Genomic DNA, 72089 nt, shown 5'->3' with positions numbered 1-72089 from the left:
TTTGGTTTCATAAAAATTTTACATAGATTGGCCCAGTAGTTTTCATTTTATGAAAATTTTTGTTTACCTCGTTGATATAATTGTTTGTTGTGTACGGCTTTTTTTCATTCAGGTTGTTTATATATTATAATTATTAACTGACACTAAAATGTAAAAAATTAAAAAAAAAATCGTTTAAAAAAACCGACTGCAAAAACTTAAAAGTATCAAATAACTAGAAATTTAATATAATACACCTTTGCCTTTAACATTAATAAAATACTATTATTTGTACGTGCTGCATAATACTAGCAGCTGAAGGATTTGCTACAATTTCATTGGGAGCGAATACGAATGTGAATAGCAGAGGATGCCATATTTTGTATTCAATTATTCTATTCTTTCACAATAAATTAATTTTCTTTAGAAATTTCATTTTGTTAAAAAAATGTTTAGTTCCTTATGTACCTTAGTTTCTGCAGTATATTCTAATATTCTTAATTTCTGTTATTAAAAGAACTTACAACAGCTGTTATTTTTACATCATAGGACCCTAAAAATATTATTTTAAAAATGAAATACAACGTTATAATATGAAAAACCATCCTAAAATTTGAATTAGTACATGTTGCTTAGACTTTTTTGATGTGTGTATTTAAATACAAGAATTGATCGTTTAAAGATATAAGATAATCCAGTCTCATGATGTTCGTTCCAGTGAACTCCTAAACTAATGAACGGATTTTAATGGGAATAACTTCAGGGAGTGCAGTTTAGTCCAACTTGAGAGATAGGATAGTTTTTATTTCGATTTGAGATCCATAATTATTTTTATTTCCAATATTTGTTTTGTGTGGAAATATTTTCTATGAGAGAATTTATTGACGCACGGTTCGACAGTTCTGCTGTGAAACAATTTCATTATAACAACAGGGAGCATATTTTACGAAATTATTCATTGATGTAATGAAATATTATGGACAAATTCATAAAAAAACAGTATTTTATTTATAATGTACAGAACAACGTCTGTCGGGTCAGCTAGTGGTATTACAATATTAAGCAATGTTTGAAAAATACACGATGAATAAATTTCTCAAAGTTAACTTTAAAAATGAAAATTATTCGAACAAAATATAAACAGCGGAAAGTTGCCCGGAGGTAACTTAGGTTTACATGAAACCCTTTTAAAACATTCTTCTGAATTAAAGTAACCTTATATTTTCTCCTTTTGTTTTTGATGCGAGGAAAATAATATGCAAAACCCAAAAGTCGGGACACCAGTAGCTGTTTCTTTTGTATATTAGAGGGGGTCCATAAAGCTCAACTGATATAAAGTGAAACTTACCGCCCATGGATCAAATTTAAATTGAAATATTTTATTCAAAATAGGAATTGAAAGTCAAAAACTACCATCCATTCTAAAAAGTATGCCTCAGACCTGAGAAGAATGGACGCAACAAACTCAGCAGTAAAACTTCTTTAGGCGCGACTTGCGGGTTTAGACTTACAATTTTTTCTGACGGAAGTAACGCTCAGTAAAAAAGTCAATTGAAACAATTTTTAAGCCGTTATAATTTTATGGTTTAAATAAAACATTTCAATGTGCTCAGTAATATTTTTTGAAAATCTTCAAGTGTATAATTTGTTTATTTATTACTACTTTTGTAATAAATAATATATAAGTTATCAGAACTTTTCTGACATTTGCGACCTTTGTAAATTTGTTTTTGGTTTCTTCGTCCATTATAAGGATAGGCAAAGGTTTCAAGCTCATACAGCCATATTCGTTAATATTCAATAACAAAGTCATATTAATATGTGCTAATATAACCTTCAATCTCTTATTGTCAATTATTTTATCTAATGAGTGAATATTTTATAATGTGCGAATGGTATTAATGAATTATAAATAGAATATAAAATGAAAATAATAATCAGTCAAATAAAATGGCGCTATCCCAGAAAAATTTTACTCTTTCATTAATAAATAAGAATAAAAGAGAAAATCAAGAACCTGATAATGGCCTGACTTGTAAAAAGTCAGTGTGTTTATTTTCTGATGGATAATAATATCAAAATATAACATTATATCATTCTTTGTAAACTAGATATATAAAATCTCAATTTATTAAATAATATTATTTATTATAAAGGCATTCTTTTATTTTAGGTGGAAAAATGCCAACTTTGCTCAAAAGATGAAGGTATATCGCTACCGTTTCCGGGAAAAAAAATAGCAAAAAATCTAAAAAAAACTCCTCAGTAATACGTGAGTGCTTATTTAGTAACAAGGCTTTATATAATATAATATATGAATGTATCTGTTGATTATTCCCAAAGTTAATTATTATTAAGTTTTACTTCAAACGCGCGTAATGATTTCACGCACACACTTTTTTTTCATAAAAATATGTTTACAAAGTAATATCGTACACTAAAACTTATTATTTAATAGCCCGAGGGCGGTCGCTTCATTCCCAATCTGAGGTATCATTAAGAAAGTCGTTTATGTTATAGTATAGTAATACCTTTACCACAATATCGTAATACTTTTGTTTTGAATATTTTCGGGGATCTTCTTGTAAAAGCATAATACACATCGTCCCTTAAAAGATTTACAAACTCAACTTAGCCGAGTAGTAGGCATTATAAGTTTATGTTTGTTCCTTGTGTACATTATGGTTATGACAGTTACCTATGTACATACATTAAATTATCAAGAATATATTGAGAGGCAACATTCACGATCTTAATTTCTTTAAATTTTGCTCTCAATGATTCTTTATGCTAATTACATTCCTAGTGGTTGTAGAGAATTATTGCCGGTTGACAGACGACATAGACAACGCATCAATTGGGGAATACTAAAGACGGTAGCAGATGCTACAATAGTATTGAAAATTAAAACCTCTTAATATCCTTATAGATTACAGATGTTGCTATTTTCTGCACTGTTGCAGCTCCTAGTGATGTGGTTAGGTGTATCTTCCAAGAATTGAATTCTATGCAATACTTTATTTTCAAGCCGTCACTAAAAATACTGAAATTGCTAAATAATAACAGACGTCATCTTAATGATAACACAGATTGGGAATGGTGCGACCGCCCTCAGGCTATTTGATAATAAATCTTAGTATACGATTTTAATTGTTACCATATTTTCATAAAAAAAAGCCCGCTGAGTTCCTTGCGCCCGCTCTCAGGTCAGAGACATACTTTCTCGAATGGTAGTTTTTGACTTTCAATAAGTGATTTTATTATACATTAATTTGGATAAAAAAATACCCGTAACAGCTTTTAACATTCTGTAGAAATTCCATTCTAATCGAATTAAAATACAGTATCTGGATAGTTTTATATTGATAATAATTTTATGTTACAATTTTAATGGACATCAAAAAACTGAGAAGCATGTAGAAGTCTTTGATTAACATCTTTCCCGCTTAAACACTCTCCAATCTGAAAGAAAGTAAGTAATTTAGTTATTAGTTATTTTATTACATTTTTGTATTACTCTTGTGTGCTTTTACAGAAACTAGTGAAATTACTGGATAAATGAGACTTAACATCTTATGTCTCAAGGTGATGAGCAATTGTAGTGCCGCTTTGGTATTTGTTGGTAGTTTTGGGGTTTTGAAGAATCCTGTCAGGCGGTGCATTGTAAAGGACTGGGCGTATCAATAACTATCAGCTGAACTTCTTGCTCGTCTCTTCTTTTTTTTTCATAAAAAACAGTAGTTAATTAATACTTATCAGTTACTACAACTTACACGGATACGGTATGGGTCGCGTTTATTAAATACAATCAGATGACTCGTAAAAAAATAATATATTGACACACGCTTGAAACATATTGAAATAATTAACACAATCTTAACTACATCGATGTAGATGTGGCATTCAGGTAAATACTCTTGGGCGTCACGGGTTCCTGCCTAAATTCGGCAAGCATTATCAGTCGTCACGCCAGCATTCATTAAGTCATCCGCAGGTCATTTGTCGCTCTTAATATACTGGCTGTTTTAGAGACAAATGGTTTTACCCGCCGCGATTGGGCTTGGGCACGGGGAAGGGCGCTGGTGTGGGACGCGGCTTGCGTCGACACTCTGGCTCCTTCTGATGTCCAAGGTACGTCAGTTGGTGCTGGAGCTGCTGCTTCGACTGCCGAAGACAGCAAGCGTCGCAAATATGTCAGTCTCAGTGAGTCTTAACATCTTTATGGCGTTTGATGTCGAGACACTTGGCCCGTTGAATAATGTACAACTTCTCGCCTCAATAAGGCTACTGGAAACCCAAGCGCTGGCAGCTATTTCGGTCAACGGATCAGCCTAGCTATCCAACGTAGAAATGCTGCCAGTATTCGTGGTACGTTTCCCCTTAATGATAGTTTTAATTTAAGTTATCTTAGTATTTTAAATATAGTTATAAGATTTGTTTTATCTTAATAATTAAGTTTTTCCGACACAATAATTGACTGTAAATTAGTCTGCAATCGCTACCTGAATATCCCATCGGAATCAGAAATTAATAATTACACAAATATAATACAATCAAAAGTACCTAGCAAAATATTTCAATAAAGATAAGACAAAAAGGTAACTTAATATTATGAGAAGACAATGATTTAACTTAATGCCAATATTTGAATAAATTTTCATAATTATTAGATTCCAGATTAGATTTAAAACTAATAAAGATAGACGTGGAGGGCATATCCAAGCACTGTCGTCTAGACACATGTACTTGTAAAGATAACTTTATTTTGCTAATTATTTGATTTTATTATGTATTAGTTGTGCTCATGATTTTATCCGCAATCGACGGTATGATATTTCTTACGTCAATACAATTTTGTTACCACTTCTAGTATAGTCTACTTTAAATTTTTATATAAGTGGGGACACGGGCAAGAGGCTAATCGGATGGGGTGTGGTGAGGCAACCGCCCATGGACATCTGCAATAACAGATCAAGATATGCGTTGCCGGCCTTTAAGGTGGGAGTATGCTCCTTTCTTGAAGGTCCCTAAGTCCTATCGGTTCAAGAAAACAGCAGCCTGTAATTTATTTCACAAATTGGCTTTGCGAGGCAAGAAATGTCATGCAAAACGCGCGATTGTGGAATGCTAGACGTCAACGTGATGCGGGTGGTATTTTGCGATTTGATGTAATGTCCGGTGATGGATTTCGGCTGCTGGAATCAACCCGAACAGCTCCTCTGAGCACTCTCCGTGATAAATGCGGTAGAAGATTCAGACAGAACCCACATCTCTACGCAATGCCAAAGAATCAAGCCGATCGTAGAGTTGATGATTCGAGTCGCTCTTCGTTGTTTTCGCTCAAATGGAATAAGCTGGTACTGGGGAGCACCTTTGCGCCTTCTATAGTTGGAGGCGGTTGCTTACAGTGAAGTATTGTCTCACCTTACTGAGTGCAATAAGCTTTTGAGAGGCCAGTTTGGCCGACTCTCGAAGTGACCATGGAACTTAACGACCCTTGATATATCAACGCCAAGTATGCCGATACAGGCTGTGGCAGTTAGAGGAGTGATCTTGAATCGAGGGGATACTTTTCCTTTCACGATCGGCAAGTGCCCTCGCGCCGCGGGATGCCATAGATCGGCGCCATCTTGCCGAGCGCGCGGCGTTTATTTTAACGCATTTATTTTACGTGCATTCATAGATTGTCAAATCTAGTGCCAAATGGCACTGGTCGATTCTGACAGAATTTTGCTGAAATTTTTCGCTGGAATTCCCTAGATACTACCGCATTAACCTAAACCTGATAGCACTCCTGCATCCGACAAGTGGCCATTTCCCAGAAGCGATCAAACCATAGGCACCAAGGAGGGTGGAATGAAGAGTTCCATTAAGTTTTGTATCTATGTAGTACAGCAACAAAAGCGTCAGTATCTGCATATGATGCAAAAACATACCGCATGTCATCGTTACACACGCGGCGGCAACCGAAAAAGCGGGGCTGTGTTAGGCGTGTGATCGGCACAGAGCTTCGGCAGATGAGGAGGGTCAACGGAAGTCTAGGTTGCTGTCCAGATGTGAGATCAACAGAAGGCCCACCAGTGAAGGTGTATGATCTTCCACATCTGGGATTTGCGTTGGTGCAAAAACCACTTGGGTTAAACCATATGCTAAGGCGAAGTCGTCAAAAAATATCCCAGCAAGATCGTGGTGGGTGTTAAAATCGCCAAGAAACACGATCTCTGCAGTGGGGATCTGCTCCAATACGGAATCTGTAGCCATGTTGATGTGCTCGAGGATCCGGTCAGTCTCTGCGTTACCGCTTTACCTACAGACCTACCTACGGACCTATACAGGTATATAAGCATAGATAGGTAGATAGAAATCTACTGAAGTTAAATTTCAAAGGCTGGCAGCACTCTACGAATCATGTACGAGATTTCTTACATTGATCCGGCTAATTCTTCTTCGTAACTCTCTATAAAATCAGAATATTCTTCCCAAATCAGCAGTGCCCCAGGGCACAACATTTTTAAGACATACCAAAACCGCTTTCGTATGGCACTCTACTTCCTCACCAAGTTCTGACCCTTATTTTGTTTATAAGATGGTTTATTTTACATGGTCTTATAACTTGTTTCAATATCTTTCTGACACATTCACTCATATCATCCTAATTATAAGCAATCTTTTGCTACACGTAAAATTATACGCATTGACTGAACGCTGCGCGGGCGCCAACATCATGGCGATCTGAGGCATACCACGCGATCAAAGTTTCCCGGAACGGAAAGGATATTTTTTTTTTTTTTTTATGGAATAGGAGGACAAACGGGTCACCTGGTGTTAAGTGATCACCGCCGCCCACACTCTCCTGCAACACCAGAGGAATCACAAGAGCGTTGCCGGCCTTTAAGGAAGGTGTACGCGCTTTTCTTGAAGGTACCCATGTCGTATCGTCCCGGAAACACCGCACACGGAAGCTCATTCCACAGCTTCGTGGTACGAGGAAGAAAGCTCCTTGAAAACCGCACTGTGGAGGACCGCCACACATCCAGATGGTGGGGATGAAATCCTAACTTGTGGCGTGTCGTGCGAAGGTGGAATTCGGCGGCAGGAATCAGGTTGAACAGCTCTTCGGAACACTCCCCGTGATAGATGCGGTAGAAAACACACAATGAAGCGACGTCTCTACGCAACGCCAAATGATCCAGCCGTTCGCAGAGTACTGGGTTCCCGACAATTCGAGCTGCTCTGCGTTGCACGCGGTCAAATGGATCGAGCTGATACTGGGGTGCGCCAGACCAGAGATGACAGCAATACTCCATGTGAGGCCGGACATGCGCTTTGTAGAGCGCTAGAATGTGGGCCGGCTTGAAGTATTGCCGTGCTCTATTTATGACGCCCAGTTTCTTTGAAGCCAGTTTGGCTTTGCCCTCCAGATGGCCACGGAATTGGCAATTGCTCGAGATTTCGAGACCCAGTATTCCGATACTAGGCGAGGCTTTAAGGTAAGTGTTGTCGAAGAGTGGTGATACGACAAATGGGTTTTTTTGTGGTAAGCGCGCAAACTTGAGTCTTCGGGGGATTAAATTGGACAAGGTTCAATTTACCCTATTCCGCGACCTTCTCGAGACAGGACTCGATAGAAGACACAAGTTTCTCCCGGCACTGGTCGACGTTTTCCCGAGAGAGACCTGCATGGCCCGTGTATACGGCATCACCAGTGCTGTCGTCTGCATAGCAATGCATGTTGGCGGTGTCCAACATATCATTGATATGCAGAAGAAACAGCGTGGGAGATAGCACACAGCCTTGGGGCACTCCAGCATTCACGGGCTTGGGATTCGAGCAATAACCGTCGATAACGACCTGTATGCTGCGCCCAGTCAGGAAGCAGGAGGTCCACTTGCATAAGCTCTCGGGAAGCCCAAATGATGGAAGTTTTGCGAGGAGCGCCTTGTGCCATAAACGATCAAAGGCCTTCGCTATATCCAGACCAACTGCCAGGCCTTCCCCCTTGCTTTCAATAGCCGCCGCCCATCTATGTGTTAGGTATACCAGAAGATCGCCAGTCGACCGACCATTGCGAAAGCCGTACTGCCGGTCGTTGATCAACTGGTGACCCTCAAGGTATACCAAGAGCTGGCGGTTAATTATGCTCTCCATGATTTTGGAGAGTAGGGAGGTAATCGCAATAGGCCTGTAGTTTGCCGGATCCGAACTGTCTCCTTTTTTTGGGATCGGATGGACAAGGGCTGACTTCCATGAATCAGGGACTACGCCTTTTGAATAAGAGTGCCGGAATAAACGCGTTAGCACCGGCGTCAACTCAGGGGCACACGTTCTAAGCACGATTGGAGAAATGCCATCCGGCCCGCTCGACTTCCTGACGTCCAACGAAAACAGAGCTCGCCTAACAGTTTTCTGTAAGAACTGTACTTCAGGCATGGAGCTCTGACACCGCGGGATGGTCGGCGGTGTTTTTCCGTTGTCGTCAAGAGTCGAGTTGGAGGCAAAAAGAGTGCACAGGAGATCGGCTTTCTCTTTTGCCGTATGGGCCAGGGTGTCATTCCTCATGTGCAACGGCGGCATGGACGGCTGGTTGAAGTTACCAAGAGCAGCTTTCGACAACGACCAGAACTTGCGTGTTCCGGTCGGGTAACTGGAAAGCTGCTCGCCAATTTTGACGACGTGCTTCGATTTCGCACGGGCGATTTGCCGCTTAAAAAATCTGGAGGCACGGTTATATTTCCTCTTCAGAACTTTGCAGTTCGGATCCTTTGAGCCCAGCGCCGCAACCCAAGTTCGATACGCCTGTTTTTTGCAGTCAGATGCTGCTTTAACTGACGCATCGAACCAGGGCTGTGATCTGCCACCGATCGGTACTACAGAGCTTGGTATAAGAATATCCATGCCCTGCAGTATCACATCGGCTACTGCAACGGCGCAGGCACTAGGATCATCCGAAGGGAAACAAACCCTGCCCCAAGGGTAGGATACAAAAAAGGAACGCATCCTATCCCAATCTGCTGACTTGTAGTGCCAAACGCGGTGGGTCGCTGGTGGTCTGCGACGTTGGCGTCGGATAGGCACTACACTCCTGACCAGGCAATGGTCGTACGTTCCGAGAGGGGCGTTGACAGAGACCTGGTAACCATCGGGATGTGTAGTCAGCAGAAGATCTAATAAGGACGGCATGTGGCTATCCACATCCGGGAGCCGCGTCGGCGACTCAACCAATTGGCACAGACCATACGCCAATGCAAAATTATGCACAGATCGCCCTGCGTAGTCTGTGGTACGTGATCCAAGCCATTCGGCATTGTGCCCGTTGAAATCACCCAAGACTACGATTTCAGCGGAGGGGATCTGAGCAAGCACGTCATCAAATGCCGCTTGAACGCAGCCCATGAGGTGATCCGTTTCTGCGTTACCACTATGGGACCTGTAGACACACGCATAGATGCGGACGCGGTCCTCTAAATCTACGCGGAGCCAGAGAGTAGACAGGCCCCTACCCTCAAAATTGCCGAGACGGCGACAGCAGATATCCTCCCTAACGTACACACATACCCCGGCATGAGGCATGAAATTATGCTCAATTTTGTACCCGGGGTACGTTAAATATGACGTATCGCTAGGTCGAGATATCTGCGTCTCCGTAAGGAAACACAAGGCCGGCTGCGACGTCTCAAGGTGGTGGTGGACGGCGTTTAAGTTGGAGTGAATTCCCCGGATGTTACAAAAGTCCACATTAAGCGTGGAGCGGGGTGCCGTGGTGTTGCTGCCCTGTTTGTCCTGTGACATACACGGTACTGTGCCCTCCCCAGAATACGAAGGGCAGCCCGAGCGCGAATGCTCGGGGAGGGATTCTCTGGCTCTACAAGAGCCGGTACCCTCCTGGGGTAATTTCTCTTTAAATACCGCTCTCATATTTTGTTGGGGGAAGGGGGGGGGGGGGGAATGGCCTCCGGTCCTCGACACTAACCTATGCGAAACATAGCGGCACTAGGCCGCTACTTCACTACTACTTCGGATATGGCTCAATATAAACACGAGACCAAAAATATTTTGAAAACAAGCCTGATCTCACAATTCATTGATCTAAAACTCCCAACGGAATTTTTTTATCGTTGAACTGACAAACGATTGATTGTTCTTATTCGAATAAATTAATAAAACTACTTTAATTTACAATATTGTGCGTAAAATAAATAAAAAACACTTTGTTTGTTCATAACTTACTCCTCCATGTATTACAGTTTTCGTATTGCATTTCGCAGTAATTTGAGAAGTCTTTGTATTCACCTCCGTAGCTTCTTGCACATATTATTTGGGCCCTGAAATGATATAAAGTATAGTATTCTAATACAATCATTTGAAATACACAACTACAGAAAAAATAAGGCTATGTGCCACATATGATCATATAAACCTTTTAAATCGTCAATAATCTTTTGGAAATCATAAACGAAAGCCATTGAATTCTTTGTAATATTAGTGTATATTGTGTATTTGTATTCAGAAAGAAAATTTGTATAGAAAGAGAGAATTACAAGATCATTTTAACGAACTCGGCTGGGATTCATTGTTTCACCAAGGAGTTCCGAGTTCCGTTGGGCGACATCACCAGATCAATTTGATGGTAGGTATTTCTATTATATACTATTGTCATTAGAACTCTTTATATTTTGTCAGTCATTGTAGCTTAATTATCTTACATTATTGACTCCTTAGGACTGCTTCAAACTACAACTGACGATACTCAATCCTATTTCTTTCAATTGCCTCCCTACACCTACTCTCTATACTCTTTTGCCCTATTTTTCTAGCATATTTTTGTCGTCACTTGTTATATATAGACCCTGTCTTATACTTTTAAATTCAGGCTGAATAAATATGGGGCCAGTGTCCGACTAGTCAGCTTAAAACCATGGTGCCGCATCAAGAAGTTTTTAAGTTTTGAAAAAGATTTGTCCAAAAATCTTAAAATCAACATTGTTACAAACTTATAGCTGGTCGGGCAGTTATCAATGAAATTCCTGCAGCCTTTAACGAAGAAATCTGTTGCCCAAAACAGCGTGTCCCTTGGGTACTTTGGTCTTGGTTTCCTTTTTACACCATCGGCTAATGTAGCTAGAGTGAAAATAATGTAGATTGAAACTGAAACAAATAAATCTGCATTTGAAATTGTAAACATTAGTGAGATATAGTCACAGTGCGGAAGCTATGTGTAAGCACTATTAGTGTTTCGGTTAAAACGATGCCATTGCTAGTGATATCAATGTGCTACTGAGAGTTAAAACCAAATACAAGAAAAGGCTTGAACTGATTAAAATAGTAGATGAAAGTTCGTATGGAATTCGTTATTACCGCAGATAAAACCGTGATAGTGACTCAGGTAATTGATAAGAAATAAAAATAAATTTCGATCTGTCGGGGGTTGAATTGTTGTCGAGTAATTCTCAGTATATAACTACAGTATCACTTGGCGTTGCGTAGAGATGTCGCTTCATTGTGTGTCTTCTACCGCATTTATCACGGGGAGTGTTCCAAAGAGCTGTTTAACCTGATTCCTGCCGCCGAATTCCACCTTCGCACGTCATGCCACAAGTTAGGATATCATCCCCACCATCTGGATATGTGGCGGTCTTCCACAGTGCGGTTTTCAAGGAGCTTTCTTCCTCGAACTACAAGGGTGCGGAATGAGCTTCCTTGTGCGGTGTTTCCGGGACGATACGACATGGGTACCTTCAATAAAAGCGCGTACACCTTCCTTAAAGGCCGGCAACGCTCCTGTGATTCCTCTGGTGTTGCAAGAGATTTTGGGCGGCGGTGATCACTAACAACAGGTGACTCGTACGCTCGTTTGTCCTCCTATTCCATAAAAAAACACAATGTTATAGATACTGAGCAAGAGACATCATAACCTACAGCTATATCACCAAGCACGGCACACAGTCAAGTATTACTCATGTGGAATCCAACATTTTAAATGCTTAAATCTTCAATAGCAAATGTAGAATATGATTAAATCCAAAAAATTTAACCGATTTATCAAACGACTGTAGTTTCTTTTGAAAACAGCATTTGCAGTAACAATAAAGAAAACTAAAGGAAATAACGCTTACAGATGCAAGTGCACATGCACAGGAAACTCTACGTGGCTCACAAGTATCTACTTCGAAACACCTTTATGTCAAAAAATGAAAAAAGTATTTGATAAAGCTTTATTAAAATACGCTATTTAAAATAAGCCACAGCAGTTTGTATGTGAATTAGTTGCAAAATAAGTATCCCTAGCAATAAATAATACTGCACAAAGTAACTACACGAACGAAGTCAAAAACTAGTTCTTTATATTTAGTAATGAGGTGTAATAACTTATTCTACTATTCTTAGCTGAATGATAACGGCCACAAAAAGATAACATTAATTTATATTAATTTTTCATTTGATAATATTTCCATCCAATGATATCAAGATTTATTGATTTTTAGATTATTAAAATTAGATATTTTAGATTATTTTACAAGTTTGCTCCAAAATCGATGTGAAATATTTTAACAAAACGAAAAACTTACCAGTATATTTATCCATACCGTAAAATATTTATATAACTAAAAACAACTTATAATAATGTATATGAAGCCAGTAGTAATCAACCTTTATAAAATTAATACTTTTGCAAGCTTAGGGTTTTTATTAATATCCTGAGGTAACTTTTATCGTCTTTGACTTAATTTTAGATGCCGTAAAAGATTCACTTACAAGGCACTTTGGAAATAATAAACGGGTGCATTGCGTATAGATAATACCTTTATATTTTATTTTATATCAAAATTTTTATTATTATATTATTAATAGTGTGTATATTTGGATATATAAATAACATATTCAGTGCATACAATATGCAACTGCACTAGTTGATTTTTACTTAATATTACTTATATAAATAAATTCATAATTATTTAATAATCAATTTAGATCTATTTAAATGACAGTACAAGAAAAAGTCCCAAATTTTAAAATTTTTTAAGGATAAATTATTATTATTTGTAGAATTTGCTTTATGTAAATTATTAGTTGAATGAAAAAATACTCAGATATATTATATACAAAAAAGCAGAACTGAGAGGACTTAAAATATTTTTTAGTATTTTATTTTACATTTATTCTGATTATTAATTTCATAGAGCATGTTAAACAAGTTAATTAATAAATATAATGAAATGCATAATTATATTATTAAATTATTTGGAGAAATAATAACTCTCTTATTGGATTATACTCATGTGACATTCTATTAAAACTCAGTATAAAATGTTGTTCACGTCTGGATTTCATTATTGCTATAAAATTTTACAATACAATAACTTACTTTTATGACACTTACTACGGCGTTGCACTTATAAAATACCAGGAAAATAAAATGTTGCTCTAGTCTGAACAATTCCAAATTTTTGTTACAAAAATGCTAGTTATTCTAACATGATAATTTTCAAGTTCTTATAGTCTTTAAGTGAAGTTTATGTGTATATTAACATAACTTATCTAGAGCATTTCTTGTTTGTTGCAATTCGCAAGGCGCTGTTCTGGCAATAGAAAAAAAAATTAAATTGAAATAGTATGTTAGTTATAATAGATAGACATATGCCATCCCGGACTTTTCTGTAGACCTTTTTTTTTTATGAAAATAAGGGACAAGACGAGCAGGACGTTCAGCTGATGGTAATTGATACGCTCTGCCCATTACAATGCAGTGCCGCTTAGGATTCTTGAAACCCCCAAAAATTCTGAGCGGCACTACAACTGCGCCTGTCACCTTGAGACAAGATATTAAGACCCATTTGTCCAGTAATTTCACTAGCAACGGCGCCCTTCAGACCGAAACACAGTAATGCTTACACATTACTGCTTCACGGCAGAAATAGGCGCCGTTGTGGTACCCATAATCTAGCCGGCATCCTGTGCAAAGGAGCCTCCCACTAGACCTATATAAGATACACAATTGCAACATACATTATTTTGTTATATCTCAAAGAATTTAGATTTTCGATGAAAGCTGGGAGCTTGTTTTATGGAGGATTTTTTTTCGATACCTCCAAGGAATACCGTTGATATATACAGTAATATATCCAAAAACTCAACAAATTATATACTTAAATCTTTCTCGAGAACCACTCTATCCATTAGTGAAGACAGCATGAAAATCAGTACTGTACTTTTTGAGTACCGACAGACAGACGCGGGCTTTGTTTTATAATATGTAATGATGAAAGCCAGATTTATCAGGAATAATAAAGGCTATCAACCGTTAGGCATTTATTAAAGCAATTACTCTGGATATAATGAATAATCCAAAATATTTCACAAACCAACAGACGTATAAAATAAATTTTACCTGGCACAATTTGGGGTTTTTGCCAAGTTCAACCAACAAATATTGTGACATTCATTACTAATGATAAATACGAAATGCAACACGAAATACATTAGTCTTATGTAGCAATTACGACTTTAGACATGTTGAACAGAGAATGTATTAATATTGCATGTTTGGAGTATTTTTGATTACAATTACAATTGTTAATTAATAAATAAATATAGTACAAATGAGTACCTATTACATAATATTCCATAACAATAAATTTACAAACATTAGTCCCAATCTTTCACATTATACTAAGAATAAGATAATCTTTTTTTTTTAAATTGACAGACCTATTTACTATCGTGATGTGTAGTCAGCAGAAGATCTAATAAAGACAGCACGTGGCTATCTACATCAGGAAACAGCGTTGGCGACTCAAGAAATTGGGACAGACCATACTCGAATGCAAAACTATGCACAGATTGCCCTGTGTACTTTGTGGTACCCATGACCCAAGCCATTAAAAGGCATAAGAGGTATTTATTTTCTCAAAATTGATTCCTTTACAATTCTTTTTGATGTCATTTCTAATATCTACTAGATACTGCTACTACTACATTCGGCATTGAAATCACCGAAGACTACGATTTCATTTCGGAAGGGATCTGTGCAAGCACGTCGTCAATTGCCGCTTGAACGTAGCCCATGACATAATCCGTATGTGCGTTACCACTATGGGACCTGAAAACACACACATGGATGCGGACGCGGTCCTCAGAATCTACACGCAGCCAGGGAGTAACTGCATATTAAGTCCTGGTACATATTGCTAGGATGACAGATGATTTCAACCGCTATGAAATACATTACTATCACCGCTACCATATTTATGTTCTCCTGAAGTCTATATAGTAATACGTCGTGCGCATGACATCAGAATTTTATAATTATTAAGGTATACTCGCGTCATACATAAGACAATCTCTTCTTCAACTATGATCGCCTAGTACCAAAATACGGTATAATGCTTGCTATCTCATTTTCTCCCACGTTAACTCATATGAATTTATGTGTCTGGCTCACTTGTCTCGCTTTTTCGTTTCATTGACCTTCAAATCATAACTATGCTAAGTCGTTATTTACTGTAAACGCAATAATACAATCGAAAGTAAAACGTGATCTTTATAAAAGAACACGAACATTTTCTTTTAATAAACAATTAGGTACTTCCCGGGGACTTTCTTTTTGTGGTTATGAATAAATAACTCTTTTTAATCTATTTTACCGCAACCTGGTAAATGAATTTCTTAAGTGAATTTTGTCGTTGTTTGAAGTGAAAAGTGTCTTTCTTTAAAAATAAAATATTTATTATTGAAGAACTTTGCAATGATTTCATCGTGTTATATTTAGAAGTAAGGTGTTATTTAGTTACAAGGCGTCATATTTAAATAGTGCTATGATTGGTTCATTATTATTATAACATCCAGGCTTCATAAGATACATAATAAGCTAAGCTTTAAGGGTAAATGTATACACTTTTATAATAAAGTACCAGCCACTGTTCAGGCATTATCTATAAATAAATTTAAATGTTTTATTAATAATTGGCTCTGTCGTAAATCTCTAAAATGAATATCTAAGTGATCGTACAGCCTGGGACTAGATTATGATTATTTTATAGCAATAATAATGACAGTACAATATTGTATCTTATACCTTCAAACGAGTAATTCTTGTATATATAATATATTCTGAATCTCGGAATCGGCTCCAACGATTTTAATAAAATTTAGTATACGGCTGGATTCGGGGGCTTCAATTTTAAAAAATGTAGTTTTATCCGTGTTTTACTAAGAAACTGCTACAATAATATTAGAATCCAAAGGTAAATTTCGCCACTATATACAAGACTCGAATCGTAACTATAAATAGATTAATTAATCTATTATTGTTATTTTTGGAATCGGTGTCCTTCAGCCGCGACCCGCTCTCGCCTCTCGCCTCCTCACGACTCAAGCACATCTCACCTTTAACTTTGTATGTAGTTACAAACCTATCTTGGATGACACCGACTCCAAAAATTACAATAATCGTAACTAGAAATAGATTAATTAATTTGATTGTATAAAATAATACGCAATTATTTTTATACTTTTTAGTGCATATTATATCTATTGTTTTGGAATAGTTTTTTTGAAGTCGGTTGTTTTTTTGTTTCTTTTTTTTATTTTTAGTGAATTTGAACACTAGGTAACAATTTGTCAAAAATTATGTAGATATACTAAATTTTTCAATGCAGCAATGTGTAAATATGTAGATATTCTAAATTTTTCAATGTAGCAATATTCGTAAGCGCTTTCCAATTTGATTACAGACAGTTAGAAATTCTGCCAGAGATCGCCGTTATTGTTAGTTGTTAAGGAGTTCCATTGATCATATTCGACTACGACAATTACTTGACCATAACTTTGATATGGTTGATGACTTATATATCCGGATAGCATAAAAAAGATTCGGCCGAGTATCGTTAATTTGCTCCTAATAATTGAAGAGTTCCGTTACTTTGTCATGGCTTCCGTAATCAGAACCTAACCAAACTCTCATGAAACTATCTTTGAAGTATATCCTTTCCAATAAAAATAATCATCGAAATCGGTTCGCGCGATATTGAGTTATTCGTAAATCTATCATCCACTTTTCTATACGTATGTATAGTAAATTTAAGACTTATGGTTTTCTAATGGATGCCATTCTCAGATCTGGACCAAATTACAATGGGACCAGACACGGAAAGCACCAGCTTTCAAATAATAATGAATTATCAAAATTGTTTCACACAGTCGAAAGTTTTGAGAAGTAAGTTAAGAAGAGTGCTGGGAGAATTTGTTGCGCCACTTCTTCCGAAGCGGTAGTAGTATTAGAAATGACATCAAAAAGAATTCTAAACGAATCATTTTTGTGAAAATAAATTCCATTTTATCCCAAAATTCAACAAATTGCACCCTCCATTACAATAAGCATCATCCAATTACTATTGATGACATAAACATTTTCGCAGTATTAATGTTTACAAACAGCTCATCCGATGGGAATGCTAATACAATAATGTCTAATCCAGCGACTGATGAATGTCGAACAATAATTGTTCTGTTTTGTTACGGCGCAATAAAGTCAATTAGTGACAATATCCTCGACACAGAAAACAAGGGGCGCATTAACAGCAAGTTATTCATCTTCGTTTGGATGTTGATTTGGAATAACGATCTTTACTGTATGGAATTAGTTATTTGTGAAACTGATATGTATTAAGGGGTACTAAAACACACACAGATGAGTGTTTTAATACCTTATTATCAACAGTTGCATACAAGACATACAAAATTTATTGAACAAGGCGTTAATTTGCGAAAATCAATAATTATTCAAATGTAATGTGGATTTGTCTATAACCACTCACATGTGTTTCGCCTCTATACGATTCATCCTCAGGAGATGTGAACTCTCGAACAAGGGTGTGACTGCCAACTGATATGACAACTGGACAAGATTTGGATAAGCTGCAAGAAACTCATTGCCAATCTTCTTAATCAACTCACAGCATCACTATTTTAGATACAAAGCATTTATACTATTGATGCAAACGATACAACTGAAGTACTAGAGCATTTTAACTTTGACACATGAGTAATTTGTTTTTTTTTTCCAAAGTGATAAACCCTCTTTTTTTTTAAAATAAGGAACGACACGAGCATGTCGTTCAGCTGATGGTAATTGATACGCCCTACCCATTACAATGCAGTGCCGCTCAGGATTCTTGAAAAACCCAAAAATAGCTGAGCGGCACTACAATGCGATCATCACCTAAGATATACCACATAAGATATTAAGTCTCATTTGCTCAGTCAGACCGCAACACAGTAATGCTTACACATTACTGCTTCACGGCAGAAATAGGCGCCGTTGTGGTACCCATAATCTAGCCGGCTTCCTGTGCTGTCCTCCCACTGGTATCACTTCTGGGACTAATTACACAAATTTAATTTATGACCGATGCGGGTCTCGAACCCGTGACCTTTGGCGTTCCGTGCGAATGCTCTTCCACTGAGCCAACCGTTCGAGAGACGTATCGTTGATAAATCTTGTCTATGTCTTACACTTGAGTAAGTTATGAAGAAACTCCATAGAGTTATGAATACAGTATGTGCATCAAACATTTTTTAAGCATATTTATTTATTTAGAGTTAATAAAAAAAAAATATGCTTTGCACATTCCCAAAAATTCAATCAACATACCTTCAATTAAAAATATACCCTATCTTACAGTAAGCTAATAGAATACGCGCGCGAATTAAGTAGGTATTTAAAAAAAAAACGTATTTTAACGATATTAAGAAGAGATTACAATAATTATTGTTATACTTAATGACATATGAAACTGGAGAACAAAGATATTATAAGCATTGAGTTTTAATGTTAGACGATAAAATTTGATATATTAATCTAATCTAATGTTATTGATAACAAAATCGCAACAACCAATTGTAAAAATTATTACTAAGTATGCAATTTCTTGTAAGTAAAAAAATATTAGGAGGTTTTTACAAAAAAAAAGTATATTTACACAGAAAAAAAAAAAGGTTGTGTTTAAAAAAATTATAAAAAGAAATAGTGGCCCATGAGGGGATCGAACCCGCGACCTTCGCGTTATTAGCACGACGCTCTAACCAACTGAGCTAATGGGCCGATATCACATGGGTTGTAATTGACAAATAGGTAAGTTGTAGTAATTCTCAGTACTAGATTAATTTCATAGTATTTATTCAAACAAAACAAATCTTATAACTATACTAGCTGATATTAAAATCGCGATTCAAAAGTAACTGTTGATCGTAGATGGGTGAAAATCTGAAGTTGTATGTAATTTTTAATGCTGACTCATAATAAAACAAATTTTAAAAAAAATGTCAGTAAAATTGAAAAAAAAAAAAATCGTGTGGACCACCCTTAACATTTAGGGGTATTAAAAATAGATGTTGGCCGATTCTCAGACCTACTCAATATGCTCATAAAATTTCATGAGAATCGGTCAAGCCGTTTCGGAGGAGTACGGGAACGAACATTGTGACACGAGAATTTTATATATGTATTAGACTAGCTGACCCAGCAAACGTTGTATTGCCGATATTAAAATCGCGATACGAAAGTAACTGTTGATCGTAGATGGGTGAAAATTTGAAGTTGTATGTATTTTTTAAGGCTGTCTCATAATCAAAGAAATTTGAAAAAAAATTACAAAAAAATTAAAAAAAAAAAAATTTCGTTTGGACCACCCTCAACATTAGGGGTATGAAAAATAGATGTTGGCCGATTCTCAGACCTACTCAATATGCTCACAAAATTTCATGAGAATCGGTTAAGCCGTTTCGGAGGAGTACGGGAACGAACATTGTGACACGAGAATTTTATATATAAGATTTACATTACTATGAGGGAACGGTACCAAGAATACTGGCAGCATTTCCACGTTGGATAACTAGGCTGATCCGTTGACCGAAATAGCTGCCAGTGCTTGTGTTTCCAGTAGCCTTATTGAGGCGAGAAGATAGTACTTTGTACATTCTCCGCGCCTCTGAACCCCATGGGCCAAGTGTCTCGACACCAAACGGCACAACGATGTATGACTCACTGAGACCGACATATTTGCGACGCTTGCCGTCTTCGGCAGTCGAATCAGCAGCCCCAGCACCAACTGACGTAACTTGGACATGAGAAGGAGCCAGAGTGTCGACGCAAGTCGCGTCCCAAACCAGCGGCCTTCCCCGTGCCCAAGCCAACAGCGTCATACCATCAGGATGCTTGCCATCGCGGCGGGTAATACCACTTGGCTCTAAAACTTCTCAGTACTTGTAGTGAATATGAACCGGTGTCCATATGGGATGGTGGCTTGCACAAGTTGTAACAACTTCACAGAAACTTAATTTCCGTGGAGTATTGACTGATAACGTATTAGTCTGACTAACTACAAAAGCGGCCAAGTGCGAGTCGGACTCGCCCATGAAGGACAACAAGTAATATAATATAAAAGTTATTGTACTTCGATGCAACGATTTATGACGTGTTAATAAAAACTACTTACTAGATCTCGTTACAACCAATTTTCGGTGGAAGTTTGCACGGTAATGTACCTACATCATATATTTGTCTTAGTTTTTTGCCAATAGATGACACCTAGGCTTAATACCCACTATTGCATTTTAAAAGCTTAAAGTGTTTGTTTACCATCTATTTTAATGGGACAGCTTTTCAACGCCGCTTGTGGTCATACCAGGTAAATAACAATAAATAACCGGTAACCCTTCCTAGATAAATAACGTAATCGGTACAAGAACTGTTTAGCCCTATTTCTATATAATTTATTATTTGCATAATGTGTGTATAAAGTTAACAAAAAAATTACTATACGAATGAACACATTAGCCAAAAAAGGCATGCAAATTACATAAGCTCCATGTCATTATATAATAATAAAATATTAACATTACAAGTACTTATTTCATTGTTACATCATATTAACATCTTCATAAGATACATAATAGCTTTAAGGGTAAATGTATACACTTCCATAATAAAGTGCCAGCCACTGTTCAGGCATTATCTATAAATAAATTTAAATGTTTTATAAAAAAATGGCTCTGTCGTAAATCCTATTACTCCACTGCTGAATATCTAAATGATCGGACAGCCTGGGACTAGATTGTGATTATTTTATAGCGATAGAAATGACTGTACAATATTGTATATTTTTATTGAAAAGAGCGCAAAAAAGAATGCTGGGAGAGTTTCTTGCACCGCTTCTTCTCTCTCAGAGCGCCATTTGTTTCCGAAGCCGTAGTAGTATCTAGTAGTTATTAGAGATGACTTCAAAAAGAGTTCTAAAGGAATCAATTTTGAGGAAATAAATGCCTTTTATGCCTTTTTACACAAAATATACAATAGGTAGTCAAAGTTAAACACAAGAATATAAAAAAATCACAAATTTAAAAAGAAATCTTATATTTTATAAAGTTTATATATATTTAAATTCAAATATTTTTATTCAAAATAAAAAAAAATATTGAAAGCCAAAAAAACTACCACCCATTCCAAAATCAATGCCGCAGGCATGAGAAGAATGGGCGCAACTAACTCAGCGGGCTTTTTTCATCAAAAAATATGTTTACAAAGTAATATTGTATAGTTAAACTTATTATTTTATAGCCTGAGGGCGGTCGCTCCATTCCCAATCTGTGGTATTATTAAGAAAGTCATTTATGTCATAGTAACCTTTACCATACAAACGTTTTTTAAAAATTTTTTTGAATAACGTAATACTTTTGTTTTGGTCATTTTCTGGGATCTGGGATATGGGTATAGATATGGGAATACATCGCCCCACAAAAGACTTACTAAAGCGGCTTAGATGAGTAGTAGGCATTATAAGTTTATTCTGCTCCTGGTGTTAATATTATGGTTATGACAGTTTGTAGCTAATTCACTTATGTCCTTACATACATTACATTATCAAGAATATATTGAGAAGCAACAGTCAAGATGTTAATTTCTTTGAATTTTGCTCGCAATGATTCTTTAGGACCTAGGTTATAAATAGCGCGAATAGCCCTCTTCTGCAAATTTAAAATTTATCAATGTTAAAATTTTAATAAGCAGCGGTGTGCACGATTCGTACGGACCTACCCGACAAATAGCGCGGATACATTTTTTCTTGCAATGAATGCTTTTTGGATGTTTCCACCATTACCCCAAATTTTAAGACCGTATCTCAACATAGATGCAACATGAGCGTAGTAAGCTGACAGTTTGATCCTAAATCTGTAATTTTTCGTAGGCGCCTCAGGACATAAACAAATTTATTTACTCACACAAACCTTATTTATGTATAATGTCCATTTATTTAAGTTCATTGTCTAAAATAATACCTAAAATAATAAGAAAACGGTTAAAACAACCGACTTCAAATACTGAAAAGTATAAAATAACTAAATTAAAATTTCATTTAATAGACATCTTATGCAAACCTTTAATAAGAATAGAATACTATTATTTATATGTGTTACCTATTGATAGGTTTAAAGTCGGCTCTCGGTGCCAAGCCCTAAATAAAATAACTTAATAACTAAATATTATGAACAGCTTACTTACTGTAATTATTAAAGGTAAGTCTGGCCGCGCGTGTCTGTTGCTTGGGTTTTTTTGTTCTAGATGAAGCTATCCCGCTCAAAGTCACGCGTAGCGAGTGTAGGTACCTACTATTACATTAGGTTTGGCAATTCAATACTTATCATAATATAGTTAGTTTGATTTAGTTAGATTTATTTTAAGATTGTTCACACCAAGCCATGTTATTTTGTCCATATTATCCTAGCAACCGTAACAAAAGATGCATTTCAGATGTCAATTAATCTCATTAATAAATTAATGAGAGTTAAATCTATCAAGAACGTCTTATTATGGAATATTCAAACTGTAGATTGGACTGTTCGGAAATACGCTTAAGCTTCCAGAAAAGGGAGGTAGTAGGTATTCCACTTCCTGGAGCTCGTTTTTGATATTATTCCGCCTGAGAATTTTGTCAGTTAAGTTTTGCCAGCGGATATCTATATTAAAATTATTACCCACAGTTCGTCTTACTGTATGACTAACTAGCAGCTAACTGCGACTTTTCGTAGAAATCTGACAATTGAAACAGATTTATAGGATTGGTCTACGCTGCGCTCCAACTAGATACCGTACCACCTATGAACAATAGCCTTTTTTAAAACGGCAACTATTAGATGCTTATGAGTGTGGCATTTTGACACTCAATGGCATCTTTTAAAATTTGTAACTTATATACTCTTCTTCTACTTTTACATTGAAATTTATAAAATACAAAATACTTACTGATTATATGTGATCCCACTGTCTTTCTTATTTCTTGTAGTATTAATTTTATAAGTTTTACTACGGAACCTGGAATTTTAGTTTCAATTATTAGCAAAGTTTAACAGAACATGTGGCACTTCAACGTCTCACATTGTTCGAGACTGGCTCGAGTACGCCCATTAAAAGGCATAAAAGGCATTTATTTTCTCAATTGATTCCTTTAGAATTATTTTTGATGTCATTTCTAATATACTAGATACTACTACCGCATCGGAAACAAATGGCGCTCTGAGAGAGAAGAAGCAGCGCAAGAAACGCATATTACAACACACATACATTACAACTTATATTTTATTTACAAGTTGAAGGTTAAAATTTGGTTAATAAAACAAACGTACTTAATTTATATTTTGTTTTTTGACTCACTTGATATAATGTTAAAAACCAGTGGAAGGCTCCTTTGCACATGCCGTATTATAGGTACCACAATGGCGCCTATTTCTGCCGTGAAGCAGTAATGTGTAAGAATTATTGTGTTTAAGTCTGAAGGAGGCCGTGTCAAATTACTGGGCAAATGAGACTTAGCATCTTATGTCTCAAGGTGACGAATGCAATTGTAGAAGCCAAGAGTTATTGGGTTGTTCAAGAATCCTGAGCGGCTCTGTATTGTAATAAACAGGGCGAATCAATTACAATCAGCTAGGCGTCGTGTTTATATTTTGGCTTATTGTTGTAAAAATAACAGCCTTCTATGGCCATCTGCGATGCCATAGGTTAGGAATGCGTTTATGAGATGTATCCTTTAAATTGAACGGTCTCCAAGTTTATGTGTTATAATAAAAATGTAAATTTTACGCGAAAAACCTAATTTAAAGTAGTTACAAAGTTTTAATCCTATTAAAAGTATTCTGTTTTAGTAATAATAATAAACTTTACTTCAAGTACACCCATATTTGTTGGTAATACAGCAATCTTATTTACTGTGTTAGTACAAATCCTAGGCCTATTACGAATCAAGATAAAAATGCGTGCAATGACCCACATATCTGCAGTCCAACTGCTCGCATTAACCTTCAGAATGCTGTTGGTACTGCCCCGCACTGCCCTGCACTCTGCTCACCAGGAATCCAAATCTTTTGTATATAGTCGCATAAAAACAGTTGACCTGTGCTTCCGCGAACGTCCCTGACGCGCTACAAAATCTAAGCAGCCTCTTCAGCACCCTGAAAGCATTTTTATATTGAACACGATTAATAAATATCTAATAGTTGGGTTGATCAAAGAAACTCTAAGCAATCTATAGCCCTTTGGTTAACAATTTTAAACCTGTATAGGCTGGCGTATATTCTTTTGTTATTATTGGATGGTCCTCGCATTCACTAACCATCAGAGAACGGGTAGAACCTGTTCTTCATGTTCAATCGGGTCTGAGGTATTTTTCTCCAGATTGTCCCTAGATATAAATATTATCCCAGGATTTTTTATGACAGTAAGGAACGAGACAAGCAGGATATTTTTTTATCCGGAGGCCTACACCCCCCCTCCCAAATACAAATGGCAGCACGGATAAAAAAGAGACTACTCCAGGACGGTACTAGGCTATGCAGCCCTGGAGAATCCGTCCCTGGGCGTCCACAATTAGGGCCTGTACCTAACAGTGGTTGCCCAGGCTGCCCCGCGTATTCTGGAGGGGGCAAATCTGCGCTGACTCGGGGCAAACAGAGCAGGAGGCTCAAACCACCCTCATCCACACTCGCTGTGGACTTTTGCAATATCAGGGGGCTTCGCTCAAATTTAAATGCCGTCCACTTTCACCTGGAGACGGCGAAGCCGGCCCTGCTCTTTTTAACCGAGACACAGATATCCTCCCTGGCTGATTCATCTTACCTTTCCTACCCGGGGTATAATTTGGAACACTCCTTTATACCACGGGCTGGCGTGTGCTTTTACGTCAGGGAGGATGTCTGTTCTCGACGCCTGAGTTTTCTTGAAGGACAGGACCTATCCATCATCTGGCTACGTGTACACTGCGATGACCATCCGCGAATCTACGCACGCCTGTATAAGTCCCATAGCGGTAACGCAGAGACTGACCGGCTCCTCGAACACATCCAAATGGCTACAGATTCCGTGTTGGAGCAGATCCCCACTGCAGAGATCGTGTTTCTTGGCGATTTTAACGCCCACCACGCCGAATGGCTAGGCTCACGTACCATCGATCATGCAGGGAGATCTGTTCACGACTTTGCCTTAGCATATGGTCTGACGCAACTGGTTATTGCGCCAACGCGAATCCCATATTTGAAAGATCATACACCTTCACTGTTGGACCTTCTGTTGACCTCACATCCGGATGGCTACCTAGGTTCCGTTGACCCTCCTATGGGATCGTCGGACCACTGCCTGATCCGGAGCACCGTGCCGATCACGCGCCTAACACGGCCCCGCTTCTTAGGCTGTCGCCGCGTGTGGCACTATAGGTCAGCAGAGTGGGACGAGATGCGGTGCTTTTTTGAATCCTACCCTCGGAGGCAGATCTGTTTTTCGCTGGAAGATCCAGATGCCGCTGCTGACACTGTTGCTGATGTGGTACTGCAAGGTATGGAACTCTTCATTCCATCCTCCTCTGTGCCTATCGGTGGCAGGTCCCAATCATGGTTTGACCACTCCTGCAAAATGGCCTCTCTCCGAAAGCAGGAGTGCTATCAGATTTGGGTCAATGCGGTGGTATCTAAGGATGTGAATTCCAGTGAACTTAAAAAACACTTCAACCATGCCTCCAGATCCTTCAAAAGAGTTATTGCTGACGCGAAGTCAAAGCACATTGGCAGAATTGGCGAGAGACTTGCACGCCTTCCCTCGGGAACTCGGTCGCTCGCCAAGGCTGTCCAAGGAAACTTCTGCCAGCCAGCCATTCCGCCACTGCACAGGGATGATGACTCGCTGGCCCATGACGCGAAAGAGAAAGCTGATCTCCTGGGCTCCCACTTCGCGTCCAACTCGACTCTGGATGACCAAGGTGCACCACCATCGCATTTTCCGCGGTGCGATTCATAAATGCCGGAGGTAAAAAACTGGCGCCGGTCCTTACCCGTCTTTTCCGGCTCTCCTACTCATCAGGTGTAGTCCCGAAATTATGGAAGGCGGCTTTAGTGCACCTGATCCCTAAGAAAGGTGTACGCTCAGATCCGTCCAACTACCGCCCCATTGCCATTACCTCCATTTTCTCCAAAGTAATGGAGTCGATCATTAACCGCCAGCTCTTGGGATACCTAGAGGGGCACCAGCTGATCAGCGACTGCCAGTACGGTTTCCGTCAGGGTCGCTCAGCTGGTGATCTTCTTGCGTACCTCACCCATAAATGGGCGCAATCGGTTGAGTCGAAGGGAGAGGCGTTGGCGGTGAGTTTGGACATAGCGAAGGCCTTTGATCGCGTGTGGCATAAAGCGCTTATAGCGAAACTGCCATCCTATGGGCTTCCCGAGAAGTTGTGCAAGTGGGTCACTAGCTTTTTGGCTGATCGGAGCATCAAGGTTGTTATCAACGGTGCATGCTCCGACTTAAAACCCATAAACTCTGGTGTCCCGCAAGGCTGTGTGCTATCCCCTACGCTGTTTCTTCTGCATATCAATGATATGCTGCAAATCAGCAATATTCATTGCTATGCAGACGACAGCAAGGGGTATGCTTCCTACACCGGCCGTGCCAACATGTCCCGGGATAGCGTCGACGAGAACCGGATCAAACTTGTGTCTGAAATCGAGACTATGCTTTGCAAAGTCTCGGAATGGGGCCGACAAAATTTAGACCAATTCAACCCCAAGAAGAAAAAAGTTTGTGCGTTCACCACTAAAGAGTCTCCCTTTGTCGTATCCCCTCGATTCGAGATCACTCCTCTAACTGCCACAGCCTGTATTGGCATACTTGGCGTCGATATATCGAGCGACGTTCAGTTCCATGGTCACTTGGAAGAGAAGGCCAAACTGGCCTCTAAAAAGCTTGGTGTACTCAGTAAGGCGAGACAGTACTTCACTAAAAGCCACCGCCTGCAACTTTATAAGGCGCAAATTCGGCCTCACATGGAGTACTGTTCTCACCTCTGGGCGGGTGCTCCCCAGTACCAGCTTCTTCCATTTGACCGCATACAACGAAGAGCAGCTCGAATCATCGACGATCAAGTCATCTCCGATTGGCTTGATTCTCTAGCATTGCGTAGAGGTGTGGGTTCTCTCTGCATCTTCTAACGCATTTATCACGGGGAGTGCTCAGAGGAGCTGTTCGTGTTGATTCCAGCGGGTGAATTCCACCACCGGACATTACGTGCAAAGTACCATCCGCATCACGTAGATGTCTGGCATACTATAACCGCGCGTTTTGTTCAAAATTTCTTGCCTCGCACAGCCACTTTGTGGAATCAACTACCGGCAGCGGTCTTCCCGAACAGATACGACTTAGGGACCTTCAAAAAAAAGGATACTCCCACCTTAAAGGCCGGCAACGGATTTCTTGACACACCTGTTGTTGCGGATGTCCATGGGCGGTTGCCTCACCTCTCCCCATCCCGTGAGCCTCTTGCCCGTTTGCCCCCTCTCATATAAAAAAAATAAAATACGGTGCGAACGAAACACAGCAGTCCACTGCTGAACAAAGACCGCCCCCAAAGATCGCCACGACGATCGGTCCTGCGCTGCCCTCATCCAACCTATTCCAGCTATTTTGACCATATCGTCGGTCCATCTTGTGGGGGGCCTACCAACACTACTACCGATACGGGGCCGCCATTCGAGGAGTGCTGCCCCAACGACCATCTGTACCTTGAGTTATGTGCCCTGCCATTTCAGTTTTGCAAACATCTTTTAGAAAAAGAGTGGTAGTTCCCCAAAAGTGCCGGCCTAATGCGGCTGTACCCTAAAAGTCACAACTTGTCAATACCACACATAGATGTATTAATTATAAGCCTGGATTAAGTCAGAAAGGTCGGCTAGTAACAACTTATAACATAACTTAGCCATTCCGTCATTAAGTCAGTGACCCTTATTGAAAAGTCAAGGAAAGTGCAAGTGTAAGTTGATACACTAGGAGAGAAACGACGTATGGAGTTCCACCCCACAAATATATACATTTCGAAGTGCTAATGATTTCTGTCTGTACATTTATTGCAACTTTACATTAGGTATGTAGTATATCCCTACTTATATTTTAAATGAGAATGTAAGTTTGTTTTTTACGCTTTTACGACAGAGCTACTGAACCGATTTGATGAAATTTGGTACAGTGATAGGCTAGACAGACATTCTATCCCGCAAAATGGTTCCCGCGGGATTTGTGAAAAACTGAAATTCACGGCGTTGACTATATCTATACCGATAGTAGCTTTAGTTTGCCATAGCAATCTTCCTTGAAATAAGATTCATATAATAGAGTGGGAACGGGAGCGAGAACGTGAACCGGAACTGTAATAGGACATGAGATAATCTTCAATTCCAAACATGCCTATTATTTTTAAAAGCCCTAGATATAGAGATGCGGATGAAGTCCCGGGCATCAGTTAGTATTGTATAATATATACTAGCCTATTTAAGTAGTTTGGTCATGTAAAGATGATGAATGAAAAAGATTAAACTATTAGACCCTATAAATTCTTAGAGCAAATTAACGTTGGCTACGTTCTTTTTTTATAGCGGAATACGACAGCCTGTATCAACAAAGGGTATACGTGGAAAAACGCAGAAAAGTATGCAAATACTTTAAATACCGGTTGAATTGTCTGTATTCCATGGTCACACTCAAGATTCCAAATAATAACTGGGCTCACCAAATTTAATAATTGGCGATTAGACTGAGTCTTAGAGCTTACGCAGAAAAAAGATGACTCCATTAGTTATCATACGAGGGTCATTCAATAAATAGAGAGAATGAGGTACAAATCATAGTACTAGACTAGATTATGGGTACCACAACGGTGCCTATTTCTGCCGTGAAGCAGTAATGTGTAAGCATTATTGTGTTTCGGTCTGCAGGGTGCCATAGCTAGTGAAATTACTGGGCAAATGAGACTTAACACCTTACATAAGATACACAATAGCTTTAAGGGTAAATGTATACACTTCTACAATAAAGTTCCAGCCACTGTTCAGGCATCATCTATAAATAAATTTAAATGTTTTATAAAAAAATGGCTCTGTCGTAAATCCTATTACTCCACTGCTGAATATCTAAATGATCGGACAGCCTGGGACTAGATTGTGATTATTTTATAGCGATAGAAATGACTGTACAATATTGTATATTTTTATTGAAAAGAGCGCAAAAAAAAGAATGCTGGGAGAGTTTCTTGCGCCGCTTCTTCTCTCTCAGAACGCCATTTGTTTCCGAAGCAGTAGTAGTATCTAGTAGTATAAGAAATGACATCAAAAAGAATTCTAAAGGAATCAATTTTGAGAAAATAAATGCCTTTTATGCCTTTTATGTCTCAAGGTGACGAGCGCAACTGTAGTGCCGCTCAGAATTTTTGGGTTTTCCAAGAATCCTAAGCGGCACTGCATTGTAATGGGTAGAGCGTATCAATTACCATCAGCTAAACGTCTTGCTCGTCTCCTCCCTTATTTTCATAAAAAAAAAAAACAAACTCAGTGGAACACGTGTGTATCCATCGCTACCAACTCTGTGGTAGAACTAAAAAAAAAAAAACTGGCCTGCAAAGCTGGAATATTAATCATTCAAAAAAATACCTATATTTTTTTCGAAATGGAAGACTTCAGTTATAATTTTACAATTCTTCAATTAATAATTTAAATTCATAAATTGAATTAAATATCTGAACTGAATTGAATCTCTTCCCCATTATAATGAATTGATTGGGTGTATGTATTAATGTGGCCTGAACATGATGGAAATTGAGCAATCTAAATTAAATAAATAGAAATTGAAACAAATACATCGAAAAGTATTCAAACCCGTTTCAATCCTTAGATAATATATACATCTAGATACACTGTGACAGCTATTAACACGTCGAAAAAATAGAGGCGAACTGTTAGCCTCTATTTTGAGTAACACATGCACATTAAAACAAAGTGACGCATAATTTGTTTATAGTTGTACCGCTGGTGGAAGACGTAGCTGTAATATACACTAACTACTAAATTAATAAGCCTGGCCTGGCTCTATCTACACATAAAAAAATTATCTAATGATTTCTGTAAAGTACAGATCTGTTAAATTTTCATATAATATTCAGATATATAGCCAGAATGCAATAGATGGACCTCAGAGGCAACTATGTGGGAAGGGCCAAAAGGAAAAGGAAAAAAAAGGCCTAGGAAAAGGTGCATAGAAGATTTTTAAGCGACAGCAGGAAATTTATGGAAAAGGGAACCCCGAAGGCTCTTGCGTAGAGGCGTCGCTTCATTGTGTGTCCTCTACCGCATTTATTGATTTCTGCCGTCGAATTCCTCCTTCGCACGACACGCCACAAATTAGGATATCATCCCCACCATAAGGATGTGTGGCGGTCTTCCATAGTGCGGTTTTCAAGGAGCTTTCTTCCACCTACTACCAAGCTGTGGAATGAGATTCCTGTGCAGCGATAAGACATGGGTATCTTCGAAAAAAGGCCGGCAACGTGATTCCTCTGGTGTTGCAAGAGAATGTGGGCGGTGGTGATCACTTAACACCAGGTGACCCGTAGATAGCAATGGACAGAGAGGCATGGAACAAGCTGCAGAATGCCAACATCAAGAAGAGGTTCCAATCAAGGATGATGAAGAGAGAGTTTCTTGCGCCGCTTCTTCTCTCTCAGAGCGCCATTTGTTTCCGAAGCGGTAGTAGTATCTAGTAGTATAAGAAATGATATCAAAAAGAATTCTAAAGGAATCAATTTTGAGAAAATAAATGCCTTTTTGCCTTTTAAGACTGCTGTCTGACTATTTGCATATTTATTAAGTTGACTAGAGATGTCGCTATTGAAAATCACTTATTAGGGTTGAGCAGGTGTAAAGTAGATCGTGTAGATGAAGCCACAACCTGAAAGTTAAACAAAGCATACAAGATTTTATGACGATACGTCACTCGAACGGTTAGCTCAGTTGGGAGAGCACTAGCACGGAACGCGAAAGGTCGCGGGTTCGAGTTCCGCACCGTTTTCAGATTTACTTACTATGTAAATAAATATAACAATATTATTATGCATAAGTAATATTTATTATAATGGATGTTATCACAGATGACAAGTGTAATTTAACAGTTAGAAGGTAATTTTATAGTAGATTGGAAATAAATAGATTTTAATAAAAAAAAACCTTCTTATATTTACAGAACGACATTGTGCGAATGACATCAGAATATATTAAGGTATACTCGCGTCATACATCAGACAATCTCTTCTTCTTCTATAATCGCCTCGTACCAAAATACTGTACAAAATTGTCAAACGAATTTTCGATCAGGCCACGTGTCCTGACGCGAGTTTAACATTTTATCACAACGAAGAAAAATGCTCAACGCCGCTGAAGAAGTTTTCGCTTCAAAAAATTTATTCAAAGCAGAATGCACAGAAACCGCGTGAGAAACTAGTGAGCTTACGATTTCGAAATCATCCAGATCGTATTATCAGTTCCGCGGCTTGACCGATCCATTCTAGATCATTTAAATAGCGAATAAATCGCTGTTATTGACATTGATCTTTCGTGGGTCGACGCAGGCGCATGTTATTTGTACAATTTTCTTTATTTTTATATTGAAAGTGAAATTGTGAGTGTTGTGGATATCTTTATCAAGTAAGTGAACAGATTGTACTTTTAGGGTTGAAAAATCTGATGTTAAGTGATTCTATTTTGATACTAAGATGGTTTTTGGTCTTTTATGTTTTGTATACTTATTTTTTTATGACGTGGGAATAAAGAGAATTAATTTGACAGACATCGTAAGCTGACGAAAGGTGGCAAAGAGGATGTAAATACATATAGTTTAGTACGAAACGTGCAGTGACTTCACATAAGTTTGATATAGTGGTAATTAAAGTATGGCGATTGGCGTGGAAGTATTATCCGGCTAAGTATGAAAGCGAACAGTTGCTTAAAAAGTAGTGGATTTCAGCTCTCTTCCTTGGTTACAAGATTATAGTCATCATCTAGCAATCTATCAATGACCGCACGTTTCATACAATCGTGTGTGAATCGCTTTTTCCTCAGAGAGTTTCTCTAGGCTGGTACTAGGTTACTTATAAGCCCAGTAATTTCTCTAGCTACGGCGCCCTTCATACCTGCACACAGTTAAATCCTTACCTAGCTGTCATGTCATTAACAATAGAATTAAAGTCTCAAGCCACAAATATCAAAGTTTATTTAAACTCCGAGCTTGAGAATATTTTAGTCTACTTCAGGCGTAGTTATAAAGGAACATTCAAAAGTTACTTTTTTCTCCTTTGTCACAACTCTTGATATTTTTTATTATATTTAACTAGATTAAGTTCTAAATAGTTGAATTGAAAATTCCTACAACAACGCTTCAATGGAATTGCAAACAATTTTTATTATGAGAAATCCATTGGGAAAAAGTTTACACAAAATTTCAAAGCCTTCTTTTTACGTCAGACGTATTTGCAAAAGCTCTAAGAAACTCAATTGCACCCAACTGAATCATTTCAGCTTTATTAAAAATATGGCTAGTAGTAGTTGCAAACAATTTCTGTTATAAATTAAATGAAACATTCAAAAGTTAATTTGTTTTCATTTCTCGCAAACGCATTTAGTATTTTTTTTCTAAAGTTTATGTGGGGTTAGTTATGAATGAATGATGAGAATTAATATGAAGTTTTATGCAAACAAAAAGTTCATAGATATATCCAATACACGATTGAACATCGACCCAAATATTAAGTACGTTAACACTACTTTATATTTTGTTAAGAAAAAATCTAAGAATAGTGCATAGTATACTAGATTATACAGTTAAAAATTAAAAAAAAACATCTTAACTGTTGCCTCTCAATATATTCTTGATATATTGCCTACTACTCGGCTAAGTCGAGTTAGTGAGTATTTTATGAGGCGATGTATATGGTTTTACAACAAGATACCAAAAAATGTTCAAATAAATGTGTTACAAAATTCAAAAGAATTGTTAAAAAACGATTGTGGTTAAGGTACTTTATATTATAGGTTTTCTTAAGGCGAAGAGTAAGCAGAAAATACGCAAACATGGTGTATTTAGACAAGTTTTGTGGTTAAAGTATAGCATTTCGAGCTATGAACACTACTTAATCCTGTTACACATATCCTTAAGTCTTATTTGGAAGTTGCTAATGCTTGCTGTTGGTTATAGTTAATACTGCCGAGCCTTTTTGAACTACCACTTTTCTTTGAAGTTAAACAAGTTTTTTGACATGGCGTGACGCATTTTTTTGGTACTTCTCTCAGAAAAGTTATTCTTGTAGCTTGTACTTTTTTGTATAGTTTCATTTATTCAGATTAGTAGTGAATAACGAGGATTGTGAGCATATAAACTGTTTTTTACGCAAGAATTTTGAAAATATTGGCTTTGTTACATAGATGACGGGCCGGCAGCCGTGAACTCATATCGCTCAAGGTCGCTGGCATTAAGTGTCGCCTTAATGATATCACATATTGGGAATGGAGCGACGGCCATCAGAGTATTTAAAAATAAATTTCATTGTACGAAATACATTATAGACTCAACAGTCTATAATGTATTTCGGGCGCAATAAAGTCAACACTTTATTGCGCCCGTTCTGAGGCTAACTTTTTCGGATGGGTCTTTGACTTTCAATAAGTGATATTTTATCCTATATTGAATTAAAATATTTGAATTTGCTTTCACGTCCTTTGACAAAGTAATAAACTTTATAATTACTCTGACGCAATATACTTTAATGCTCGCACAGTAATATAATGAAATAGAGAAAAAAATACGTATCACACAAAACTAAAGACTATCTCGAATTATCAGTAGCTATTAAAAGCAAATCTCGCAACATAAAAAAAAACGTTAAAGTATTTGCGAATTGCGAAAATCTTTTGAAAGAAACTCAATTCAAAAGGACTGAAGTCCAATTTTTGAAATCGAATGTATAAACTTTATTGTTGACTTGATCAGACCCACTCTATATAATTACTGAAGATCACTAGATCTTATTGACAAGAGAATTTTTCAAACATTTTATTTTACACTAGCAATGCTCCGCAGTTTCACTCGCTTAGATACCGATCTCGTGAAAGTGGAACATATACTAAATAAGACTAAAGATTTATTTTTGTTAACATAAAAGTATAAATAATACTTAGTTATTAATTTGAATGGAATTTTTGTATTTTAATAATAACTTACAGTATTGTACAGGCATTGAAACGGACTTTAATAAAATATCATTTAATGGGATAAGGATTAATAAATAGAGAGGTATGAATAATATTATGGTTTGATTATTCTCGGCACTTATATCAACTTTTAAAATGTAAAAAAGTAGTTATAGTAGCATAACTACAGTAGTTGGACATAATATGGTATCACGGATTTTTTTTAAATATTGATACGTTCTATAATACTGTAGAAAATTTTTCATCATCAATAGTTCCCGCTGCAATGGTTTATATTATAAATTTATGTGAGGATCCCTTTTAATGTAATTTAGCTTATGTCAATCAGTAAAGATGCAGCTTTCTAATGGTTAAATAAATTTGATATCGGTGTAGTAGTTTTTGTTTAAACATTACAAACATACATACAAAAAGCTAAATTAGCTAAATTAGTAAGATTCTCAGAAGAATATCTTTATCATTAAATACAGGCAAATTTATAATAGCTTTCTATACAATTGCATTTATAAAGTTAAATAGTGCAATGGATCGTTTTTAGTCATATCCATAACAGACATTTTACGTCTTTAAGTTGGTACAAATGGTGCAAATCACATTTTCCGTATTTTTTTACAAACGATGGTTTGTTGTGCTAGGTTCTTTAATATTTCTGCTATCAATAAAATAAAAAAAAATTAATAAATCACATTTTTGGGAAGTTCGTCACTGAGTTGATCGATACTAAGTACCTAATACAGACTGACGAACTCGTGAGGCGAGATAGAGGATCGAGTAGTATATAAGTATGTTATCGTTTATCGAACAACGGTTAGCGTTTAACAATAGGAACATTCTATATGTTTATATAAGACGCTATATAATACTTAAAACTTTAAAACATTGCCTATTTATTTGATGATTTATAAAACAAACTCTGTAATATAATGGTTTATGAATCCGAGTCGACTTACTCAATATCAGGTGTACCACAGGGCAGCATTCTAGGGCACTTGTTGTTTCTTCTATATTTAAATGATTTCCCAAATACTACATCACGAAAATGCATACTTTTTGCAGACAACGTATCTCTTCTAATACCTGATCTTCACTCATCAATAAATCATGTCACAATTGTAAAAGGTGAAATCTGAAGAATTATAAAATGCATGTAAATAACTTGGATGGGGGATAGGGGGTTAAAACTATGCGACAGCCTTTGTATAATAACAATCGAATGATTAATAAATTTTGTCTGATAAATTAAACGGAATATATACATTATATAAATTAAACGGAAATATTTTATTATAATTAGGTTATTACATGAGGCTTATATGAAATGCCACACTCGGGTGAATTTAAAACCTCAGGTGCATTTTGAACGCACAAACCACCATCTCTTCACGGAATCGGATTTTTTTTCCTTTTAGAACAAATTACTATTAACTAACTTTAATGCCTATTAATCCATCTATGTGAGCGCACATTTAGGCTTATATTTATGCATCTTCCCTGTACCTGAAGCTAAAATAAATACATTTTATAAATAATAATGATTCAATAGCCCACTCATTATTAACTCTGATGTAATTCAAATTGACCTACCTACTAATATTCAAAATAGGATTTTTAAGTTACTTATTGAACGCCAAAATGTACCAAAGTTTCGATAATACCGAATGTATTATCATATTGCGTCATAAATTTAAACGAAATCAATTTATGCCTTTAGAACTACTGTTAACTTTGACAAACATAAATACAGCACTATGAATCGTCAACGTAAAGTGTTGTCTTAACGCACATTATAAGCGCAGAGCTGCGAACAAAGCAACAGAACTGTAAACATGAAACATACTAACAATTCAAATATTTCTTTCAGAATGACGAAGTTATTCTTCCAGATTGCCATCATTACTACTATTCTTCACTTCACTCGCAGTTCCGAAGATAGATACATTCGTTATGTAAAAGATAGCTGCTTCATAAAAGGCGAAGCGTTAGCATGCGTCAAATACAAGGCTTTGAAAATTGCCAAGAATACTATTTTTGGCGATGTAAAAAATAACGAGACTATAGTGGCAAATGATGTTATAAGCTTTGTGCCACTCGAAGAAAACGTAAATGAAGTTACTCTTAAAGACGATGACGCGATACCGGAAGGACCTAGAGGGTTTTTGTCGGAGTGGAGTGAAATTGCGAAGTATTTTGTTAGTTTGGTGAAAGAGTTTTTCAAAATGAGAGGCCTCAGGATCAATCTTCCACCAGGTGCCAGGACTATTGAAGAAGGCGACAGCAAAGATGATGGTAAGAACATTTTTGTTGTTAACGTTTTTCAACCTGTATTATTTTTTCAAGTACCATTTAACCAATACAAGGAATCTTAGATATGTAATGTATAGTTTGCACCGTTATATTCGAGAATACAGTTTTTACAAAAAAAAAGTAATGCAATAAATTAAAAAAAAAGGATTGTGTGGTTTTATGAAACCACGGTAAAAGTGAAACTTTTTCACATTATAGACATTTAACTAAAAATGTTTGGAATAATATTCCATTAAGGGTATTAAAATCGCTTTAGCAATCTGAATTTTATACTTAGCAAATTGGAATGTAAATGGGAAATAATAAAAACAAACAAAATAGCGTGGTGCACTGGCACAAATGAGTAATAGTTCACACACTACACGGTCAGCTGCTGCGAAATATAGGCGCCGCCCGAACGTCACGCGACATGCTACACACAGATGAAACAGTTTGAGACGATGTAATAAAAGGTTCACTTTAATAATTCGCTCGAGAAAAGACCTCTTGGTTTTGATAGTTACTCATATAAATTTTAATTTAAATCAAAGCCATTGGACCAGAAAACCCCAACAGTTTTTAATTAAAGGAGGTATACTTTCTTTAATAATTTAATTTTGAACTCAGCCTTCAGCCAAATTGTTTCATAATAGTCTAAGCAATGTTTAAATTAGGATTGTGATATAAAAACTTATACACATAAAACTGAGTTTCAAAAATATTGTACACTCTTAATAACTTATTTGATTTTATTATAGTTGGAGAACTTACATCTAATGACAATAATAAAACTAAGCTGATATCTGATATAATATATTATTCTTTTTAACAAAGTAGACATAAAATAGTTCTAATAAAAGATTAGTAAAGAATATATTATTTATTGCACGTTTAAATTGAAAAATTTTGCCAAACAAGTTCCGCGTATTCTAAGTAACTCCTTACAGAGGCGTAGTCAGTGAACACATTATTTTATATGCGTTCAATATTTTTGACGTTTTAATTGATTGAAATTCCAAAGACACATTTATAACAAACTCGAATGCTAAATGCTGTTTATTAGTAATTTTGATGCATATAAAACTCCCTAGAGTCTCTAATAAATGAACACTTCTTCGTCTTAAAGGAAATAGTTATAAATTAGTGAGATTGGCTTACTGGTAAATGTGTACATACGACATGATATAAATTTTGAAAGCGGTTATAGCTTCTTGAAAATAAAGGTAGTCTTCAATTAATTTTATTGGACTATCATAAAGAGAAGTAGTGCCAGGTGTGACCCTTGAAACATACCTGAAGGAATGAACACTGCGTTGAATGAACTATTCTGTCAGAATATCTGGAAAAATCAGTGAAAATTGAATCTAATTGAGAAGGCTCCGACATATTATGTTTTAACGGGACATTACTGAATATTAAAAGATTCGACGTAGCTGACATAACCGCTATGAACCGTGTTTTTTTTTTTTTTATTTAGTATAAACATACAGTTTCTTCTTAAAATAATACAAAGTCCTGTTAAACTGTTTACACATTTTATCTACAGGATCGAGCGTGTCTCATAAAATAAATCTTAAAACGTATTTTACAAATGTTACTGCAACAATAAATAATAATTCAATAGTTTTTTAAATTTATTTTTGTTTGGTTCCCGTCGGATGTCTTCTAGCAAACTATTAAGCAGATATGGTATTATTTTCTTTAAAGTTCGAGTATTGATCTTGTATGTCTCATTGCAAAGTAAAGTAGTTCATACATATAATAATATATATTCAATTATTTTAGCAAAAATACAAAATTTGGATAAAACCTGGTTGGTGGGTTTCCATTTAATTCTCACCCTCTAGAAATTTTGTAAATTGGGTGGGTTAACAAATGCAAAAATTCAGTGTTATAACTAGATTTTTATAAAATATAAGATTTAAAGAAATAACGTGCACAAGGAAAACTCGACTTAAAAATATATTAATACAAGTCGGCTCAACATTGAAGATTTTCTGCTTTCAAGTCTAGCAAAAGTAATAGATTTAACTAAAATACAATAATCAGTTCATCAAAAAACTATTAAGTCAATATAAAATTAACGAGTCTTCATAACAACACAAAGGTTACGAACTTATTGAGAAGTTTAATGAAATTTTTCACGGATGAAAGAACGAAGGATAAAAGGGATTACGTTCAGATGTCTGAACTTTAATTAATTGAGGTGATCATGTCAACGGGACTTTTATACCAGTATTTATTTTTAAATGATTTCAATTCTGGATTGTAATAATTACAGAGAATTACTTTCAACATTTAAATAATGATAAATGGATTGGAAAAATTGATTGGAAAAAAAATTAATTAATTAATTAATTAATTAATTAATTTGAGGAAATTAATTAAATTACCTCAAAAAAGGAGGAGGTTCTAAGTTCATGGGTATTTTTTTATGTTTGTTAACTCAACTTTCGACTGGGTGAACCGATTTTGATAATTCTTAGAAAGCTGTTGTTTCCCGTGTGGTCCCTTGCAGTTTGGTCCAGAGCTTACAATGGTATCCATGAGAAAACCATCTTAAATTTGCTATAAATATTTGCGCGACAAATGGACGAATCACTCAATATGGCGAAAACCGATTTCGTTGATTCTTTTTTTATTGGAAAGGATACATTTCAAAAGTAGGTTTGGTGATACTTTGGTATAGTGTGGTTAGGTTCTGATTATGGTATCTATAACAAAGTAACGGAACTCTTCAATTCTTAGGAGCAAATTAACGATACTCTGCTGAATATTTTTAATGCTATCCGGATATTTGAGTCACCTACCGTAACGTAGTTATGGTCAAGTAATAGTCGTAATCGAATATGATGATCAATGGATCTCCTTAAGGAGTCACAGTAAGGGTGCGATCTGTGGCAGAATTTCTTACGGTCTGGAATCAAATCGCAATGTCCTTATGGCTGTGGTATCCATAATCTAGCCGGCATCCTAAATGTTACCCTCTATCTCAGTCAGTCGGTAGATTGACAGAGATGGCCACTGTACTAATGATCCATTCTCTACTTAGAATCAATTACCCCATATTCTGCCAACAATAATTATAATCAAGCGTACAAAATTACTCCCAATTGTTACCCAATCTGTTTGCCCAATCAAAACAAAATGATTGCGAATACGATAAACGTGCTAGTTGTGGTTAAATCCCACAGGATTGCGAAGCGTTCCGTATTTGCGGGATTCCAATATTTACTGATTTAAGCCTCATCCTGTGATCTGATACAAAGGAAAGCTTTATCGAGTATAAAATAAAACAGGGAATAGAAAATTCTTTGTTAATTGTTGGTAATCCATTAGAGGAAGTATAGTGAATTAGGTTATTTGTATAAGAAGCCTGTGAAGTGTGAGACGGATCAGGAACTGTTGAAGGATTCTGTACCATATAACAAGTTATAGGTCTTAAGATGCAGTTTTAAGAATTTTTGTTAAATTTTGGAAGTTTTACTTCTTTAGGCACGTTATGAAAAAATGATGAGAGTGAAATTTTAAGATGCGCGCGCATCACTGTAACAGGGTGATGTTGGTTCCTAAAATTTTCTGGCGTTTGCGTCATTCTTATTTTTTTTTTGGTTTCTTCGTCCATTATAAGGACAAGCTAAGGGTTCAAGCCCATACAGCCGTATTCATTATTAAATAATTAATTGTTATAGCTATCTTTGCAAATTTTTTACAAAATTGTTCTTTCTAAAATCGTAGAATATCCGAGGAATAAATGATTTAAATGATTTTTGCTTCGTTAGGACAAAGAAATATAACTTCTTGCGTGCATACATAAGTACACACACATTTTTTATTATTATTTCTCCTGATAGTGGCAATAACTATACATATTACATACGTTGTCAAAATTTCAACTATCTAGCTATTGTGGTTTATGAGATACACCTCGCTGACAGACATTTTACTTACAGCTATTTATAGCAAGTTTTAAACGATTTTTCTTAGAGGTATTATACTCCAGGTAACATATAATACATCCTGAGATAGTCCCGCCAAATTTTGGCATGTTTTTCGTATATTGATCGGAACAAAGACTTATTGACGATATTATTGAAAATGACTTTGTATATTTTGCATTTTGTCAAAGTCAAATTAACTTTATTCCATTAGGCTTATACAAATTATTTAAGTTTTCTTTAGTGTTAATTCCGCCAATATTTGTTTTTAAACAATTCGACACGTGCTTCGCCTCTACACCTCTACACGAGGTATCCTCAGGACGTGTTGTCTCGCCAAAATCTGGCACGAGACTCCTGCCAGAGTGAGTGAGTGTCGAATTGTTTAAAAACAAATATTGGCGGAATTAACACTAAAGAAAAATTAAATCATTTGTATACTTATGGATTTCCGCAAAGTAACGCCTACTTCAATAAATTTTCCATTAGGCTTAACTTAAGCGCTTTTGAATAGTCACTATAAATATTTCTTTTAAATTACTGAATCTACTATAACATGTTAGAGAAAAATAGAGCTCGAGTGAATAACATACAAGAAACTCAACGGCCATTCTTTTCAATCAATATAGTATTTAACAATGGCTGTAATAATTTACAAAACAAATTAGTTTGTAAGGCGCTGCATCCAAATAATTAATTGTGTTAGTTAAAAGCGTTTGAAATACCAAATATTTAATAAAACGTGTAATAATAATTACAAAAAAAAGTGTGTGCGTGTAATCTTTACGCGCGATTGAAGTAAAACTTAATAATAATTAACTTTAGGAATAATGAACAGACGCATTAATATATTACATTAAATTTACATTTAATAAAGCCGTGTTACCAACTAAGCACTCGCGTATAACTGTAGAGCTAGGAGCATTGTTATATTTTTGCTATTTTTTATCTCGGAAAAGCTGACGATATAACTTCACCTTTTGAGCAAAGTTAGCATTTTCTCTACCTAAAATAAAAAAATGCCTTTATTAATATATAATGTTATTAATATTATTTTATCATATTGACAAATCATCACCAATTTGGCTTCAGAGCCGGTCATGGCACGATCGAGCAAGTCCACCGCCTGGTTGAAATAATCAACAGAACTTTGGAGAACAAACAAAACTGCTCTGCCATATTTCTAGACATCAGTCAAGCATTTGACAAAGTCTGGCATGATGGCCTTCTTTATAAAATCAAGCGAAATTTTCCTCATTGCTTCTTCCAAATCATCAAATCATACTTGGGAAAAAGATGCTTTGAGGTTAAATACAACGACGAAGTATCACCAATGCATGAGATTAAGTCAGGTGTACCCCAGGGCTGCATTCTGGGACCAGTGCTTTATCTTATTTTCACAGCAGACTTACCAACCCTTGATGCACCTGGATAGACGACTTACGTGGCAGAAACATATCTGGACCAAACGCAAACAGTTAGATACCAAAGTCCGCAATCTATACTGGCTGCTAGGTCGAAAATCCAAACTCACATATGAAGGCAAAATGTTTGGACATATGGAATTCAGCTCTGGGGATCGGCAAACACAAGTAACATAGAAATACTGGAGAGGTTCCAAGGCAAAACAATCAGAAACATGCTTAATATTCCTTGGCATGTTAACAACAAACTGATGCACGCAGATATAAAACTGGAAACCATTAAGCAAGAAATAGAAAAGTACAGTAAGAGCTACCAGTTTAGACTTAACAGTCATAGAAACAAACTAGCTTTTCAACTTCAGGGACCTGGCAGCCTTTAATTCACCAGGCTGAAGCGCCACTGTATTCAGGGACTAGCAGCAAGATTTGTGGACAAGAATTGAGAGACTTCTCACCGGTAAAGCCTCCCCTAAAGACAACGCTTAAATACAATCATTGCCAAGACGCAGAATCTAAAAGAAAAAAAAAAAATATTTTATCAAGTGAGATGTTATATATTTTATACAGAATGATATAATGTTATATTTTGATATTATTATTCATCAGAATATAAACAGGTCAGTTCATTATCAGGTTCTTGATTTTCTCTTTTATTCTTATTTATTGATGAAAGAGTATAATGTTCCTGGGATTCCACCATTTTATTTGACTGATTTTTATTTTCATTATATATTCTATTTATAATTCAGTTCATTGTCCATTCGCATATTTTAAATTTTTCACTCATTAGTAAAATAATTGATAATAAGAAATGGAGGGTTATATTATTATAAGCACATATAAATATGACGTTGTTATTGAATATTAACAATTATGGCTGTGTGGGCTCGAACCCTTTGCCTGTCTTAATAATGAAAACGAAAAATTAAAACCAAGAACAAATTATTGAATGTCAGAAAATTTCTGAAAACTTATATATTATCTAATGCAATAGTAGCACGGACGAGAAAAAAAAGGACTCCGTGTCACCTTACATAACAGTGAGGCACCAAAACAGGTAAACGTGTAAATACATAGCGCCAAGCATACACTTAAACTAATACAAGCCGATTGGCCGCCATTATGAGATTTGCCATCGTCTGTGACAGATCAATTTGCGTCGCAATAAAATATTTTAAAAATGCCGTCGTGGGTTGTGAAAAAGTGTAAAAACAATAATATAAAAGTATTTGTGGATATATGATTACATAAAGGAGAAAAAATTGTGTAACTGGTATACCCCGTAACCGCATACACACTAGCATAAAGGTGCTTCACTTGCTAATATCACGGCGCGGAGTCCTTCTTTTTTTACTAGCCCGTGAATAGTAGTAATAAATAAACAATAAAAACACTTGGAGATTTTTAAAGAATATTACTTACCATTTTGTTTTTTTTTAACCATTAAATTATAACGGCTCAAAAATTCTTTCAATTGACTTCCAAGTCGCGCCTAAAGAAGTTTTACTTCAAAAACTGTATAAATATAAAGTATCCTTTAGTGGATGTATCAAGCTTGAATTCATCATTTTGTGTATGCTTCGTGAACATGATGGTCGTGATTACTGTCATAATTAGTAATCGCATCCAATAAAATATACAATAACATATTAACTTTTGCTATAATATAGTCAAAGCTGCTATTTATATATGTACGTTTCAAGAAAATATCAATATTATGATTTCTATGATGAAATGTAAATATTCACGAATATATAAACTTTAGTTAAAATTAACTGCATGTGAATGTTAAAATATTAGCGATGGTTTTGTATTGAAGTGAAATGACAGAATGTTAAATTTTCGATCAAATTTTTTTTTAATTCTTTAGTTTCGTATTCATAGATATTGACGGGCTATTTTTCTCGACTCACCGTCTGTGCGTCTGTTGTCTGGAAACGGCTCTGTGTTTCGTTCATTAATCTAAGTTAATCCATTTATCTGCTTGATTGAAACATAGCAGGAAGTAAACAGAAAAATCCCAAAATAGCAATCGCAATTTAGCATTTTCATTCGGATTCTCATTTTGACGACCCATATAGAATGGTTAGTGATCCTGACTACTAAGCTAGAGGTCCCGGGTTCAAATCCCGGTAAGTGCAATCATTTATATGATGAATGTGGATGTTTGCTTCCGAGTCATGTATGTTTAAGTAAGTATATTGTATTAAATATATCGTTATCTTGTACCCACACAGGCTATGCCTAGTTTGGCGCAAGATAATTTGTGTAAAAGTGTGTCAATATATTATATCAATGTATTCTGCTTATAACGATGTAAGGGAACAAAACTAAAACACGTGAACAGTTAATTAAAATTTTATCCAATTATATATGTTGAAACCACACTATTAAAACGATCATAATTATACACAATAAGCTAATTCCACGATATATTCAACAAAACTATGTGAAAATTTAACCAATTTGTTGGCGCAAGTTCTTTATTAAATAATAAATTAATTAAATGCGCGAATAATTTCGTAACAATTTGGAGTCCTGTACAAATAATATAATGTATTTTACGCGTAGATAACTTATACCTCTAGATAGAGTCTCTTGCCTTTAGACAAGTGATAAAAACAGGCCAGAAATATTAGTTTAGTGTGCGTGACAAGATACGTCTTACATTAGTAATTTCTATGACACTGTGTTAGTGTGCGTGCATTGCTCAAAATAGAGGTTTTTATCAGGAACACAAGAAGAAATCTTAAACAAGTCGGAAATAAATAAACGACCTATATATTTTATTTATAAATAATTTGTTACTTTTAAAGTGATAACTTCGGGGTTAATTTTATAACACAAATTAATTTTTTAAATTTATTTATTTTTATTCCCCTCTGTTAATGTAAATGTTAATTCCTAAAATTATTTATAAATAAGTTTTACTTCAATCGTAAATTAAGAGTAAAGATTACACGCACAAACTTTTTTATCTTATTTATTTTAGCATTTTTATCAAAATTTGCGTGCGACAAGTAAACTTTTCGCAAACTTTTTTAAACAACAGTTTAGCTTACGAAAAAACTCACGCGTAATTTTCAAATTGGCAAACGGCTCTTTTTCAACCGCAACAATTATTTATTATTTAAATTAATTCCCCTCTGTTCATAAATTTTGATTACAAATTCAATTTGTGTAATATTTTATTTCATGATACGTTTATAGCTATGCGTGCCTCTCTCATTGATATAGGCAGATATTTTTATAAACAGGTTCTGTAGCAATAAATAATTAATAATGAATATATTGTATTGTCTTGTCATAAATAGCAGGCGTTTATAGTATCTGCGACAGCTACTTTTTAATAAATGAATATGTGTAATTATTAGAAAGAGCTGTTAACTATTGTATAAAAGTATATTTACAAAGTTCCATTTGTGACAATTATAACTATTTTCCATCTATATTTGCTGTATAATTTTTTGGCAAATCATAAAGTTCGCAACTTAGATTAAGGATTGGTACCTAGAAACCGCAGGAATAGTCGCAAAGTTAGGGAATTAATACTACGCTCAAGTGGGCGTTCCCGAGCCAGTCTCGAACTATGTGTGCTATTATTTGAAACTAAAATGTCGGGTTCCGTTGTAAAACTTTGTAAAAATAATACTACAAGAAATAAGAAAGACACTGGGATCACATATCATCAGTAATCATTTTGTATTTTATTAATTTATATGTAAAACAACAAGAAGCGTATGTTACAAAATTTTAAAGATCTCATTGAGTGTCAAGATGCCACGCACACAAGCATCTAATAGTTGCCGTAATAAAAAAGCTATTGTTCTCAGGTAGTGCGGTATCTAGTTGGAGTGCAGCGGAGACCAACCCTTAGCCTAAGGTTCGAAAATACTAGAAGTTAATGTTTAAAAAAATACCAAAACATTAGCCAACATTAATGAAATTGTCGGGTCGACTTGTGTGTATGTGGGTCGACCGTCTGTCTCTCTGTTTGTTTTTTTCATACACAGTAATCTCTGATACTACTGCACTGACTTTTATTAATGACAATAAGGGACGAGACGATCAGGAAGTTCAGTTAATGGTAATTGATACAATGCAGTGCCGCTCAGGATTCTTGAAAGACCCAAAAATTCTGAGAAGCACTACAACTGCACTCGTCACCTTGAGACATAAGATGTAAAGTCTCATTTGCCCAGTAATTTCAATAGCTACGGCGCCTCTCTGACCGAAACACGGTAATGTTTACACATTACTGCTTCACGGCAGAAAAAGGCGGCGTTGTGGTACCCATAATCTAGCCGGCCTCCTGTGCAAAGGAATATTCTTCAGTTCTGGGATTAATCATTAAATATACAAATTTAATTACTTCCAAAATTTATTTACAATGCGAAACTCGACCCCATGCCTTTCGGGTTCCGTCGCTCTTAACAACTGAGCTAACCGATTTGTGATTAAAAGTTTAAAGTACTAATTGAACGTCGTGAAACTTTCACGAATGCCTTCAGCGTAGCTTGGAGCAATCTTGTGCACTGAGAAAATAATTTCCAATCCAAAACTTATTACTGAACTTTTATCTGGTACGACTGAAATCTATCTATGTATTCTATTTTATGTGAAAGAAGTCACGGGCACGGTTACTAAGATATAAAGTGGCCAAGTGCGAGTTGGTCTCGCCCATGAAGGGTTCCGTAGCAGCAAGCAATTTAAAAGTTATATAGAAAGGAAAATGATATAAAATTATTTCAATGGAAAAGGCAAAAAATCTTTGCTCTAAATCATACAGTGCAAATGAGCACTCATCATTTATACGTATTAAAAAATAACTACTTACTCGATCTCGTTCAAACCAATTTTCGGTGGAGATTTGCATGGTAATGCACATCATATTTTGTTTTTTAGTTTTATCATTCTCTTGTGAAGTGTCTCTCGTGGAAACTATTCAGATTAGAAAAATTATTTTTGATATACGTATGGGTTCGATGAAAGAGATTTTCTGAGTTTCAGTTTTAACTATTTATTGGACCCAAAAATGTATTGTTGTTTTTTTTTTATTTTTGTGTGAAAATTTGAATGCGGTTCACAGAATATAATATCTACTTACCAAGTTTCAACAGTATAGTTCTTTGAGTTTTGGAAAAAAGTGGCTGTGACATACGGACGGACAGAGGGACATGACGAATCTATAATATAGAATCTATATATCTCATATATTGGATGCAGCACCTTACAAACTAATTTGTTATATATATATATTACAGCCATTGTAAAATACTCTATTTTATTGATGTTCAAAGTAAATCCATCGAACAGCATTATATTACAAATATTGCTTAGTAGATAATATTAATTACTTATAACCATCTGTTGCCTTTAGTAAGGCAGTATGCGTGTAACCATTGATCGGTCCGGTCCTACTTAACTATTAACCATTCGTCTATAACCATTACAGGACAGGCCCGAGTAACCATTATAACAAACTAACAGTAGAGATCCGCGTACTCACAAGTAGAACCATTAATTATAGTTATTTAGCAAGTGTCATAGATTAATTTAGTATCTTAAGTAAATAAATACCTTTACCATAAAACCAATATATATATCTACCCCTAAGTGCACCCCTTTTCATGGTCCTTCGAGCCCTTTCCAATTGAAAATAGTGGCCGTTGAGTTTCTTATATGTCCTTCTCACGAGCTCAACTTTTTACGAACATATTGTAAACTCAGTAATTTAAAATAAATATTTGTAGTGACGATTCAAAAGAGCTTAGTTTAAGCCTAATTGAATAAAGTTTATTTTACTTTGACTATAAGGGTTCCGTTTTTGCCATTTGGCTACGGAACTCTAAAAAATAAAACAGTTATAATTATACAATGTCACACAGATTATTTCCGTTTGTTGACCTTTACTATCGTTATGTTCTATTTGCTTCCGATACACAATTATGGAATTACTTGCGTTAATTGAGAAAGCTATTTTAATGGGAATTTCGTTTTATTTGGAGCAGTAGGTTAAATTGAGCGTTACAGAATGTCAATCATATTTGGCTATCGAATCGAAATCGAAATCGAAATCGAAATTATTTGTTTCTTACTTTGATTACGTTTTTATGACAATAAGGGACGAGACGAGCAGGTCGTTCAGCTGATGGTAAATGATACGCCATGCCCATTACAATGCCGCTTATGATTCTTGAAAAAATTCTCAAAAATTTTGAGCGCTCGTCACCTTGAGACAGAAAATATTAACTCTGATTTGTACAGTAATTTCACTAGGTACGGCGCCCTTCAGACCGAAGCACAATAATGTTTACACATTACTGCTTCACGGCAGAAATATGCGCCGTTATGGTACCCATAATCTAGCCGGCATCCTGTGCAAAGGAGCCTCTCACTGGTATATTAGTAGCAATAGTAGGATGGCTTGCCAAAAATAAATATTTTTGTTTTCAAATCCAAAATCTGTTTATTGCAAGTTACACTAATATAAAATGGTCTTAAGTAGAAATCAAGACAATAAGTGACGCTCTGTAAGATACAGCAACATTTTATATAAACAAAATAATATTATTAAGTTTCCAGAAACCGACTTCAAATAACTAAAAATGTAATATAAAACACCACTTATGCAAACCATTACCTTTAATATTAATAAAATACAATTATTTATATGTGCTACCTATTGATAGGTTTTAAGTCGGCGCCAAGCCCTGGTCTCGTATCTAGACGAAGCTATCCCTCTCAGTCACGCGTGGCGAGTGTAGGTACCTATTATTACATTTGGCTTGGCACCGACTTCAAAGCCATCAATATGTAGTACATACAAATAATAGCAATTTATTAATATTAAAGGTAAAGGCTTGCATAAGAGGTATATTAAATTAAATCTTTAGTTATTTGATACTTTTCAGTTTTTGACGTCGGTTTTTTTAAACGATTTTTTTTATTTTTAAATTTTTTTGTGGCAGTTAGCTAATATATAATAATAATTAACAATCAACCGGAATGAAAATTCCTAAAAAAGGTACACATAAAACAATTATATCATCAGCATAGACAAAAATTTTCTTAAAAAATGTTCATAAAATGAAAATTACTGGGCCAAACTTTATAAAATTTCATGGGGCAAATGGCATCTATTCCGCAAAGAAGAATTACGAAAATCGGATCATAAATCTCAAAGTAATCGGTGTACATACATAAAAAAAATACCGAATGAATTACTTCTAAATTTTTTATTAGAACTAGTTATGACGATCAATATAGTTAAAAAATTCGTTTAGATTGCAAAAGCTTTGTTGAAACAAACTTTTTAAGGAATCTTTTAAATAAAGAAGACTTCACTTTATTTTTGAAAATCGGTGCAGTAGTTTTTGAGTTTATCGCGAACAGACTGACAGACAGACGCGGCGGAGGACTTTGTTTTCTAATAGTTTTATTTTCTAGTGATTATTAATCATTAAATATAATTTCAAGTCAGCAACTGATATTAATAACTAGCTGACCCTGCAAACGTAGTTTTGCCATATAAAGTATAATTCACGCGATAGTTTTATAAGTAATAAAATATTGCCTATATTATAGCCTGTAACATCATTTTGTTCTATTGTCAATAGTTTTTGCAGCGCACGCAAAAATAGGTTTTCGATTTTACACCTTGTGTTACAAAACAGCAATTTTATTACGGATCCCTAATTTTGAAAAAAAAATCATAGCCTATAGCCTTCCTCGATAAATGGACTACCCAACAATGAAAGAATCATTCAAATCGGACCAGTAGTACCAGTAGTAACAGTGAAGTAGGTAGTTATTAACATAATTTTAAAATCAGTACTAAAGGTATAAAAGGCATTTATTTTCACAAAATTGATTCCTTTAGAAATCTCTTTTTTAGAAATCTCTTCTTTTTCACTACCGATTCGGAAACAAATGGCGCTCTGAGAGACAAGAAGCGGTGCAAGAAATTCTCCCAGCATTCTTTTTTTTTGCTTTTGTTTATCATATTATGAACAAGTTGGTTTGTGATTAAATCAATTATTTATATAATAAAGATAATAATAATACGATAAGAAACTATTTTTCTGTTATTTAAACCAAGAAAATCGATTGGCTGTGCCATCATTATTTAAATACCTACTTATATTAACGTTAAAAAAATCTTAATGATGCGTAAAAGTTATAATGAACCGTATCGTCAGTCAAGTAGTTCACGGTCGGTCAACGAAATAAAGAGATTAAGAATCTCTTTATTGTAACGCTCGCCGATTGGATATTATTTAAGCTATTTTTTACAATAATTTTTAGGGTTCCGTAGCCAAATGGCAAAAAACGGAACCCTTATGGATTCGTCATGTCTATGTGTCTGTCCGTCCGATACGTCGCTGCCACTTTTTCCGAAACTATAAGAACTATACTGTTGAAACTCGGTAAGTAGATGTATTCTGTGAACCGCATTAAGATTTACGCACAAAAATAGAAAAAAAACAGTAGTAGTAATTTTGGGATTTTGTTTTCATCAAACCCATACGTGTGTGTATCCATGGATAGGTCTTCAAAAATGATGTTGAGGTTTCTAAAATGATTTTATTCTAAACTTAATAGTTTGCGCGAGAGACACTAATGTGTCCCCCCCCCCCCGTAACTTCTAAAATAAGAGAAAGATAAAACAAAAATAATAAAATATGATGTACCATCGATTGATGATTATCATGCAAACTTCCACCGAAAATTGATTTGAACGAGATCTAGTAAGTACCTAGTTTTTTTTTAATACGTCATAAAGTAAATTTAGCATTCATTCAATCTATTTAAATATAAAATAATTTTTCTCAAACATGCATGGAAATATTGTAATTTTTTTAAATTTTCAAAACATATTTTCGGACAAAGAAAATCAAATCCATTGCAGGAGCGTTTTTTTGAATTTGGAAAATTACAACGCTCCTGCAATGTTGTTTGAAACGGGTATGGTTATTAAATACTCTTTGATCGAACCTCTTTTGTCATTCTTGGCATACCATAGTCTCTTTGAGTATGCCTGTCGGCACAGATGATAAAAATTGTAGGCAAAGCTTAAAATTCGTCTTGATTTGTTATTTACTTATTTATTTATTTATTCAATGAACAAAATTATCTTAATATATATAATAATAAAGACGTACTCGCAAAACCTCTAAGGTTTATGTGCGAGCGGTAAGTTCGCATTACAATAATTGTTTTAATTACTTAAGACTTAATATAACATATAGTAGTATTATTAAAAATATACATCATAGGTATTCCTGGTTATTAGCTTCTAGATAGTATTTTTTTAGCTTTACTTTTAAATTTTTCTTTTGCAGATATATATCTATTAGATCATTAGGTAATGTATTTAATATCCTAGGTAATACATAGTTACAGGTTCTTTTACCATATACATTGTTATATTTAGGTAGACAAAACTTATTTAGGTAGGCTAGTTTCCTCATATTTTGTTTTCTTTCATATTTCTTAACATTACAATATGTATTATTATATTCTACAACTAAAATAGCGAATCTTATTTTTATGAATTTTTTCTAAATATGTTTAATACGTTCTGCCATAACAGCACAACCCGTATCCAACAACAGAGTCAGCCAGGGCAAGATATAGTAGTCTCAAGATTTTGTAGTTCATTTTGTATTTAAGTATTGATAATCTAGAAAGTATTGACCTTAGTTTATTACATACAAATTCTATATGAGGACCCCACGTAAAGTTATTGTCTATAATTAGCCCAAGGTACATATGTTCTTTCACTACATCCAGTGGTCTACAGTTTGTGCTGTTATGACTTGTACTATTGTGTTGACAGTCGTGACAGTGGGCTAATATCAAAGGTTCATATGAAGATTTGTTATGAGGGGATTCTATGCACATTAACTTACCTGCTTATTAAATATAAATTTAATAATAATTAAAATGAGTTCCAACGGTTCAAAGAGTGAAATGGAAATTGATTGTACTCCACCAGATTTAAGATCAGAAGCCAAATTGGCATTGGAAAACCTGCTTCCAGCAAAAAATATATGAAATTATTAATTTCAATGTAAAATTACACGAAGCGTTATGTTACAAAATCTGAAAGATGACATTGAGTGTAAAACTGCTACGCACACAAGCATCTAATAGTTGCCGTTATTAAAAAGTTATTGTTCTTAGGTAGTGCGGTATCTAGTTGGAGTGCAGCGGAGATAATCCTTAACCTTAGTATATTCCATAGCTTAATCTATGTCTAGCAGTATCTGTATTTCGACAGTACGGACAAGTTAGGATATCATCCCCACCATCTGGATGTGTGGTGGTCCTCCACAGTGCGGTTTTCAAGGAGCTTTCTTCCTCGTACTACGAAGCTGTGGAACGAGCTTCCTTGTGCGGTGTTTCCGGGACGATACGATATGGGTACCTTAAAAAAAAGCGCGTACACCTTCCTTAAAGGCCGGCAACGCTCTTGTGATTCCTCTGGTGTTGCAAGAGAATGTGGGCGGCGGTGATCACTTAACACCAGGTGACCCGTACGCTCGTTTGTCCTCCTATTCCATAAAAAAAAGTCAGTAACTAATGATAACTGATCGAAAAGTTTCAATAACGTCTTAAATTTCTTATAAATTCTGGTCAATAATTGCCTTTGCCCACAAGAAAGTTAAACAAGAACTTAAAATGTTAATAGAACTTATTCCCTCCAGCACTGAGCAAACTTAACAAAGTTGCCGTTGGAAATCCCAATTGGAAAAGACATCATATTTACTAAGCCTTTTATAAGTTAGACCTTTTTTATAAACTAATTTAAGTTTATGTGACTTTTTTGTCTGCAGTCTATTAAATGAGAAATAATGAAAAAAAAAACTATTATTAAAACTCATTGTCGGTTTTTTATCATTTTTTATGTTACCAATATAATTAAATGTTATATTTTAATAAAATTTAAAAATTTATGACGATGTATACAGGGTGTCCCAAAGTTATGGGACATGAAGGGAAAGTACCTTAAATATCGAAGATAGGCTATTCCGGCTGAAATGTTAAAAAAAACACCTCTACTTTTGTAATGCCAATCGAAAGAATGGCCAAAAACTAATAACTCTTTTTAAGTAACATAGTATTTTAAAAGAATGGAACAAGTTTTCCTACTTGGATTGGTACGAATGGACCGATTAGATGACCGGCCAGATCCCCGGACCTTATACCATTACATTTCTTCTTTTGGGGATACGTGAAAGATACGCTATACAAAAACGATACGAGAACGTGGGCGAGTTACAAACAGAATTGTACCATATCATATCGAGTATTCACCATATAATGATAAGAAAATCAACAGACAGCGGACTCATTAAAAGATTGGCTATTTGCGTAAGACAAGAGGGATCACATTTTGAGCATTTAATTAATAAATTTACAAAAAAATACCCACTTCATTGACTACTTTCTTTTAAAATACTATGTTACTTAAGAAGAGTTATTAGTTTTTGGCCATTCTTTCGATTGGCTTCATAAGAGTAGGGGTGTTTTTTTTACATTTTAGTCGGTTCGATTCCCAGACGAGGGAAGTAATTTTGAGAAAATCATTGAATGCAGAATTACTAATTTTTAAAAATAACATAAAGTCTTCTTTCAGTAAAATAGCCTATCTTCGATATTTAAGGTACTTTCCCTTCATGTCCCATAACTTTGGGACATCCTGTATATAAAAAAATATAGTATTCCTTATCATATGTAATGTTTTAATGATTCTATTTTGGAAATTCACACTTACAAATAAAAAAAATACAATCCGTAAATAATGTGTTCTGAGATTATCGACTTACCTTCCTCATTTTTTGAAGTCGTGTCAAGAATCAGTTAAAAATACATTTTAAAACAAGCTTGTATTCAATAATCGAAAAAGTATTCGCTTGTATCGCAAATTTTAAGAGATAGAGGAGAATTTAATCTAAATATTTTTTATAAGAGTTTATTTTATTTTATTTATATTTTAACCCTTAGTTATTTCATGCCTCGACTTCTATAAAGTTAGTGATATTTTAATATTGACTTAATAAGTAATAATTAAAATAATTATGCAATCATTGAATCGTAACCACGTCCTGGAAGACAAAGTGATGATAGACCCTCACAAGATTGACCGATGATCTGGTCAGGATCACCGGAATTGAAAGAAAGAAATTGGTGGAAAGAGTGGAAAAAGACCGCAGAACCGATCGTCATGGAGATCTTTGGGAGATGCATTTGACCAGCTGTGGACGTCTTCAGAAATGATAGTGACGATGATGATGATGTTAATAAAACAAACGTTGCAATAGTACCCTTTGTTTTTAATATTTTTATTTCTTCTATTACTTTCAGGTCGTGGAAAGAAGAAGCGGCTAGCAATTATGATTCCTTTCCTTAACCTTCTGGCGACTCTGAAGACTAAGATGCTGCTCATACCGATTCTACTTGGTGTGATGCTGATCAAGAAACTGCTTCTGGTTGCGGCATTGTTGCTGCCAAGCTTATTTAGTACATTGAAGGCTTGTAAGGTACGTTAACGTGACATGTTGATTACTAGAATTATCTATCTGATCAACGATCAAATCATCTCCGATTGGCTTGACTCTTTGGCGTTGCGTAGAAATGTGGGTTCTCTCAGCATCTTTTACCGCATTTATCACGGGAAGTGCTGGAGGAACTGTTCGGGTTGATTCCAATGGCCGAATTCCATCACCGGACATTACGTGCAAAGTACCAACCGCATCACGTTGACATCTGGTATCTACAAACGCGCGTTTTGGAAGAAATTTCTTGCAAAACGGCCGAACAGCCACTTTGTGGAATCAATTACCGGTTGCGGTTTTCCCGAACCGATACGACTTAGGGACCTTCAAGAAAAGGTCATAGTCCCGCCTTGAAGGCCGGCAACGCATCTCTTGACACCTGATGTTGCGGATGCCCATGGACAACTGCCTCACCTCTCCCCATCCCGTGAGCCTTTGCCCGTTTGCCCTCTCTTATATAAAAATGTGTCAAATTGATCTTTGACATTCTCCAACTTCAACAAAGCATTTACTACGACACGACACTAGTTCGACTATTAAAATGCCTAGACACGTAGATAAAAGATGAAAAAAAGATGCATCACTAAAATAACAATAATAATGTGACAGAGACACATAAATTAGATTGATATTGAGACTAAGCGAGGTCAGAGACATTACAATATTTGCTTTCGCGTATGCAATTTTTTTGTTTGGACCCACTTCATCAGCACCCAATAAACAATGGTTGCCATGGTGATTTCAGTTATTATTAAAATATGGGACATTGCTGTCTATCACAATATACAAATCGACCAGAATGAAAACATGAAAACATTATACACATCACAGACTATTGCTATCTCATTAACAGCGAATCTAGAGTCCATCTTTTATTTACGCCTAGACAGAACACACGTACGACAAGACATTAGTTTGACAAGACGGTAGTTCGACGACATATTACATTTTAAGGGAGGCTCCTTTGCACAGGATGCCGCCTAAATTATGGGTACAACAACGGTGCCTACTTCTAAACATTACTATTTAATTTCACTAAATTACTGGGCAAATGAGACTTAACATCTTATATCTCGAGGTGACGAGCGCTATTGTATTGCCGCTTAGATTTTTTGTGTTTTTCAAGAGTCCACTGTATTGTATATGTATGTATATTCGGGGTCAATAAAGTAAACACGAATAAGGTAAGTATAAAAATTTGTTAGTTTAGGTTTTGTTAGAACAGTTACCACAACGAATGAATTATAGTTGATGCCTTGTAGGTTGATCTTACCCTATCCGAAATTGCCTTGTATACTCTGGTAAGGGCTAGTTTTCCACCAACCTGACTGTTTAAGTCGTCACCTATGAACTTAGACTCGTAGTTTGGTATAGACTGCAGCAGATCGCTAATTTCATCCCAGAAAGATTCCTTTTCCGAACTTGGGTTTCGGATTGGAGAGCGTATGCACTTATCTATATATATCTTTAAACGAACATTCTTGTATATAATCGGAAACGGCTCCAACGATTTCTATTAAAAAAATGTAGTTTTATCCACAATAACATTAGAATACAAAGGTAAGTTCCGCCACTAAATACAAGACTATAATAACTCAGATGGGACATTGGGTGACCCGGAAAGCAGAAGACGCGGTTCGTATCCAGATGTCCTATTAATTTTTGGTCGTCCGGATGCTAATGTTAATGCTCTGTTGATCGTTCAGGGCAATCTTGATTGAGTCTTTCGCTTCGTCTATTTACTTCAACTGCGCGTTCTCAAAAGTATTTGTCTACTATAATAACGACGACGTGCCGAATTGTTTAAAGACAAATTTTGGCTCAATTAAGACTAAAGAAAAGTTTTTTTCATTTGCCAGTCTTTACAAATGTATAAAGCTTATACCATTAACTAGCTAATCTCAAGAGAACTAATAGATCTAGAACCAGATACATAGAACATTAAGTTTTACCTTATGAACTAGATTCAAGTCCGTTAAACTTTGAAGATTACATATAGTTTGATATTATTACATACGAGGAATGTTAAGTTTAAGCTCTTTAGTGGAACTCTGGAACTAAGGATCTCCAGACAAATTTCAACTCAGATAACTTTCTCCATAATAATATCCAGCTTAATATTATATGGCGCTTCTATATACGACGCATCTGTATGTTTGACTGTGTCGTGGTCTTCCATCGCATACATTACAATCTGCAACTAATGTGAGTTTGACAACGAAATAATATTGATTTTATATAATGAGTACATACCTATTATGTATATTATACAAAAAACTGAGAAAATTTTTATAAGCCTTATACTAGGTAGGTACAGTTTTGGTAAAGAAATTAACCCTAATGTCGTGAGAAGAGGTAAGATTCACGCGATAGAAAGAGAGGCAACTTCTAGGTGAATAACAGTGTAGGTTAGTATTGCTGTACGATCTGAATTACACCTTATTGTATGACCGCAAGAGTCAATATTTCTTTATTTGATTTTGCGGAGTGAGACTTCTGTACTTGTTCTGTTATATATTCTTTGGCATCATATTATATAGTAACTAAACTATACACACTGTATTTTACAAGAAGTATTGTAATTTGACAAATTAAGTTTTTCATATCATTTGATCTTACATTTCATTAATTTAATACTATGAATATAGATTTAATTAAAATAAAACACACTTAAAAAATTTTCATTTATAGTTAAAGTTAAAAAGTAATAAAGTAATCAACAAAAAGCAAATAAAAATTAATTATCGACTAAACGTTAACAACCACAAATTAGTGTTTTAGTTGTCTTCTTAGCTAGCAGAAGATATTAACGATGGATCTAATTTCATACATTTATAAAAATATAATATAAATTGAGCGAGTAGGCATTACAAAATTGATCAACGCCAATAGAAATTCTAGAACATTCAATTTCTATTATTCGGTGGTTAGGTTGGCAGACTAAAACTGCTTTCCCACAATACATGACGTGGCAAAAGTAAGCTTCTTTCACAGCTATCTCTTTCTATCCTTAATCTAGTTTATAATATTTATTGTTAACAAAAAAACTACATTTAAAAAACCTTCCAGTTTTTGAAGTCGGTTTTTTCAAATGTATTTTTTTTTATTTCTTACAATTTAGTGTCATTAATCAGGTAAACTATACGATAACATTGCTTTTAATTATCATATATTTAATATTAAATAGTAATTTTTGAAGTAGCTATGAATAATGCTAACCAATATAGATCCCCTATTTCACGTTTCATTTGTGACACACTGAAATATCGTGAAGAACGTTTGTTAGCTATGAATGACAGGTAGCCTAAGACCCACTTATCGGCAAACAGGTTAATAATAATAATAATATATAATCAAACTAAATGAAAACTCCTAAAAAGCAGTACACAAACTATAGTAACATCATCCACGTAAACAAAAATATTCATAAACAATGTTCATAAAATGAAGGTATGTCAAATTTTGAAGGGACCAAATGGTAAACATTACGGATCGGATCATTAATATCAGCGTAATCACATAACACATAAAAAAATACTTACCGAATTGAGAACCTCCTCCCTTTCGAAGTCGGTTAAAAAAGCGTTGCGCTCTTTCGGTGATTTCGTAGCGAGTCGTAACGGTCACGTGGCGGGTCGCGTCGATACGCATACAGAAAAATCATCGACTCACGGAGATTAATTACCCAACATTATCCCTCAAACACCGATCGAGTACGATCGTGGAGGTAGCGCCTAAATATCGTATGACGTATAAATCGAGGTGTGATATTAACATATCTGATATAACTGAAGAGATGATGTTTTGGGGTAAATATTGTACCTTGGCAGAAAATTGATTGACAGTGACCGAGGTACAACACTACCCCAACTTCAATAAGACGGTGGATTTCAAATAAGTTGGGGTTACTCATCTCGTAACTTTATGATTCTTTTAATACTAGTTAATGAAAGGAAACAATGTCATATAAAAGTTCAGTGAGTATTATAAAACGTTTAAAACTATCAGACTTCAAAGCATAATATAAATACTTACTTTTTCTCCCAAAAAACTTTTTAATGTCAATAACACCAAACACCGGCTTAATGGTGGTAAGTGACTACTTTCAAATTGAATAGTCAGTAGTGACGTACAGAATACACTAGACAATAGAATTTAACATCGCGGGGATTTCTGAAACCAGACTTATGGCCTAGATACACATAGTGCCAAGGTACAACAGGTTCCCCCACATTTATAATAGAAATGGTCAGCATTGACGAATAATAATTTAAAGTAAGTGTTTCATAACTAAGTTGCAAATGAAAGTAAACGTGAAAATTAATTTAAATTACTAGATTTATAGTTTGACTTAAAAGTATGTTAGTATTTTATTTTTAAGTGAGCCAATAGAGTCATTGAATTGAATCTACATTTGAGTATTTCCTAACAAGCATATTATATTGTTCACCAGCTCTGATAATTGGGGAGTTCAGTCCTAAATTTAATTTTATAAGAGGTCTGCTAAATGTATTATGTATTCTTTTTCGCGGATACCTCGAAGGTACGGTGAATAATTAATTGATATGATTGTTGAGAATTTTGTATATAAATAAGTTATCAAACAATTTACGGTGCATGTTTAGAGATTTCATCGTAAGGACATCTATGGTTAATTCCAGTTGTTAAAAAAGCCAATTGTCTGGTGAATGTGGATCTTCGCATGTTTTTAATGCGCTGCGAATGTATATTATAAAAGGGATCTCATATTTATTACATAAATATATTCTAAGTAAATTCGGACTAAAGCCAAAGATTAAAGAAAGTATAAAGCGTTCAAGGGATTAATTTGAATTAATAATATCTTAAAAATCGTGATGTAGCTCATAAATGAAAACATTAGTTGTGACTTTAATCAAGTCCGTCGCAGTTAAACAGTGAAAAATTTAGGGTAGATTGATATATTCGCCAATACCATCAGTTTTTAACCGACTTCAAAAAAGGAGAAGTTCTCAATTCGTCGGTATGTTTATTATGTTTGCTCTCTCAGAACTTTCGGCTGGGTGAACCAATTTTGATTATTCTTTTTAAATTTGAAAGCTGGCGCTTCTCGTGTAGTCCCATTGTAATGGTCCAGATCTGACAACAATATGAGAAAACCATAAAAGTCTTAAATTTGCTGTAAGTATATGCGCGACAAATCTACGAATAACTCAATATCGCGCCAATGGATTTCGATGATTCTTTTTTTATTTTAAATGATATACTTCAAAGATAGTTTGGTGAGAGTTTGGTTAGGTTCTGATAATGGGATCCATGTCAAAGTAACGGAACTCTTCAATTCTTAGAAGCGAATAAACGATACTCGGCCGAATCTGTTTTATGCTATCCGGATATTTGAGTCACCTACCGTAATGTCGTTAATTGTTTTTCAATTTCGTCGTTATTGGTCAAGTAATTGACATAGTTGAATATGATGATCAATGGAACTCCTTAACGACGTAAGGGTGGGATTTGTGGCAGAATTTCTAACTGTCTGTAATCAAATTGCAATGTGCTTACGTTCATTGCTGAATTGCAATATTTAGTTGGTCTTGACACATTTAGACAAATTATTAGCACATCTCACCTATAACTATGTATGTAGTTATAAAACTACCTTGGCTGACAACGACTCCAAAAATAACAATGATCGTAACTAGAATTAGATTAATTAATTAGATTGTCTAAGAATACGCAATTGTGTTTATACTTTTTAGTGCATATTATAACTATTATTGTGGAATAGTATTTTTGAAGTCGGTTGTTTTTTTGTTATTTTTTTTTTCTACTGTAATGAACCTCAGGTCGTGTTGTAAGAATATGTTGGAAACGACGGATTACAGTGCCTCTTACTCTAACATAAGCGTTGTGTGTTCTGATCGAGTTGTGTTCGAAAATATAATCGGTAGAAGTGATATTCAAATCGAATACAATTATGGAATATATTGAGGTTATTTTAGCAACTTTTTTTTATGAAAATAATGGACGAGACGAGCAGGACGTTCATCTGATAGTAATGGATGAGCCATGCCCATTACAATGCAGTGCCGCTCAGGATTCTTGAAAAACCCCAAAAATTCTGAGCGTCACTACAACTGCGCTCGTCACCTTGAGACATAAGATGTTAAGTCTCATTTGCCCAGTAATTTCACTAGCTACGGCGGCCTTCAGACCGAACACAATAATGCTTACACAGTACTGCTTCACGGCAGAAATAGGCGCCGTTGTGGTACCCATAATCTAGCCGGCATCCTGGGCGAAGGAGCCTCCCACTGGTAAATCTCTCTCTTAAATCTTTGTGAATATTTCGTTATATACGTTTATAAGTAAATGTCTTTTATAATAGTAACATACGAATTCAGATTGCGATTGTTATACGAAACACTTAAATTTTCATTGCCTTTGAAACACCGCCTTCACTTGAAGCAAGACTTTACCATTTACAAAGGGAATACAAACTACAAATGCTGAAGATGTAGGTAGTTTAACAAAACACGTTCCACACAAGAGAGGCGTCTACTTGAGATGTATACACTTAGATTTCTCGCATTCTGGTATTGTATTTATTATATTATGACTGTTAATTGTCAGTACATTTATGAAAATTTAATATGCGTTCACTTAAATCGTCACCTTTTTTCTCTTAATAGTGATTTTCATTCTTATAACACTAGAAATAAGGGATTGCTTGTAACTAATTCTAGTAGGCTTCATAAGATTCATAATAGCTTTAAGGGTGAATGTATACACTTCTATAATAAAGTCCCAGCCACTGTTCAGGCATTATCTATAAATAAATTTATATGTTTTATAAAAAAATGGCTCTGTCGAAAATCCTATTACTCCACTGCTGAATATCTAAATGATCGGACAGCCTGGGACTAGATTGTGATTATTTTATAGCGATAGAAATGACAATATTGTATATTTTTATTGAAAAGAGTGCAAAAAAGAATCCTGGGAGAGTTTCTTGCGCCGCTTCATCTCTCTCGAAATGACATCAAAAAGAATTCTAAAGGAATCAATTTTGAGAAATTAAAAGCCTTTTATGCCTTTTATTAGGAATAACGTCAGTTGTGAATAGACACGAATAGTGAGTAATGTATAATATTTTTGCAAGATATAAAAACAAAAATCATTTTTTATGTAATCTACAATTCTAATTGAATAAAACACTTTCTGAAGGATTTTAACGCGTGTAATTGTAACTGTTTTTACATTCGATTTTTTAGTCCCCCTGAAAACCAGATCTGGAAAGATATTGAAACGATGGGTTACCTTTAACTTAACCGTTAACTTAACTTTTACCAGTGGGAGGCTCCTTTTTTTGCACCGGATGCCGGCTAGATTATGGGTACTACAACGGCGCCTATTTCTGCCGCGAAGCAGTAATGTGTGAGCATTACTGTGTTACGGTCTAAAGCTAATTAAATTACTGGGAAAATGAGACTTCACAAATTATGTCTCAAGGTGACGAGCGCAGTTGTAGTGCCGCTTAAAATTTTTGGGCTTTTCAATAATATTGAGCGGCACTGCATTGTAATGAGCAGGGTTTATCAATTACAAACAGCTGAACATGATGCTCGTCTCGTCCTTTATTTAAAAAAAAAACTAAAATAATAAAAATATAACTTCTGCGTTTAAACTTACGTGAAAACAGCTACAATTACACGCGTTCTAATCCATAAAAAAAGTATTTTATTCAAAAACCATATTTATTCAATCTACCACTCTGTATAACATTTGGTTGCTTAATTTCACGCAGAAATTACTCAATATTAAGTTATAAAACGAAAGCAAACAAATAGAAAACAAGTCATTTAATAATTTAATATCTTTCAAAGTATTTGTTTCGTGCTCAAGATGGCTCCATTTTGAATTCATTGGGATGCCACAAACACAAAATCCAAAACAGAATCGTAACAATAAGGTAAAAAGGTCCTTGTTGAAATGACGATAAAAATATATTTGGACCCAAGTTAAGTTTTATATTCAAACTCTATATAAAATGAAAACAAAATATTGCGCAGTAGAATAACAATACTCATATCATAATCCGTTGGACAAACCATGCTTTTAGAGATATTACTTTAGCTGAGTGTACGATATCTTTTTATGTTATAATCCCCTGCCTCGCAGCTTTGATGGAAAAACAATTGAATGTGATACAATCAACAGGTATTTGTATTAAGTGCCTGTTATAAGCTTTTATATGTAGCATTTTTACCAGTTAACTAAGAACGAATTATTTATATGATGACATAGTATTAAACACGCTTTGATAATGGTTGATATTTAAAATGAATATCAATTCCTTATTGACGATAGATGAAAATATTACAATTTTTTTGCACATTGAAAAATGAAATTATTTTATCAAATTGATTTAGTGGTCCTCGATAAATCCGCGAAGTTTGAACGAAATCTGGTCGTTTAAAGTGGGTCAAAATTGCACAAAAATGAGTCGGTTACAAACAAACTGAAGTGAAGCTAATTAAAAGCGTGTATAAATAAATCTAAAAGAATCTTTCAACTTATATGATAAACTAGCGGACCAGACTATATATATATATTAGCTGACCCAGCAAACGTTGTATTGCCCATATTAAAATTGCGATACAAAAGTAACTGTTGAACGTAGATGGGTGAAAATTTGAAGTTGTATGTATTTTGTAATGCTGACTCATAATCAAACAAATTTAAAAAAAATGTCAAAAAAGTTATAAAAAAATTTGGCGTGGACCACCCTTAACATTTAGGGGGATGAAAAATAGATGTTGTCCGATTCTCAGACCTACCCAATATGCACTCAAAATTTCATGGGAATCGGTCAAACCGTTTCGAAGGAGTTTAACTGCAAACACCGCGACATGAGAATTTTATATATTAGATATAGTATATAGTAAATATAGTATTAAAATGGATATAATATGTTATCTTTAAGAGATATATATAGCAAACTTTTCTGTAGTCCTATATAAGATACAGAATTCCGCTATACATTATTTTGTTTTATCTCAAAGGGCTTAGACAGCGTTTTTGATGAAAGCTCCGAGGTGACTTATTTTTTCCGAAATCTCGCACAATTATCGATAGTTTATACAAATATATACTTAACAAATTATTAACTAAATCCTTTCCCGAGAACCAAACTATCCATTGGTGATAACAGCATAAAAATAAATGTACTAGTTTTCGAGTTTATCGCGAACAGACAGACAGACGCGGCGTAGGACTTTGTTTCATAATTTGTAGCGATTATGGATAAAAATATTTGATATTGAATAAAAATCTAAAAAGAAAAATTTAAAGAAATAAATATTTTGACTCTTCATTGTCAGTACATTTATGAAAATTTAATATACGTTCACAAAAATCGTCACCTTTTGCTATTTTCATTATTATAACACTAGAAATAAGGGATTGCTTGTGACTAATTCTAGTAGGCTTCATAAGATACATAATAGCTTTAAGGGTAAATGTATACACTTTTATAATAAAGTCCCAGCCACTGTTCAGGCATTATCTATAAATAAATTTAAATGTTTTATTAAAAAATGGCTCTGTCGTAAATCCTATTACTCTACAGCTGAATATCTAAGTGATCGGACAGCCTGGGACTAGAGTATGATTATTTTATAGCAATAGCAATGACAGCACAATATTGTATATTTTTATTAAAAAGAGCACAAAAAAAGAATGCTGGGAGAGTTTCTTGCGCCGCTTCTTCTCTCTCAGAGCGCGATTTGTTTCCGAAGCGCTCGTAGTATCTAGTATATAAGAAATGACATCAAAAAGAAATTCTAAGGAATCAATTTTGAGAAAATAAATGCCTTTTATCCTTTTATTACAATTATTTTTTATTAAATATATATAAATATATAATTAAAAATATTTCACGGATGAGATTCGATCCTTCGACCTCGCGGTATTTCGGCTTTGCAATCACAATGATTCAACCACTGGTCCAATAACCGTGTGATCATTAACTTTAAGTAGCCGAACTATAATTAATTAAAAGTATAAATCTTTCATCCATAATTTCAACGACTGTTGCACTTGTTTAATAATTTTAAGATGTGCATTGTGCACGAACCTCTAAACTGTATATGAAGTCCTGGTACATATTGCTAGGATGACACAGAATTTCAACCGCTATGAAAGACATTACTATCACCGCTACCATATTTATGTTCTCCTGGTGTCTATGTAGTAATACTTCGTGCGAATGACGTCAGAATATATTAAGGTATACTCGCGTCATATTTAAGATAATCTCTTCTTCAGCCATGATGGCCTGGTACAAAAACACTATACAAAATTGTCTTACGAATTTTCGATCAAGATACGTGTCCTGACGCGAGTTTAACATTATATACCCATCCCAAGAAAGGTGTTCAACGCCGTTAAAGAAATTTCACTTTAACAAAACAATAACTATTGTTTTATGGCTTTAATCTCAACTATTGTTGTTAGTTTGCATACATTCACATCACTTTTATTGACGACGTATTATGAAGACAGCAACAACAATTTAATCATGCTAATGTATCGAAACGTCTCTGGAATAGGGATTAAATACAATGATGTTCCGTTTCAAAACATACATTACTCCATGTCATAGAAACTTACAATTAATTATCTGTCTCTACATAAGCTCAGTTTGAAATATGCATTAATATTGAGGTTGAACAGGTTATCAACTGTAAAGTAGATGAAGCCATAACCTGAGATTTGGACAAGACATACAAGATTAATCAATGATACGTCACTCGAACGGTTGGTTCAGTTGGAAGAGCGCTCGCATGGAATGCGAGATGTTACGAGTTCGAGTCCCGCATCGTTCATAAATTTTGTTTTCAAATATTATTTTGTAATTAATCCCAGACTATAATATGTCCTGATATGTCCTTATATCTGTATAGATCGTCATTGGGTAATAATGACAACATTTTAATTTTTTTTTATATTTTCAGCAACATCACCCATCAACCCATTATTCATACTTTGGAAGCGATTCGTCGGACTACAATTCGGACTACGCGAATAACTACGCTTATTCTTCCGGCGGTGGCTACGGAAAGGACTGGGCTTCGAATAGAGCCTACACAGCTCCAAAACACCGACCAACAGCAGCGCCAGTATACATCACGGCCCCTGGAAATGTAGCTTAGAGTAGACTTAAAAAAATAATTTTTATCCATTTCTCTTTTCCTGATATTAGAAGTCCCGTTTCTATGAAGATTTTATTAATTCAAAACTCGACCGATCTCTTCGGTGGGCGCCAATAACTAAATTTAGCATGTAAGTTTTGTTCTTACATTTTAATCTTTCCTTCCGTAATCGCCAAGTGACCCCTCGGTGCGGTATGTCATAGATCGGCGCGATTTTGGCGCGCGCAGTGGCCTGTCAATGCGTATAATTTTCACGTGTATTAATAGATTGCTTATAATTAAGATGATACGAGAGAATGTATAAGATAGATATTGAAACAAGCTATAAGACTATACAAAATAAACTATCTTATAAACAAAATGAGAGTCAAAACTTGGACAGGGCGTAGTGTGCCGTACGGCACTTTCGATTATGATGTATATGAAAGATCTAGTGCCAAAGGGCGATTTGGGAAGGTTAAATTTCAAATATCGAAACGAATTATAATCTCTTTCGGATTTCATTGGTTAATAAGTGTACAGGAAAATAAACCATCTTACAAACAAAATAATGGTCAGAACTGGGTCCCACCAATAGAATAGGGTGCCGTACGGCATTCTCGATTTAAGGCTATCTGTGCACGTATGACCCTTTTGATAGACGAAGTATAGTAATTTAAGTTATTTTATTAATTCTTAGGTAGGAAACGCATTTATAGTAGCGTAATTATAAATGTTAGTTTAATTTATTAAAAACTATTTATTATAATTTATTAACTTATAGTTTTAAGTACTTATTATTGTTATAAGTGAAAGCTACTAGAGGGAATGTGTTTGATCCTGCCTGTGCCTGTCTACTGTGCCTTCGTAAAGTCCTAACTTATAAAAATAAAGTTTTATTTGAATTTACCAGTTAGAGGCTATTTTTTACTGATGCCTTTTTCTCTGCCAATATCTACGTATCCCTAGACAAGAACACCAGAGAGAATTTTTTGCCGGGTGTATTATTAATTGTTGTTGGTTCTTATAGCCATAGAACAAAATATATTAGTATTTATTTGGCTTTAGCTGGCGGCGGCCATTTTTATTTAGCATGCAACGGAAACATTATTTTCTAAAACTTATTTTAGAAAAAAAAATATTTTTGTGAAAGAAATCGTAATATCAAATTATTATAACATGTCCGTTATAGTAAAAATAAAACAAAGAATTCAATTGCAATATTTTTCTTTTGACGCGTTTAAGAGTTGCAAGATCACAGCACGAATCTATCATAAATCATGTTTTTTGCTTATAATAACCAAGCCTGTTTTGCTGATAGCAACCCTTAACAAAAACCGCATAATAATACCTCGACTTTTGTAAGCACAAGTGGGTATAGCGTCTCAAGTGTCCAGCGCCGGGTTTGGCGCCAAAACATTATAAAGGGTTACTTAAAATTTTGGATACAACATAAAATATTATATCATAGTAGGCCTGTCTGATAAAAGCCTAAACAATTTTTCTACATCTAATTTTTTATCACCCTCAGCCCACATTTTCTTATTCTTTCAACATTTCCTTTTCTTTTCACCCTGTCCATTTAATTAATACTATATTCAATACTTTTTCTATATTTAAAATATTATAACTCAACTAATAGAGTTAATTCCCCTAACTTTTCCAAAATCACTTCCACACGAATCACAGTTCAATCTTGTGAACGTGTGAAACTCTGCAGAAATAACACTTAAGATTGTAATTAGAATAACAATTCTACTACATAGTCAAAAAATATTCTTTCTATGGCTTAGCTTTTTGAACTTATATTTTTTTTTGATATGCAAGTATCGATAACAGTATCTTTTTAGGTTTAATCCCCTTCAAGAATTCCTTTTTATTGCTTTTAGTACTTACTTTTCTTTTTTTTTTATTTATTCTAATTTCTTCTTCTAATTTTTCTTCATTTCTGTTTTTGTGTCCTTAGACAGAATTTAGGGAGTTTAGTGGAGTACTGGTATTTAAGCACTGCTGTCAATATTTTTGTATTTTACATGATGATTACTAGTCTCTTTTTCAAGCTTTCTCCAGCTAGTAAATATATCATATTTTTCAAACGGATTTGATTTTCTAGAAATAATGCCACCAGTAAATTTCAAATCGATTTATCTTCAGTTTCAGGATTTAAAAATATTTTCTAAAACGGGCTATTAACCAATCAATAGATTTTATAGGAAATTTTGTATAGACATAGTGTGAGGAGAAGACGTAGTGTCCTGAAAAATTTTAAGAGTTAGAAAACAAGGGAATAATATATATGGACATATACTAGTTAAAATTTGGTGGATAAAATATAAGAAACTAAAAACATTATCTTATTTGCCATCTATGCGCAATAATGAGTTTAATGGGCATATTTTTGATAACTTTGGTTGCATTAGTGGAAATTTTATACCTTTAGCTTTTGATGTATCGCTTATAAAGTATCTGTCTATAGAAGTCAAAATTTTGAAGTGAAATTTTCTTTAGACACAGTTTACATTAATTATAGAACAAATTATTGTATTTCGACTTACTTACCTCGCCGTGGTGAGGCTTCTATTAGCGTTTAAGCAAAAAATAGTGGTTCTTTTTTCGATTAAGTTATGTTATATAATAACCATACAAACACAGTACAAAATTACAATTTTTTTCCCATTGTAATACATAGTATGTATGTATAATTGTAAATTATAATAATAATTGAAGACTATGATAATGTATTAAATAAGATAGATTAAGTGTGAATCATTCTAATCTTCTGGTATTTATTTGGGCCACGTTAGGACACTCGTAATTTATTATAATTATTGTACAAAATTGTCTCAATAAAAATTATAAAATGACGCATTGTTTTTGTACCAGATTTGGTAATTGTCCCATCGACACATATATTTTCTGGTAGAGGAGGATAAACGAGCTAACCATATAGTATGTGATCACTGCAGCCCATATTCTACACTATTTTATCATTATAACATAATAATAGACAAATATATTATTTATTTAATCAAAACAAATCTTATAACTATATTTACAATACTACGACTACATAAAATTAAAACTATCATTAAGTGGAAGCGTACCAAGAATACTGGCAGCATTACCGCGTTGGATAGCAAGTCTGATCCGTTGACCGAAATAGCTGCCAGCGCTTGGGTTTCCAGTAGCCTTATTGAGGCGCGAAGATAGTATTTTGAACATTCTCCGCGCCTCTGGGCCCCACGGGCCATTATCATTATTATGTTATACATAACCATAAGCCTTATTTGTAGGTTGCCAATGCTTGCTGTTGGTTATAGTAAACACTCCAGAGCTATTTTTAACTACCACTGTTCTTAGGAGTTAAACAATTTCATCACGGCATGACGTATTTGTTTAAAGAAAAGAAAAGTTATTCTTATAGCTTAACGCCCAGGGTCGCTTGCATTTAGTGTCGCCTTTACACCTTATTGGTGGCAGTAATGTTCAAAGTCTGTTGTATACGCTTATAAGAAGCTCATTGCTGCGAAATGTGTGAAAGAGACGAATATCTGTTTCACCCAATCGTAAGCTATGTATTTTGTTAGCAATTTGTTTCATCAATTGAAATGTAATTATTTAGCAAAATAATTAAAAACGACAAGCTAGATACATATATTTTTTTTAATTAAAGGAAATCATACCTGAAATCCGACACCACCATTTTAAAGTTTGGATATGCTGTTGGACATTGGATATTTTTCCACTGAACTCTTCGTCATTGAGTGGCGTTGTGTTCAAACCGCGGTCAAAACACAACTGAACGAAAACTCTACAAGAGGCGTAGGCAGACTTTTGCTTTAGACAATTTTTGAGCGTGGTTGTGAGTCTAGATGTCTATTGTAAGTCAATGACATAATACTATGAATTGGCAACGCTGCATACTAAGAGCTTCATAGTATTTTGTGCTACTCGTTCGACAGGTTGTCGATTGCCATCGGGGTAATCGACAACGTCGCACGAGTTGCACATGCTATTTTGTACTACAAATGCGACGATTTATGTATTATTACCGACTCCAGATTCGTTTTTAAACTAAACGTTTGTAACTGAAATTATAATTTTATTTATTATATTTAACTGTCAGACGCGTCAACCTCAATTCAGTTTTGATAATATTTCGATTGTGTTTTTTTGTTATTATTTTAGTAATATTATGTATGTATTGCGCGTGCCAAGCATAATTTGCTTGCGAGAAGAAAACTTTTCGCACTCAAAGAACAGTTTTATTTACGAAAAAACTCACTCGTAATTTTAAAATGGGCAAACGGCAAATCTACTTCTACAACTACAACGGGCAAGATGCTACTTTTCCCGCATGAGTAATACAAAATAATGAATGATTGTTCTTATCTACTTATAAATGAAAAATATGTCACTATCTTACTTACATTGCTTACTATGTGAGTGTAAGTTTGGCAACGTCGCGCGTCGCCATGATTAGGACATGGTTACGATATAGGCATACTGGTTACAATCAAGACACAGTAAACATTTAAAAACAATTTTACACCCATAATATGCATTTTAGAACACATGTTTCTCGGACTTTTGTTTTTGTTTTTAATTAAAGAATATGGATTGGTCTTCGCTGCACCCAACTAGATGCCTCAATATCTAAGAACAAAAGATTTGTTATTACGGCAACTATTAGATGCTTGTAGGCGTGATATCTTGACACTCAATGGCATCTTTTAAATGTTGTAACATGCGATTCGTGTTATTTTACATTGATTTTAATAAAATTCAAAATACTTACTGATGGTATCTTATCCCAGGGTCTTTCTTATTTCTTGTAGTATTATTTTTACAAAATTTTACTACGCATCCCAGCATTTTAGTCTCCATGGCACCTCAACGGCACACATTGTTCGAGACTGGCTCGATTACGCCCATTTGGGCGTAGTATTAGTTCCCGCACTGTGTGACTACGCTTGCAGTATTTAGTTAGAGCGCAGCAGAAACCAAACCTTAAATCTAAGGCAGTATCTTACTTTCATTAGTTATTATGTAAGTGTAAGTTTGGCAATATCGCTAAGATTAGTACTTGGCATGTTTCATTGACTTTTCTTTTCCTTTTTAGCTATAGATTATAATCTTAATGTTACAGGAATTCAATATTAACAATTGTATTTCAAGAGAGGCCACGTCTATCACTGTCAGAAACAAATCAACAACAGAATGGTTCTGAATGGCCAGCAGAATATCTTTGGCTACAATTTTGTTAGACATTTACAAATTGTGGCGGTTGATTGCTTGTATCTATCTCATTTCAATGCTAATGGAAAGAACAAATTAGGCTTAAACGTAATTTGCTAAGCTTACTTTACTGAAGAACAACGTAATTGATTTTCTTGGGTGCTAAAACACATTTTAATTTTAGGAAGGTATATTTATCATAGTATATTATAGGAAATATTTAGAAGTGAAACTTCTTTAGGCGCATTAAAGTCAATTATTTACGGATGAAACGCAATAATTATAATATTGCGACGACCTGTATAGCCGAGTGGTTAGCGATCCTACCTACCAAGCTAGAGGTTCGAATCCCGGTAGGTGCAAGCATTTATATGATGAATATTGATGTTTGTTTCCGAGTCATGGATGTTGACATGTATCTATGTATGTTTATGTGTATGTATATATGTATTTATGTATGTTGAACTAAGTATATTGCATTAAATATATCGTTGTCTGTAAGCAAATAGCCTGTGTTAATAATATAATATGGGTGTAACCCATAACACAGGCTATATGCTTAATTTGGGGCAAGATAATTTGTGTAAAGGTGTGTCAATATTATTATTATTAGCGTCAAGAATATGTGCAGCGTTTTTGTCGAAGAATATCAAGAAAATGAGACCGATCGAGGGAGAGTGAGAAATGGGGAACGTAGCATAAAGCACATAGCCATGGCGCGAGAGTAGGGAGCAAGCGAGTGAGAAAGATCGAGAGAGAGAGTGAGATAGAGCCAACGTCGCATCACACATAGTGCCATGGAGCGCGAGGTCGGAGAGAGCTAGTAAGAAAGATTGAGAGTAAGGGAGATCGAGTAAAAAAACACGCTATTGGTTC

At 35.1% G+C, this 72089-nt stretch overlaps 1 protein-coding gene and 1 non-coding gene across 2 annotated transcripts; one reads left to right on the top strand and one right to left on the bottom strand.

Annotated features, from left to right (window-relative positions):
• Positions 1-19004: 19004 nt before the first annotated feature.
• On the bottom strand, positions 19005-19078 carry Trnai-aau (transfer RNA isoleucine (anticodon AAU)). The gene has a single exon. It is a non-coding gene; the product is annotated as a tRNA-Ile (tRNA).
• A 17377-nt stretch (positions 19079-36455) lies between these two features.
• LOC126980057 (uncharacterized) lies at positions 36456-67011 on the top strand. The gene is made up of 3 exons (XM_050829678.1): positions 36456-36879; positions 54611-54786; positions 65799-67011. Exons 1-3 carry the CDS (start codon positions 36456-36458, stop codon positions 65994-65996), a joined length of 798 nt encoding a protein of 265 aa, XP_050685635.1. The 3' UTR covers positions 65997-67011.
• Positions 67012-72089: the final 5078 nt, after the last annotated feature.

The sequence above is a fragment of the Leptidea sinapis genome, chromosome 4, assembly GCF_905404315.1.
Source record: "Leptidea sinapis chromosome 4, ilLepSina1.1, whole genome shotgun sequence".
Lineage (NCBI taxonomy): Eukaryota > Metazoa > Arthropoda > Insecta > Lepidoptera > Pieridae > Leptidea > Leptidea sinapis.
Note: the sequence above shows the minus strand (reverse complement) of the source record. Positions and strands in the feature narration are given on the sequence as shown.

Excerpts from the sequence above, each read along its gene's own strand:
- LOC126980057 (XM_050829678.1), top strand. The coding sequence starts at position 36,456 with ATGACGAAGTTATTCTTCCAGATTGCCATCATTACTACTATTCTTCAC. Across the intron at positions 36,880-54,610 it reads AGGCGACAGCAAAGATGATG|GTCGTGGAAAGAAGAAGCGG; the intron begins GTAAGAACATTT and ends TATTACTTTCAG. Across the intron at positions 54,787-65,798 it reads GTACATTGAAGGCTTGTAAG|CAACATCACCCATCAACCCA; the intron begins GTACGTTAACGT and ends TTATATTTTCAG.